Raw genomic sequence first — 72,089 nt, 5'->3', positions numbered from 1 at the left:
CTACCAGAATGTTAAATGATATTGCCCAAAATGTCACAAACAATATCTCTTTGAGAAATGAAGTTTCACTGGAAGGTTTTACGATCTAAAATACTTAGGCTTACACTGTAGATATTCAGTTTTTATGGTCTCTTAGATTTTTCACTTTGTTCTTACTTGGTTATTTGAATTAGAGTTAGAGCGCCAAGCTGGTGTGATCTCAGCTGGAATATCTATGAAGTATTCTGGAAGTCATGCTTAAAGCTGAAATGAAAGATTTGTCAGATCCCATGTGTAGGGCACATTCTTCTTCCCCAAACTCAGCGAGATGGGTTTAGGATCCCAGGGACAGAAAGATGCACCGTACTGGACCACGGAGGCTTTGCACAGCAGGAGTCACAGGTTTTGGAAGTATCTGAAGAGGAATGAATTTCCAGGTCCTGTTTCCTCACTGCTGTTACTTGGTGTGGTCTGTCTAAGAGCCAGGGCCTAAAGCAGACTCATGGCATCTGTGGTTCTCAACAAGCTTGGTTGAGGTGGTCAGTGCCCCATCCAGAGCTGTGCAGGCAGGACATAGAGAGGCCTCGCTCTAGGGCAAAGGTAGGGCTCATGGTCCATGTCTGGATCAAGCTTCTGGGGTTTGTTTTGTTTATTGTCTGTTTGCCATCCCCTCCCACCCCAACTCTTCTTCAGGTTCACTCTTTAGAGTCTTTTCCATGATGGTATATTCTGCGTGGGTTTTCTGAGGATGGTACTGGCGGGAAGAGGTTGACTGACTGCCAGGCAGGTTCGGTATGGCAACAGTCTAGAAAATTCTCAGTTTGAGGTACCATCTTTAAGGTCATAGTTTGTGTGTGTGTGTGTGTGTGTGTGTGTGTGTGTGTGTGGTGTGTGTGTGTGTGTGTGTGTGTGTGTGTGTGTGTGTGTGTGTGTGTGTGTGTGTACTGAAATGGTTTCACTGCCACAGTGAGATAAACTGGATACTAGCCATTGATAAAGTGATGCATGCAGTATTGAGAAATCAGAAAGGATTGAGTAGGAGATGTTTTATACCACATGAACAACGTCCATTAAAGAAATCTCAGAGTCAAGGAATAGGTTTCTAGACTATTTACATGTGTCTACTGGGAATTTATGAGGCACCAACTCAGGCCCAAGCTCAGAAACAGATAAAGGGACAGAGATATGGTAAGAGAGACTCCCTCCCTCCAAGATTCTCTGTCTGATGAGGAGGAAGGGAAACATGTGTTACCATGCAGTCTGTTAGTTACCATCTGGAGATCTGTGCAGCTTGCCATGGCACAGCAGGAGTGGGTGAATGGGAAGCTGCGTGAGGAGACTTGAGTGGAGTCTTCAGACTGGCTTGAGACACCAGCGGTAAAGCAGGCAGGTAGAATGGTCCCAGCACAGGCAAGGGAGCTGAATGCATAGAGCAGACAGTTTGCCTGCTTGGAATAAGGCAGAAACACATTCAAGGTGTTTGATATGGAGTGATATGGACACAAAGTAACAGGACAATAAGCAGCAGCCTGTGTATTCTCATGGGTTCTGCTCATCAGATTCCCCTGCCTTGAAGTGCCCTAAAACTGCCACCTAGAATTTTCAAAACTAGGCATAACTATATTAATTAATTCATTTTATATGTGTGTGTTCCTGTGCATGTGGAGACCAGAGGACATCCTCGGATGTCATTCCTCAGGATACTGTCCACTGTATTTTACCTAGGACTTGCCAATTTGTCTAGATTGGCTGGCCAGTAAAGCACCAAGAATATGCTTGTCTCTACAGTGTTGGGATTTCAAGTATTTCCTTACAACTAACTGACGTTTTTTATGTAGGTTCTGGGGATCAAACTCAGGTCCCTGTCTGTGTTTGTGAGCCAAGGACTTTACCAACTGAGCCATACTCCCAGCTCCCGGGAATCACTTTTGGATGGAGTTCCTCAGCATTACATAAGAGCAGCTCCTGGTTACACAGACAGGGAGGATTCCCCATGCCTTCTGCAGTCAACCATGGATAATGTATTCTGTGCTGTGTGACGTGCCCCTCTGCAAGAATGAGAACACTGTGTTCGTCCAACACAGGAGCATGAGCCACACATGGTCACTGGGAACTTGAAGAAAAAGGCTAATATAACTGTGGATCATAATTTTAATTATATTCCATTATGATAATTTAAATGTAAATTGTCACATGTGGTTTGTGGTTACTGTACTAGACAATACAAAATACACTTTGAACATTTTTACTTGTTCCAGCTTTGGCAATTTTTATCATATTCTCTTCTGTGTTATCTTGTCCCTGTTTGCCTAACCATTATCAACAGAAGAATAAATCCCATGTATAGAAAGCTCAGAGGGTGGGTCACCTGTCTTGAGATGGCCTGTGCTTCCTTGGAGCGTCTGCTGTAGCTGCAATGTTTGGGGTATTTACCATGAGGAGGCATAATGAATGCTGAGCCTCTACATGCCAAGGGCTCCAGCAAAACTCATACCATCACCCTGGGATTTCATACTGAGTTGGAGGCAGGGCTCCAGGGTGGATCAGCCAATAGAAACAGAATATTAGTTAATGTGGAGAAACCCATCTTGACTATCCTGAGCTGGGGTCTTGGACTGTAGAAAATACAGGAAGTGAGCTGAGTGCACCCCTCTCTACTTCCTGACTGTGGGTGCTTCACGCTCTTGCCACCATGCTCTACCCTTCCGTGATAGCCGCAACCCATGAACCCTGAGGCCAAACCAACCCTTCTCCCATGAAGCAGCATTTGTCGGGGTTAATTATCACAGCAACAGACAAAGAAGCCAAGATAATGGCAAAAATCGGTCTTGAGCCTGAGTCCTTTGAATTTCACATCTCTCTTCTATTAATCATATCTTACCTGGTACAATCTTTAATCTCAGCTCAAGATCCAGCCAAAATCTTTAAATACTTGGAACTTTCTTTCTTTCCTTCCTTGCTTCCTTGCTTCCTTCCTTCCTTTCTTTCTCTCTTCTTTTTTCTTTTTCTTTTTTTTCTTTTTTTTTTGGTATTTTGCAACAGAGTCTCTCTGTGTAGTCCTGGCTGTCCTGGAACTAGCTCAGTAGACCAGGCTGGCCTCAGACTCACAGAGATCTGCCTGCCTCTGCCTCCCACGTGTTGGGATTAAAGGTGTGCTCCACCACTGCCTGGCTTAAAAAACATTTTTATATAGTATATATACAGTATATTTTGATTATAGTCTTTCCTTTCCCCCAGCTCCTCCCAGTTCCTTCCCATCTCCCTACCCAACCAACTTTAAATCCTCTCTCAAACAACAAAAGTCAAAACAAACACAAACAAACAAACAAAATACCAATAAGACAAAAATACTAAACAAACAAACAAAAGAGAAAAAGTCCACAGAAGAGCATGGAGTCAGTTTCGTGTTTACCAGCTTCTCCTGGGCATGGGGCCTGCCCTGAACTGTGATTGATAGACCCAGTGAAACTGTATGGGAGAAAACTGATTTTCTATTTCCTGGCATGTATCAACTGCAAATAGCTTCTTGCTAGGAGTGGGACTTTGAATCTGTGTCCCCTTCTTAGAGTTGGAATTTGTCTTTGGAACTTTCTAATATACATACTTAGTTAACCTTGGAATTTTGATTCTGAGGGATTTGAAATAAAACTTCCTACTTCATGTCACCCCCTGGGCCAGAAATTTTCGAGCTGTGCTTTTAATGACTGGTAATCCACTCAGGGATCTTCTCATCACTCATGTCATGATGAACATTCTTCTGAGCACCTTCTAAACTAAGCTGAATCATCTGCTTTTCCCTTTTTGTGGATAGCTTGGTACAGGAGTCACAAATCCTTAATGTTCTTTTGTTGCTGACTTTAGGGTTCCAGTCCCCATGCCAGCTTTCTGCTTCTCTCTAGGTGTTGGGTAGAGTTAGAAGGAGGATCCACCCAGGGTGTATCATTGTTATTGCCCACTCTTATGACTTGGTATGAAATGTCCCTTAATGAGAATGGTTCCAATAAGCTCATATATTTGCATGCTTAGTCACCAGAAAGTAGAACTGTTTAAGGATTAATTAGAAGATACGGATTTATTGAGGGAGGTGTGTTACTGAGAATGGTCTTTGAGGTTTCTAAGACCTATGCGAGCCCCCTCCCCCTCCACATCAGGATTTAAACTCTTATCCCATGTCTGCCTGCTTCTGCATGCTTCCTGACACAAAGGTCATGAACTAACCCTTGAGGGTTGTGACCCAGACTTCAGTCATCCAACCACCCCCAACATGGATGCCTTGTAATCCTTAGTTTTGCAAGTGAGGACAGAACACCCAGACAGACTGAGTGGCATGCTTAGGCCAGTGATGATGCAAACCCAAGTCTTTCAAAAACACTTTCTGGGAAGTGCAATGGCTTTCCAAAGGATCAGGAATAGAAGGATTTAGGAAGATTGTTGACACTCTACCTTGTTCATCCTTCTGAGCCTCTGTCAGGACTGTGTCTCTAACCACCAATGCCATTCTCTTTTTTCCTAATGCATTTCCCCAGGTCTCTCTTTCAAGCTATTGATTGGAGACACACAGTGTCTTGGAATCAGTAGGATGCTTAGGTGAAAGCATCGTTATGTCCTGAAGTTCTCCCAATAGCTGGTGATTGTCCTAAACACCTGGTGCACATATCTTTAAATACTAATCCCTAGCCTTACCACCATCTTCTGCATATTCAGACTCCATAGATCTACTTGTACATTATATCTGTATTTTCTGTCTTGTTCTTTTTCCCACAAGATAATTGTATCTGTGAACAGCCTTCACCTACTTGGACAGTACATGGAGGGAGAAGTATCTGAGCTCTGGAAGCCAATGCTTCCAGAACACAGATGTGTTCACTCTTGTTACTGTAGGCACAGACATTCCTGAAAAGATCTTGAGTAGCAAGTTTTAGGAATGTAAGACATGGCTGGGAACAGAGCCAGTAAAGGAGTTGGCTATCAGGGAAGTTAACTCAGCCTGATTCTGTTAGGGAGATCAGCGTACCAGTGTAGACCATGTCTCAGTGTTCATGCACCATAGATATAAGGATATTGGGATACAGGCAGCCATTTGTTCAAAGGGCGCCAGCTCAGGAAATATTGTTATCTTAGCCCTTACAGCCTATAGACAGGCAGACAGTGGATGCTGGTGGTCAGGGTGACAAAATTTATAGATTCTGAGCCTAGAGCGATGGCTCAGTGGTTAAGGGCACCCTTGTTCTTCCAGAGGACCCAGGTTTGAGTCCAGGGAGTCTGATACCCTTTTTTGGCCTCCATGACAACTAGGCATGCACATGGTACACATGCATACATGCAGCCAAAATACCATTGACCACATAAGGTGAAAATAAAAGAACAATTTAAAATTGTAGCATCTAGGGACTTTGACATTGGTTTGGCTTCTGCCAAAGTGCTTGAGGACTGGCGATGTGGCTGGGTTCTGACACTGACGCTCAGTCTTCAGTATCTTATGACCTTGGGAAAATACTTAGCACTTCTGAGCCTTGGTTTCCCAGCATGCCATGGAATTGAGGTCCGTCACTGATAGTCGCAGTGACACCACTGCCACCGTCCGTGTCGACTGAAGATGCCACACGTGTGCTGAGTCCTGACAACCTGTTTCTTCCCCTGGAAGTGAAGCCTTTCCTTAGGCTGTTAGTCTCCTTCCCAATTCTGCTGCGGACGTCTCGGAGCATATGCCCTGGGCTCTGCCAGGTGACTCAAGCTTGATATTGCTGGAAAAAGCCTGCCCGGTTTGACTCAACAATGAAACCATTATCACGTGGTTTTGATGTCAAATCCATTCCTTTGAGAGGTGATTGGGTCGTTCACCTTTCTGCAAGTGGGTCATCATAACTCTCTTGTTCCAAGGCCTTTGTTTGAGACTAAGGATTTTCAAAGAATACTGGGTACCTCCCAGAACCACCAGAAATGTATCTTAGCAAGCTCACAGACAAGAGATCTTGGCAAACATAGGTTAGATTGAACATGGGCCAGAATTTGGATGATGGTAGTTCTTTAGTCCTTGTATTGGGAAGTGGGAGTGTCATGGGACCTAGGGCAGGGATGGATGATCTTGGTACAGCTAGAGTGATAGTCCCTCAAGCAGGTTCACAATCACAAGGGACTCCCCTGTTCTCTGCCCCTATCCAGCAATGAAGCATACCATCCAGACTTACCTTGCTCATGAAAAGCCTTGGTAGACAGCACATACTTGGCCTGCAAACAGGGTGAGTCCCAGTAGAAGGGGTGTGGACTTTGAGTTCCCTTGGTTTGATCTGGGTGAGAAGATTTTAGTCACTTGCAACAGGAAAGCATTTTAATCTTGGGTGTCGTCCAGGCTTGCAAGGGAGATAGGCCTCCTGGTCACATTCCAGCTCTGCCTCTCACAAGTTGAACAAGATAACTTATCTTTTTATCTTGATTTTTATATAAAAAGAGAATGAAAACATTGACTTTACACGATTACTGTGAGGCTTAGCAATATCTTGTAAAATTCTTGGCACAGACTCTGTGCTTAATAAATTGCAGGCATCTCTATGCCTTTTAGACATTTCTCCTGAGTGAGCCAGCATCCCCAGAACTTCCACATGTCTACAGTCAACTTTACTGTGTCACAAATGAGATTTTTTCTTGTTTGTTTGTTTGCTTGCTTGCTTATTTCTTCCCTGATCCTCCCCTCCCCCGCGCCCCCAATGCTTACATTCACAATTTCCATCTTGCTTTTGAGGGACTCTGAGTTTTGATTATTTCTTTCAATTATGTAGTTGTCTATAGCCAAAACCAACTGGTCTACCTTCACTGTATCATTTACACATAGACTGTTGTGGATTCTCCAGAGCCTCAGTTCATCCAGGCTCAGCTTGCACAGCTGCAGGAAAACCACAGCCCTAACTCCCATAGTGCCAAGTTAGGAAGGCTGCTGGAAAAGTGGCAGTATTAGTTTAGAGACTTGCAGCAAAAGGGAAGAAGAAAATAAAATAACTTCTCATCCCATCAAAGAATGAAATAAGGGCAACCCCTCAGAAATCATCAAAGTCAGCTGACTAATGAATTCACTTCACATCTTTAAACAGAATCGGGGAGAGAGTTGGAAGTGGCTGGAGGCTTTTAATTTCAAAGCCAGACATCAGGACATCAGTTAGGTGCTTCCTCCAGCAAAGGAGAATCACCCAAACCTCCCCCAAACAGCGCCACCAACTGGGGACCAAGTGTTCAAACACCTGAGACCATGAGGGATAGTCTCCTTCAAACCACCACAAATGATGACTTAACTACTGTTTCCAATTTGATCATGCTACAAGATGAGACAGTTTCTGAACCTCTGCCAGGAACTACACTGCCAGGAAAATATGTTCTCTGATTGTTTCTGAGCTAGGAAGAAAGGTGGCATGATTCAGTTGTGTCTCCAAATGTATACCTCACCAATTAGCTGTAGGAACCCAAACTTTCCATTAGATCTGGGAAATGCAGCACACACACACACACACACACACACACACACACACACACACACACACAAAACAATATTTTAAACTGAAAGGTTGTAAGGGTAGGGGTTCTGAGCTTGTGTGAAGTCGTGGCTCTGCTCCCCTCAAAGGAAAAAAAAAATCACAAAAGACAATTAAGTTAACTTTCCCAGCTCAGTTCCACATAGGAATTTCTTGTTCTTCTTTTAGTTAGATTAGCTTTTCTTGAGGCTAGAATTTCCATTAGTGTTCTGGAAGACATTCATTCATTCCCCTATCCACTGGTGCCATCTCAGTTAGGATTCCTCACAACAATTCTGTGATCCCCCCCCCCCTTTTTTTTTTTAACAACATAGCTCTTTAAGACCAGAGGTGACTGTGAAGAACTTCCAGATGGTGTGAGAATAAAACAGTTAAATGGACAATGAAACAGGAAGTGACCACGCCAAAGATCATATGAGTGTTCCTGTTCATGACACAATTAGCAAGGATGTGGTGACATCTGTCCCTCTCTGGGTTCCCACAAATCCTGCCTGACAAACATACTGTGAAGAATCACAAATATTCTGCTCATTTGAGAATGAGGCTATCCAACATTTTAAGTCACCTGATATGGAATTAAAAACAACAACACAGGTACCATATAATGGGAGTTGCTGCTAATGAGTCTCCAGGCTCACTGGCTTCCTTTCCTTTTGGAAATGGCTGTAATCAATAGCCAGAAAAGGTCACTTGCTAAATCAGAAATTAACAGCATTCATCTTTGATTTTAGCTTTGCTCATTGCTATATGCTGCCCTGTTTTGGTCCTCCTTTCCCCCATAAAAGTAGCCAGTGCTTAAGGTCCAAATTGATGGTTTCTCTTCACGCATTTAGCAGAGAAGAATCTCACTGGAATATTAAATTTGTATGTCCCTCTGTAGTTTGGCCTGCACCCAGACATTCATCATTTAAACCTCCCTGCAGAACTGTATCTCAAAAGTTGGTTGATATAGCTCAGTGGTAAAACACCTGCTCAGCCATGCATTAGGCCCCGGGTTTAATTCCCAATACCACCAAAGAGAGAAATTAAAAAAAAAAAAAAAAGCCAGAACTGCATTTCAACATGTATTTTTGGCATTAAAATCATTATAAATTTATTTTATGTATAGGAATGTCTTGTTTGCATGCATATCTGTGCACCGTGTGTATACCTTATGACTGAGGAGGGGGAAGAGAATGTTTGATCCCCCAGAATTCTAGTTATGGATGGTTGTGAGCCACCGTGTGAGTGTTGGGAACTGAACCTTGGTCCTCTGGAAGAGCAGCAAGTGCTCTTAAGCACTGAGCCATCTTTCTAGCTCCCACCCCACCCCAGTCATTGTAATTTATCAGTTTACAATGGCACAAACTTATGAAATACGAAGTGATGCTCTGATTTCTGGATATAACGTGGCGTAATTAAAGCAGACGCGCTAATGTGGCCATCACTCCAAATGTGCAGCTGTGCAGGTGAGAACATTTGAATTGTATTCTCTTAGCAATTTAGACGTGTATGACAGTTTAAAATTATCTGCATACTATGTGATACAACTGAAAAGATAGTACATGTGTGGCTATCTGTTCCTATCTCCCCCTCCAGGTTCTGGTCATCACTCACCCTGTGCCTCTGGGATCAGTTGATTCACTGTCCACAGGACAAGGGGGGTTTGTCTTTTTGAGCCTGTCTGATGTCACAGGCACAACTCCTTAACTGTCTCTTCTCTATGCATTGAAAACTTCTTGAGGTGAGTGAGGGTGAACATCTTCCCTAGAGTGGCCAGGTAAAGGGTGTTTGTTTAAAAATGTGACTTTTACCATTTTAAGGGATTATGTAATTATTCAACATTTACAAATTATATCATGAAAGCCTTTTCTCTTTTAAGAAATATTTCTTACAGTGCTATCCCAAGGAACACAGGCCCTTTCACAAGCTACAATGAGAGGTAGCGAAGTGATAACTGTATTTCTTCATTTGTCTTTGTACCTTTCTCTATCTCTTTACACACACACACACACACACACACACACACACACATGCAGGAACATACCACATACAGACACATGGATGCACACATGTAAACACAGACACACATGCAGAGATACAAAGAAAACAGACACAGAGACACCACAAATACATGCATATATCCATTTTATGTACGTGCATACTTTGCATAGGATGCTCATTTAATAGAGGTTGTTTTCTGTATCTTAAATTAAGACTTACTCTATTGATTTTTGATGGCTTTTTGCAGTTTGTGCTATCCCTACTTCTGTATATAAAACACTCTTCAGAATTGCACAAAAATGAATTGAAACACTCATGATGGATAATTGTGTTTGGTTTCCTCATTAGTTTCGGGTGCAGATTCTCAGGGAATATCCCATTGCGTACATACAACACCGTCATATTTCTGTAACAGCATCCTTCACATTTGTATAATAGGATAATTCTAAATGAACACTCCACACTGTCAGCAAGAGGGCTACGGCTTTCAAGAGCTCTTGAGACCAGGTGAGCTGGAGAGCTCCTGTCCGGGACTGAATACGCTTGGTATTCACAGAAGAGGTGGTAACGCATTTACGCCATGATCCAGGAGCTACAGAGTCCTGATGGGAAACGTGAAGAGTTAAGAAGCAATTACTTGTGACTGTGTAACTGGAAGCCATTACTACATAGGAAGGTTCATTATGCAGGGTCTCTGTCTTGCTTTTTCCATCTCTAAGCAAATTTATTTTCTCGACTGTAGGGATTAAAAGCTCCAAGCAGCAGCTCTGAGGTTGAAAATGTTGAAGGGTCTCTAAAGCATTCCGTTTGTGAGTAGCACTGCTTCCTGGAGACAGCGTGAGTCGAGACCACGCCCCCTGAGCACATCCTCGTAACTCTCTGGATTCAGATGTGCATCTGTTCATGAACTTTCCCTCAGGCTTTCTAAGAGTGGGAGTGGTTCTGAGACTTTCCTGCTGGTATAATAAGACACCAGGGCCAGAAGTGGCGTATGGAAGGAGGGATTTATTTTGGCTTCTGTTTCCAGAGTGATGGTCCTTAATGGCAGGAAGGCATGGCCACAAGTGGCTGGAAAAGGCAGCTAAGAGATCTTCAACTATGCAAAAGAAGCATCGAGAGAACCACAAGTGGGGTGAGGCTAAAAAACACTCAAAACCCGCCCCCCAGTGACGTACTTCCTCCAGCAAGGCTCCACTCCAGTGACGTACTTCTCCACAGCTCCACCCAGTGACGTACTTCCTCCAGCAAGGCTCCACTCCAGTGACGTACTTCCTCCAGCAAGGCTCCACTCCAGTGACGTACTTCCTCCAGCAAGGCTCCACCTCTTCCTACTGGTTCCGTAGCCTCCCCCAAACCGCACCAGCAACCCAAGTGATCAAATACCAGATTCCCTGGAGAACATTTCTCATCTAAACCACCACAGAGGACAATTTAATGTTTTCGTTTCTTCCGACATTGTTCGCACTCTTCCTTTCCTGGTGTGCATGCATGTTCAGGAACGTGTACACAGGTTTGGTGGAATGGAGTACAGTGGCACTGTTGACTCAGAGGTATTGTGGAGGCTGTATTGCTGGTCGTGGTGTTCAGTTAGTTTGTGGGCTTCTCTAACACACAGATAAATGCACATGCTAGAGCAGCAGTTCTCAACCTGTGGGTCACGACCCTTTGGGGGGGTCACATATCAGATATTTGCATTATGATTCACAGCAGTATCAAGATTACAGCTGTGAAGTCACAATGAAAATAATTTTATGGTTGAGGGTCACCGTAGCATGAGGAACTGTATTAAAGGGTCACGGCATTAGGAAGGTTGAAAACCTCTGGGCTAGAAGGACCCATTGTTCCATGCTTCGTAAGTGCACAGGAAACCCATCCACTGTTCCTGACAGGCCTGTGATGGAGGAGCAGCCTTCACGTGTTGATCAGCTCTGGTCACCCATCACCTTGCACCTTGGCATGTCTGTGTATGTGAACAAACAAAATCGAGAAACATGGATCCATGTCTTGAGCAGACTGGTCCTGTTTTTCTTTTAGCAATGGGAAAATACTGTGACCGAGAAAATGTGCAGCCATGCTGTTGCGCTAACAATGGAAACCTCAGGTTTTGAAAGCAGAAGTGGATCACCCAGGAGTTCACAAGACATTTTTCTCCTCTGCAACAGCAGCAGAGGAGACAGGAAAAGGAGACCTTCATAGTCACGATTTGTTCATTCATGTATTCAACAAGCCTTTGAAAACTCACGCAGTCACCTCAGCCACAGTCCTGAGGGGAATATTAAGACAAATAATAATAATATAAAAACCCAGCACTGGTCATTTAGAAGGGCTTCGGTCCTTCTAGGATACGGTAAGATGGAGGCTCAGAGTACAATGTGAGTTTGTTTGGGAAGACGGTATCTTGGTGGCATATCAGAATGGTTTTGCTGGGATGAAATGGATGCTTTGAATATTTGTCCCAACCAAAGCTTTTTTTTCTTTTTAATGGCATGCTTTTGCTTTGGGTGTCTTTTGGCACCCAGGAGAATCTTTGTTTGCTTCGGTGGGTGGTTTAGACACGGACATTCCTCACTGTATGCTTAAATGAATTCCAGCAGAACATTAGACTTAAGTTCCTTTTTCTTTCTCTGTCTGTGGTTGATCTTTACTAGTCCCTAAGCTTTTGCCATTCATTTTAAAGTCATTAGTTAAAATAAAAACAGAAACACTTGAAAGCACACAGAATTATTTCATGTACAATTTTCAGGAGGAACCCTCTGTTGCCTGAAACAGAGCAAGACTCCCCAATCCCCCAGTGAAACCTCCAGGTTGAATGGCTTAGTTCTCCCTGAGCAGATGGAGGGGAAAGCAGGCAGGGTGCTGCTGAGGGCCGGACTTCCTCCAAGGCTGGCTTCCTGACCCCTCCTATCAAGACAAGGGCTTACAGAAACAATGTTTCTTTTCTTAGTTATCTTCCATGCTGCTTTGTTAAAAATCCTCTGACAAAAGTAACTTGAGGGAGACAAGATTCATTTCTGCTTATCTCAGAGATACAGTCCATCATGGCGGGGATGTCAAGACAGCAAGATCTCAAAGAAGCTGGTCATATCACATCCACAATGGGGAAACAGAGAACAGCGACTGAATTCATGCTGGTGTTCATATCAGTTTCTCTAGTTTACGCAATCCAAGCTTTCCTGCCAGGAGAATAGTCCAGTTTATAGTTAGGGTGGGTTGTCCTATATCAATAAATATAATCAAGTTGATCCCCCACAGCCATGCCCAGGGACCCATCTTCTGGGTGGTTCTAGATTCTGTCAAGCTGATAATTAACATTAACCATGACGGTTGTCACACAGGTCCTTACTTCTCTTGTGATATATATATATATATATATATATATATATATATATATATATATATATATATATATAATCTAGCTGGCTCTCATGATTCAGACAATCATGATAATAGAAGCAACGCCTTGCTGTTCCTCAGTTCTTTCCCTCATGAAGAAGCAAAGGCCAGTGTATTCACAAGACTGTGTTAGCCAAGCAGAGACCAGGGCTTGTAGCCCTTTTCCAACACTGAGGCCAGCACAGGAGTCAGGTTTCCTTAGAGAAACTTAACAGACACTAGAATGTGTGTCTGATGGGATAAACCAGTGGTTCTCAGCTGGTGGGTTCTCTTTTGGGGGTTAAACAACCCTTTCACTGGGGTTGCCTAAGACGATTGGAAAACACAGATGTTTATATTACAATTCATAATGGTAGCAAATTTACCATTATGAAGTAGCAACGAAAATGATTTTATGGTTGGGGGTTACCACAACCTGAAGAACTGTATTAAAGGGTCGCAGCATTAGGAAGGCTGAGAACCAATGGGGGGAAGGAGTCAGGAAGTTTCAAACAACCTGGCCTTATGCTCAGGAGCCACTATTGAGAAAGAGAGGTCATTGCTCCCCTCCTTCCTGGCTCTGCAGTGACCACAGTCCTAGGAGCTTTCTGTCTCAGTCCCGTGTATAAGGTGGGCAGCTGCCAACCCTGGCTTCACTAATGTGTCTTCTGCTGTCATCTTCAGACAGCTGCCATTCGCTCCGATCAACATCGCCTTCCTGGTCTGGGGAACGTTTCTTACTTCTTGCTGGTCAGGATTGCCCTTGTGAGAGTACTCTTCCCAGGATGTTTGCCACAAGTTCTGCAGCCCGACCCCTCAGAGCTCATGCTCGATCTTCAGCCTAAAGCGTACAGCTCCTTGGTATCTCAGCGTCTGCTTCCTGCCCCCCCCCCCTTTTCGTTAGAGGACAATGGCGTATAGTCATTCTGTCGCTCCACTCCCAACACAAACCTTTCTGTTCCTCTTGTATTCTTCGATGCCTCATTTAAATCGCGAAGGACGCGATGGAGAGGAGGGAAAGCAGGATGGACACGGAATACAGTGGAGGACCATGGAGAACCAGGAAGATAGCAGCGTACCTTGGTGTAGAACTGGAGGGACAGACAAACTGGCCATCAGCATCACACAGCACTCTTGCAGAGGACCTGGGTTCAATTCCCAGCATTCATGTCTGGTGGCTCCCTGCTCTCTGCAGCTCCAGCTCCAGGGGATCCAACGCTCTCTTCCAGCCTCCACACACACACACATACACACAAATAAGTAATAAATATATAAATAAATATATTTTAAGAAAATCTCCTAGACTATTGCTTCCCCATAGTATTGCTTAATAGTGTAATTCTTTTGCTCCCCACGTGAGACTTGAAGAGAAAACTTGTCTTGGACATTTGCCGGGTGCCGCTCTTTGGCAGGGGTGACTGCTGAGACCACCCCAGCAGTAGTTTTTCCTGCTCAAGGAACCTTCGGGCTCCACAGAACCCAGTTTGCAAATCCACTGACATGGTGCAAGCCCCCTGTTTTCTCTTAAGGACACTGAAGTTCAGAAGGTGAATGGACAGAGTTCAAGGTCACCTAACCAGCTGTCGACAGAGCAAGCACCACACTCCACTCTGCTTGAGCCCCGAGCCTGAGCCACCCCCATCCCGGTGGACTCTGATGCAGTGTTGTGGTGATGAACCTCCATGCCACGTTCTCTCAAGGACCGCAGAAACAGATCCCTCCTCTTGCCGGTTCCACTTGGAAAACGGTCTCTCTGCAGCTGACACTGCTTCCTGCTCTGCTGTTGTGTGTGACAAGTGCATTCCAGGACCGGACCATATGTCCTGATGCTCTTTATGGAAACTACTGGGTGGCCCTCAGGAATACTTCCAAGTGGAACACCCTGCCTCGCTCTGTCCGGTTAATCTGACGGTTTCCCACAGACACAGCAAGGCCATCTCCCGAGTGCCACTGGCAGGGTCCTGGATATGAACTGCACGTGGCTCACATTGCTCATTTGGTGACACCCCAACATGTGATTTCCCTTCTTCTCCCACCGTCGCTCAGACCATGCCAACTGGTGTGTTCAGTGTATTCTGCTCACGTGCCAAGCCAAGTGTGTGCATCTGTGTGCACTGGGGACTGTTTCCCTGCGTCAGCATGGTGGCTGCAAAGCTGTTTCTGATTGTAAGCTCATAGAAGTCAAAACTTTGAGGCCTGCAGACTTTGTAGGGCATCTACTGCAGAGCCACGTGGGTGTGGGTGTCCTGGGATCCTGATGACTGCCACCTGGCATGGGGGAAGCAAAGCTTGCTACTTGCCATCAGCAGCATGAATTTAGTCCAAACCCAAGGGTAGACAGACGCATTTACCCTTCAAGTGAAGTTAGAGGAAAGTAGAACATTAAGCTGGATGCAAAGGACAGTTTGATGTCAGCATCCTCCCACCCTGTCTCTGACTTCCTACCTCAAAAATCTGAGCCAAGCCATTTACTTAAATTGCCTCTTTCCTATGACCCGACTCTCAGTACCGGGTTTCGGACTCTGCATGCCCATCAACCTCCTTTCACCTGCTCTGGGTGGCCTCCAGTGTGCTCTCTTGGCTTGAGCTGCCGTGTCCTGGGTTGTATGCTCATCAGGGTGCCCAGAACAAAGCCACAGCCTGGTCCCTGTTCTCTGCAGAGTCCCTCGCTTCCCCACCTGGCTCCTGATACTCTCACTTTGGGGTTCAAGCGGCCCTCCCTGAATACACCACGCTCTCCTTGTGTTAGTTAATTGGCCACGTTGTGCCCTTACCCTGCAAGGAAATGTCACAAAACACAACAGAATCCGCTAATAAGAGTTTTATTAAAGATAAAGGGACAGAGAGTGCACAGGCCTGTGGGAGAGACACGTGTGTGGAGAAGAAGGAACATGGCGCTGGCTTTTAAAGGCTGGGCGTGCCCAGGTCACATCACTACTCAGCGCATGCATGCACAGAGATCGCACGGCTACTTTGCACTACGTTGCCATGAAACATCACAGATCCTGGTCACGCGAGACTCCTTGACCTGGAAATGGCTATCTTGACCTGGAACTGGCTAGGCAGAAGTGCCCAGGTCAGCCGGGCATCCTGGTTATGAGAAACGCCTGACCCAGAAATGGCTATCCTGACCTGAACTGGCTAGGCGGAAGTGTCCACCGGGCATATGCAAACACGCCCAACCGTGGGGGTGTGTTGTGAACCCTTCACCTTGCCTAGCTGTAGCCCCTGTCCTAACTCCTGTTTCCTGAGGCTCAGGACAATGAAGTGAAGCCCAGGCCACATGATTATCTGGCTATGGAGCCAGTACCAAGTTCCATACTCCCCCGAGTTCAGTTGGAAACTTTCTGCGAAGAAGAACATGCAGAGCTCGCAGAATGGTTTAGCGGTATTCCTTTGCTGTTAATCACAGAATCTGTTCCTTGTCCTGCTTTTTTCTAATGCAGAAAGTTCCAGCACAGGCAATTCTGCATGGGAAGAGCCTGCCCAACAGCTAACAGGATCACCCACCATGCCTCCTGTCTTGGGTTTATCCACCATTGATGAGGAAAATGTTTCTTACAGGGAACCTCGTGTCCTTCCTTGGACAGACTTTGTCCCCACACACATGTCTCACAGGGAAACTATAATGCATTCAATGTTTGTTCTTGTGTCTCTCTTTAGTCACAGCCTAAGTAGCATTATCCAACCTCACTGTGGTATTGTGTTCCTCCAAATATTGTGCATGCTAATAAACTTATCTGGGGTCAGAGACAGAGCAGCCACCATATTAAACATAAAGGATAGGCAGTGGTAACACATGCCTTTAATCCTAGCATTCCAGAGGCAGAAATCCATGTGTTCAAGGATACAGACAGGTATAATGACTCATCACGCCTTTAATCCCAGAAAGCGAGCCTTTAATCCCAGGGAGTGGTGGTAGAAAGCAGAAAGGTATATAAGGCATGAGGACCAGAAACTAGAAGCATTTGGCTGATTAAGCATTTGGCCTGGTTAAGCTTTCAGGCTTCTAGTGGCAGTTCAGCTGAGAGCCATTGGGATGAGGACACAGAAGCATCCAGTCTGAGGAAACAAGACCAGCTGAGAAGTTGGCCAGGTGAGGTTAGCTGTGGCTTGTTCTGTCTCTCTGGTCATCCAGTGTTCACCCCAATACCTGGCCCGGATTTGTTTTATTAATAAGAACTTTTAAGATTCCTGTTACACCTCACTTTGATTGATAGGGAAACAGAATGACCTAAACTTATTACTCTTAAAAGATTGCCTCAAATTTAGAAATAATGAGATTTTTTTTTCTGAAGGCAATCACAGTTTTCTAGGTATGTCTAGATGTCAGCCCAACATCCTGTGTTGCTGTTCCCACAGACTATAGATTGAAAATCTTAGAATGTACAGAGAATACATTGGGTGTCCAATTTCTGAACATGCCCCAGATAATGATGGATGAGTTCATGATAGGAGTCCACAGGTAGAAGTCCAAGGGATGGCTGCCCGTGAGGCTCTCTCTGGGGTAGCACAGATGGCCAAGTCCATGCTCCTTATGGACTATGCTAATAGGAGATCCCTCAGCCCCCATTAATAACACATAAAATAAAGTAGCTCTACCTGGAATCACTCCAGTGCCCTTGTTGACACTCTACCTGTGGCTTCTGTGTGTCACCTCATCCACTACCCTTCCTGCCTCAGTCTACTTCTCAGGAAATCTTCATGAACATTGGAAGTAGATCTGTATTCACCATATTTTCTGAGAGGACCATCACTCCCACCCCACAGTGCAGTTTACTGTTTCTCACAGATCCTGGGTAGGGCAGGATGTGTTTTCACTATGGGGAACATCATACAACTAGCTACTGACTCCTCCCTGGCTGCCCTAAAGAAGTTATACCTAAGCCTTATACAAAGTCTAAACCAGGTAGACTGTGCCCAGCTAGTGATCTGGGTGCTAGACCTGAAGGCTTTTCCTTTGATGTCCAAGAAGGAGGTAAACTGTCACAGACCTGTTGAAAACAGCAGCTCTCGAGCTTTTGATGTAAAACCCTGAGATTCTGAGCTGTGCTGGAAGGCCTTTACAAGCTGTTTTCTCCCTCTGAGCCCATGTATCCCAGAGGCCCCTGGTCCTTTTCCTGGAAGGTGTGTGTACCTATCCTTTATTAGCAGTTGGTTCGCAGAGATGCTCTGAGCATCCTGCTTCTAGCACCTTCCACATCTTCTGTGTGGGCATGGTGAGGGTCTAGCAGGGAGGGAATAGGTTGGACTCTCAGCCCCCTCTACCACCAACTGTGAATAGTTGGATGCTGAACCCTTGGAGTTGGTGTGTATATGTGTGTGTGTGCCTGCATGTGTTTACCATTAGTCACCCAGCTCTACAATCTGGTCCATAGTATGCGCTTTTAAGTTCTGAGGAGCAAAACTAATAGATATTTCTGGGCAAAACCCTCAGAACATGACTGTGATCCATAGATACCGGTTTGAATTGGCACCCCATGAGCTGCCTCTGTTGTTGACATGTATAGATGGTCACTGGAACATCCTTGAAACAATGACAAAGTGGGACGGGGCTCCTGCCCCCACCCCCACCCTGGTGATCTGGAACCCATTCGTGTGTAATTTCTTCATCAGTTGTCACAGGAAGTATTTATCAAATGGTTTTCATAGTTAGGGGTAGAAGTGGGACCCACCCACAATCCCAGCACCCAGGAAACTGAAACAGAGGGTCATGAAGTAGAGGCCCGCCTGGACCGTATGACAAGACCCTGTGCCAAAGAAACAAACCACACTGTGTAGGTCAACCTAGTCTGTATCATAAGACTGTCTCAAAAAACAAACAAACAAACAAAACAAAAAAACCCAACTACGAAAGTGATGATGGAATCAACTGTTTTTTAGGCAGCACATCCCTCACTGCCTTCCAGCAACATGGTTTCCAGCTGTCCTTCAAGCTGTCCTTGATAGACAGCCCTGCTTTCTCCAGAAAGTAGCAAGAGAATCCCAGCTTCCTGCTCTCTCTCTCAATCTCTCTCTCTCTCTCTCTCTCTCTCTCTCTCTCTCTCTCTCTCTCTCTCTTCTCTCTCTCTCTGGATGCAACTGTTTGCTGTGTATCTACCATGCTGGCTGTGTTTCCCAGGGACAAAGCATCATTTTTTTCCCTTCTGATACCACTGTGAGTCAAACATAAAATCCCAGATTTGGTCCCTGGAGCTCTGGTACTGTTGTCCCCAGAGGCCAGCCCCACCTTCATGGATGAGAGAACAAATCCAGACAGCTTCCAGGAGGCTGCCAGATGGGTTGTGGAAGGCGCTGGTGAACACAGTCAATTAAGTTGGTGAAATACTAAAACTTGGCATGGAACCTCCCTTTCATCATACTCCCAATCTATTGTCATCTGAGGGACTGGACCTGATTGATCTCGGTGGTGGGTCACTCTAGATGGATGGTTGAGGTTAGGTATTCAGCCTCCAGCAGCAGAATCCAAGGCCTTTTTATATCCGTTTAGAATGTCTGCCAGCCCATGCTTGTGTTCTCTCGGGGGTTTGGGGTGGGGGAAATTCACTCCTTCATGTGTTCAACCAGAAGCCTTTGAACATTCACTGCATACCAGGCAAAGTCCTGGGGACCTTGGAACACACTCTGGGTAGGTGGCAGCAATTGATCTTAATGAGTGAGCTGGACTTCATTTGTGATACTGATGCTGGCTGCAAGAATGCAGGTAAGCATGTGACATTGCAAGGTTAAAGTGGCCCCAACCCTTCAGCCTCCCAGGCTTCCTTGTAAAATAAGGAGAAAGGGGGCAGAGCAATTGGATATGACTTTGAATCCTTCAGACCTGCTCCAGAGGATTGAAGGGAGAGAGAGAGAGAGAGAGAGAGAGAGAGAGAGAGAGAGAGAGAGAGAGAGAGAGAACCACAGCAGGAGTGCCAGCCCACGCAGGGTGAGACTTCTGCCTAGGCTGCTCCCCAGGCTCCTCCCCAGGCTCCTCCAGCATCTAGGCTCAGTGATATCTTATATCTATAGGGCTTTAGTGTATACAGTGTATTTAAGGTTCAAGATAGTGTTATGGAGTGGCATAGGTCTCGATGCTCTCTTACTGACCATCATCATGCATGGTACCAAGTGTCAGGCACACAGATCCAACAGCATCCTCGGAGACTCCTGTGTCCACCTCTGGTCCCTGGTTTGATCTAGACAAGTGGTTCCTGAACATTTCACCTCAGGGTTCCTTTCTGCTTGAAACTTCTTGAGGACCCCAAGGGTTACTACTTATATAAGCTATATATAGCAAAACTTGCTGTATCAGAAATTTAAAAATAAAATTGTTTAAAATATAATAATGTATAAGGACGTATCATATTCATCATAAGGGTGATGGTGCCATCACACATCAAGTAACTTCTGGAAAATTCCAACAGTTGATCAGCTGCGCATCTTTACCAATTATCTACTACAAAAAGAAGCTCCTCTGATGAGGGCTGAGAGATGAATTAACCTATGGATGTAAGGAGAAGAACTTGGGGACCAGTTTAATACAATGTCTGAGTAACCACATTACGCCAGTAGAGTCTCCCTTGGGGCCTATTATCTAGCCAGTCACAGTTTCCTGGCCCAGTTAACAGTATCAGGCATGGATTTTTATCATGTAGAGGTTTGTAATTCACCCAGAAAGTGACTGGTTACACCCATAATGTTCATGCCGCTATGACACCCATGGGCACATCACCTCAGTCCAGTTGCTATTGTAGTTTGCAGGGTACACAGCTGGGTAAAACTGTTGATTGATTTCCTCCATTAGTGTTGTGAATGAATCTTCCAGCGTTCTGAAAGCTAGCTGGGAGGGACAAAGCTTCCAGGTCAGGACCGATGGATTGCTCCACTTCCTGTGACTTAAATATGCAGTATCTTTAGCAGGAGGGCTTATCACCAAGTTCAGGAAGGTAACCACCAAGCACTGGAAGTTAACTTGTAATGTTTGGGGGAGCCTGTGGGAACCCACTGACCAACAGCTCAGAAAGGAGCACTGGGACTGGACTTTTTATTCAGTAGCCAATGTTTCCTGAGAGTGGTATTGTGCATTGCTGTAGGGTAACTCCATTTAAACTATATATGTTATATTATACAATATATATTGCATTATATATTAACATACATGCTGTGGGATGTTCTGTATGTTAAATGTGTTGCTCTGATTGGTTAATAAATAAAACATTGATTGGCCAGTAGCCAGGCAGGAAGTATAGGCAGGACAAGGAGAGAGGAGAATTGTGGGAAGTGGAAGGCAGAGGCAGAGAGAGACTGCCAGCCGCCGCCATGACAAGCAAGATATAAGGTACCGGAAGGCCACGAGCCATGTAGCAACTTATAGACTAATAGACATGGGTTAATTTAAGATATAAGAACTAGATAACAAGAAGCCTGCTGTGGCCATACAGTTTGTAAGCAATATAAGTCCCTGTGTTTACTTGGTTGGGTCTGAGCGGCTGTGGGACTGGCAGATAGGAGAGATTTGTCCTGACTGTGGGCCAGGCAGGACTGGAGAAATCTCCAGCTACACATACACATATAAACACACATATATAAGCTCCGTAGTACACACATGTATATATATATATACATATATGCATATATATGTGTGCATGTGCTTATATATATGGAGACTTCTGAAGTAGTTGGTTTCTATACTGTTTTTAAAATATCTTAATTACCTTTCCAAATACCATGAAACTATTTGAGGTCACTTCTCATTTCCATGCATTCTATAGCCCCTACTTTCCTATCCATAATGATACAACATTGTCCTCTCTCTTGGCTTTTTTAAACTCAGGAAAATGATGCAAGGTGCCTTTGAGAATAAGAGACCACCTTGGCTCTTGGCAAGCTTTTCTTGGGATGCTAGAACCCCCAATAACTTTATAGCCACTGTCTTAGTTAGGGTTTTATTGTTGTGAGAAAATACCACAATGATGGTAATTCTTATAAAGGAAAAACATTTAAGTAAGGCTGGCTTACAGTTTTAGAGCTTTAGTCCATTATCATCATGGCTAGAAGCATGGCAGCATGCAGGTGGACATGGTGCTGGAGGAGGAGCTGAGAGTTCTACATCTTGACCCACATGCTACTGCTGAAGGAGACTGTGTACCACACTGGGCATAGCTTGAGCATATAAGACCTCAAAACCTGCCCACACAGTGGCACACTTAACTCCAACAAGGCCACACTTCCTAATAGTGCCCCTACCTGTGGGCCAAGCATTCAAACACACGAGTCTATGCTGGCCGTGCCTATTCAAACCACCACAGCCACCAACACTGCCTTGAGCCAGTAGCCTGTGGGATCTTGTCTGGAGAATTCAAAGAATGAAATTCACCAGCCCGGGGGTGGTGGGTGGGGGGGTGAGTTTTAGCAAGTTTGTATAGGTTTATAGGTGAGAGTTTGAGGGAGTGGGGAGGGAAGGGGAGAGAGACAGAAACAGAGACAGAGACAGTGTGTGTGTGTGTGTGTGTGTGTGTGTGAGAGAGAGAGAGAGAGAGAGAGAGAGAGAGAGAGAGAGAGAGAGAGAGAGTGAATGAGCATAGCGTTCCTGTATAGCAGGGGGGTCATGGATACCATTGAACTTTTAGTCTGGTGGCTTTTAAAGGACTTACAGCGTGGTAAAAAAAAGCTGAGTCCACTTGGTCCAGCCAGGTTTCCAGCTGCTTTCCTCAGTTTCAATCATGTTCTCATGTGGAACTCTTGACAAGGGTAAGAAATGACAAGGAGTTGGGAACTATGACTCTCTCCTGGCATCCTAGCCTTCAGTGTGAATGTCCCAGAACTGCTGCTTTGGGATCTCTGTCATACCTGACCTGACCGATTTCTAGGTCCTGCACTAGTCATTAATAATTTCTTCTTTTCCGTGAACAGTTAACATACATCACATGACCTACTCTGTCCACCCATCAGTTCATGAGCACACGAGTTCTTTCCACTTTGGGTTGTGTTGGGTAATACTGCAGTGAACATTTATGTTTACATCTTCATGTGAATGTTTTCATGTCTCTGGAGCATATAGCAGTTGTCAGGTGTATTAATTACCAAGATATTGTCCAAAGTTGTATCATTTTATAACCCACCACCACGAGGAAGAGATTGAATGCGTCCACGTCTGTGATGGCTTGTCTGTGTCATGGGAGCCAAGCCAATGACAGATGACAATCCACCGAGATTTGATCGGCACTTGTCTAAGGTGGTGTTGTGTAGCATCATTTCCTGCGCTAATGGGTCAGTTGTGTATCTTCTAAGGAAAACAATCGTTTTAATCTTGGCACTAAAACCACATGTCTTCTAGGTACAGTTTATCAGTACATAATTTACAAACATCTTCTCCCATTCTGTGTCTTATTTTTTCATCTCTTCAATGCTGTCCTTGGTTTGGTCCTTAATTTTTTATGAAGTCTGTATGGTTCATCTGCTCCCTATTTTTTATTCATTGTTTGTGTTTTTGGCTTTATATCTAAGACACTACTGCCTGATCTAATAACACCAAACCTTATCTCTCCCTCTAAAACTTTTATAGTTTTAGCCTTCACTTTCAATTCTGTTGTCCACTTGGAAGCAATTTTTATGATGTGAAGTGTGTGGGGTAGGCATTAAGGCATGCTCTGCATCCTGTGGATCTAGGTTTCCTGCTACTATTTACTGAAAACAGAAGACAAAACAAAACAATCAACCAAAAATGCAACGACTTTATTTTTGTTTGAAATTTTAATACTTCCTCTTCCACTTTGTCAGCTAGGGACACCTGGATAGCAATCCAAGCCAGCCACACTCCCACATTCTTCACCTTCTAAAACTTGCCCGGCTTCCAAATTTAGCTGCCTCAGGCAGCCTTTCAGTGCAGAAGCATCAGTGTCCCTTCAATCCTGAAGGTGCTCAGGACCCTCCCGACTGGCAGCAGCCCTGAAATGTGTGGGTACAGAATTTACATGAAAGGCAAAAGCCTGAAGGAAGGCATTCCTGTCCAAACTCAGACCAGACAGCCTTCTTTTCTTATCAAAAATATAGAAATTATGATAAAATACAGACAAATTTGGTTCTATTTTTTTTCAAAATCCACACCAATAGTAAAATAGAGATTTTAAAAATGAGGAAGTTGCTGCCAGAATGTCTGATGCTTATTAGAGAACCAATGCTTATGTGTATTAGAGGGGGACTTTCCTTAAGGTCTTTATAAAATTTGTATAGACTTCAGCATCTATAAGATCTATGAAGCACTATTTGGATTCAACTGAATGTGTCCCTATTGAATAAGTGAAATAAAAGAATGTTAAAAACCAAACCAAAAACCCCAAACTCTTTGTAAGAGTGTGATTCATTTGCATGTGGCCCAACATTTGTAAAGTTACACATTTAACTAAGGGAATGCAATAGACACAAACCAAAACATTTGAATACAAATATCTACAACATCATTATTCACAATATTCAAAATTAGAAGAGTCGGCCAATAGAAAAAGGTACAAGTATTTATAAAGAGTTATTAGTACATTTACACAATGGGATATGACTCAGCCATGAAAAGGAACTTAGTATACAAGTGTCAGTGGGGATGAATCTCAGAAACTCTAGATGATATGAGTAAAGTCAGGTACAAATAATCCCTGTGGTGCTATTTCCGAGCAAAATATCAGGCTTGAGTCCTGGAGTAGAGAACAGGGATGTGGAGATGGGCTGCTGAAAGGTTGGAGAAAATAACAGTTAAATAAGATAGACACCCAGAACCTTCTGTCTTTGTTAAAATTGCCACATTGTATCTGGAGACGGTGGTGGTGGTGGTGGTGGTGGTGGTGGTGGTGGTTGTGGTGGTGGTGGTGGTGTAGAGTGCTTGCCTAACATACAAGGCCCTTGGTTTGATCACCAGCACCTCCTAGAACTGGGCAGGGAGGTGCATGCCTATAATCCCAGCATTTGGAGCAGTAGAGACAGGAGGGTCAGAAGTTCAAGGTCATCGTCAGCCACATAGCATGTTCGAGTCCAGTCTAGACTACATGGTACTGAGTCTCAAAAACAAAAGTCTGGAGAGAGACCTCAGTGGTTCTGTTCTTCCAGGGTACCTGAGTTCAGTACCCATTACTCACATGGTGGCTTATAATCATCTGTAACTCCAGTTCCAGGAGACCTAATTCCCTTTTCTGTCCTCTGCAGGCTCTGCATGCATGGGGTAAACAAATACTGACAAAACGATCATACATATAAAGTTAAAAATAATTAATACAAAGTTTTAAAAAGAGTTGCAGGCCAGCCTAGATTACACAGCAAATTACTATCTTAAAAACAAAAAACAACCCACAAAACCGAACCAAACAAAAATGTCATCGAATGTGAACTCTCTAAGTGTTAAAACCACCTCCTTCAATTCCACACTCAGACCTTTGTCACAGGCATCAAGTGTGGCTCTGGCTTCCCCAGTGCCCAAGGCAGAAAGGGCAGTGGAGTCATATGGGGGAACTGACTGTGAGACCCACAGTGGTCTCGGTGTGTCTCTAATCCCTGGTGGGGTTCAGGGCTGTAATGGCCTCTCAAAATAACTGACCTCACTGTCAAACAATGAAGAGTAACCTACAACTCCCAGAACCATTACAAGCACTGAAGATAAGAGCCATGTTCTGTCCAGGGTTCACCTCACGTGGGTGCAGGGCAGGCACAAGTCCCCTGCCCTGTCCATGCCCAGGTTGACACCAGAGCCAGAAAAGAGCTCTTCACAGTGAGCTGCAAGATATCCTTAAAATAACTCCTTAAAGAATTTTCCATTTCGTACTCAGAAAGGTGTCTTTCGTCTTGAAACCTCTGTTTCCCATAAGAACGAATTATTTAATTCCTCATTCACCTTTCTCAGATGCCCCTCTGCTCCACAGGAACACAAGAAGGCTGCTTTCCTGCCCTGATCTCTGTGCTTAGCATCTTCAGTTTTCAGTGACTCTCAGTAATAATGCTTGTCCTTCTATCCCTTTATCACAGTGTCTACCCAGCCCCTCATTTTTAGACAAATAAAAGCAACCCAGACTACATGAAGAACAGTCATGGCTCCTGTTGCAAATCACCCTCTGGAGCGATGGAAGGATCTTTCTACTAGCACATGGAGGAGACCCAATCTAGTGTTGGTGTGGCCCCGGAGTTTGGTTTATGTATATCCTCAGGATAATGAGGTTCTTCTTTGGATTCCTGAGCACTGAACGTGTCCTGTAGCTGCTGCTGAAGCCCAACATGATAGAGACTTAATGGGTCTCCATGAAAAAATCTACCCTTCTGATGCCAATGGAGATTGAGAGCCCAATATGGCCAGCTTTGGCAAGCATTAATGTAAGCCTAGGAACTGTAGCCATGAGATTGGATTCTCCAGAAGAGCTGCCAGCTAAAGTCATGCTGGTATCAAGAAAAACAGGCCTTGGCGGTTCATGTTCCTGAAGTTGTATCCATGCCAGTGGATGTCCACACAATCCAGAAGAGCATCTGACATTGCTGCTGCTGCTGTTGCTGTTATAACAATGGCGCACACCGCTGCTACTGTTTCTGGGATTACCAATTCATAATTGCTTACTACAGCTAGCACAGTGGAGACCCTCGCAACAAAAGTAGCTACCACAGTTAGTTAATCTTTCATTCTATTGGGCATGATAAATTTAATTCAGTAGTTATATGCATCTCGATTGACTTTGAAAATTATAAACTTATAAATTCAAGTTCCAGTTGCTTTTGGGATACTATCTTACAAGGACTCCAATGTACAGTATGGCTCGTTAAGGAAGGGAATGGCTCAGTTGCCTTTAGCCTACTGGCTATAGGTGAGATAGGACCTCTGTTCGTCTTTTCTGTATTGAACACACAGATTGCAAGCCCAGTGCCACTTTGAGATCTTTGGCAGCAATTAACCATGTAGCTCACACATGATTGAGCCGGTATGATAATGAGTATTCAGAGACGGGTAATGCCTGGGGGGCACTTACCAACCTAAGACAGAGCACCTGTGTGGCCTGGGCAGGCAACTCCAAGACGGATAAGGTGACCTGCTGATGTCCCACGCAACCCAAGTCAGAAGCTCATTTTTTAATAAAAGGGGGACCTGCAGGACCCTGGCCCCCGTTTTGGGTAACTGTTGCCTTGCTTGTGGACCTTGACCTTGATATCCTCCCTATGCTCATTCCCTGCCAGATTCCACCCTCCTGAATGCTTAAGGGAAGTTCCTTGTCTGTGTATCCTGAATAATGGGCATTAACAGCTTAGATGCAAGATTATAAAACATCAGTAGCGAACTTCTGCCCTCTGGGGTCCTCCCATTGTGCTGTAAGCCTGCCCTTAACCTTCTACCCCTTCAAGAAATGACATTCGACATTTAAAATTTATATATATATATATATATATATATATATATATATATATATATATATTTGAATGAATACTTCAAATGTAATCTATGAATACCACAAATGTGATTAATATCATGAGTGTAAGTAATGAATATCATGAGTGATGAGTGTAATTTAAAAAAGAAAGAAAGAAAAAAGAACAGCCATGGAAGCATGGGATCGGGTCACTGTGACTGAAGCAGAATTAAGGTGTGTAACCTCCATGTGATCTCTTTCTAAAAAAGAAAAGGGGATATGATATAGATATATAGGATATAGAGATGATAAGATAAAAGGGTAGATTAATGAACCTACTTTTAAAGAACAACTTTTTTAAAATGTTTTACATTGGTATAGATTTTAGTTTATGTTTAAAATGTTTTACATTGGTATAAATTTTAGTTTATTGATACAAACTTAAAGTTAATTTTGTTATACTGTATATATATTCTTGTTTGAGGTATTATGTTTATGTAACTCAGTGCATGTGTGGAGGCCAGAGAAAACTCTCTGCAGTCAATTCTCTCCTTCCACTGTGAATTATGGGGACCAAACACAGACGGTCAAGACTGCATGACAGAGCATTACCAGCTGAGCCATCTTGCTGGCCCTGCTCTATGCCTTGTGTTTTAACAGTCTTCACGGTGTTCTCTGTGTGTGTCTTCATTTAAAATTATGGGATTTTTGTTTGTTTGGTTGTTTTTTTGAGACAGGGTTTCTCAGTATAGTTTTGATGCCTGTCCTGGATCTCACTTTGTAGACCAGGCTGGCCTCAAACTCACAGAGATCTGCCTGGCTCTGCCTCCCCAGTGCTGGGATTAAAGGCACACATACCCCCCTCCAGCCATGTATTTATTTTCATTTATGGGTATATGTGTTTGACTGCAAGTTTATATGTGTATATCACTTGGGTGCAGGTACAGCAGAGGCCAGAAGAGGGTGTTGAATCCTCTGGAGTTACAGGTGGTGGTGAGCTGCCCAAAGTAGGTGCTAAAAAACTGTGCCTGCTCCTCAGGAGAGCAGTGCATGCTTGTAGCCACAGAGCCATCTCTTTAGCCCTCTCCCCTCAGTCATCTCTAGTTGGGTCTACCTTGCTTCTAGAGTCCAACATAAACACTGAGAGGCAGTGGAGAATGGTGTGGACAACATTCCTTGCTGAATACTCACAGGAGAGGATGGGGATCTATAGAACCACTGACTGAGCGTGTCTGAGGCTGGGAACATGATGCTCACTAGCCACAGGCTCCAGCCCCATGTACAAGCCTGGTCTCTCCTGTTGACTGACCTATAGCTATCTCTTAAAGTACAAACAACTATAGCACACACAATGACTTACACAAGGCACAGGGAGAGAGTTTAGTGCAGGCTGCATCATGTAACCTGTCACCAACTATCTGTCTGAAACAAGCTTCGAGGTCCTTCTTATGGCTTCACAAAAGCGCTCAGGCCTCCTGCTAGCCTGCATGGTGAGACACATAAACATTCCATCCATGGTCATCGCAGGCCACGCTCTGTCCCGACCAGAGCGTATGCTTTCCAGGCTCTGCTATTCTGCTTTTTCCTAAAGGCCATTTTCTCAGCACAAATCTTAGGATCATTTTCTGCTCTTATTAGATTCCTATTTCAAGCTTGGGGTGAGACATCTCTGTCGTACTGACTGTTCCCTGTTGTCAGAGGACACTGTGTTTCTCGTTTGCTTATGTCCCCATGGTGAAACAGACTGAGTTTCTGCTGCAGAGAAGACAGGCTAGCCCTGCTGATTACCAGGGCCATTTCACAGTTCTGTTTGCTTGAAGCCAGCTTGTTACTGTCCCCCACGTGCACCCGTGAATCTTGGCAGAGAGCAGCAATCTTTCCAGAGAGGAACCAAGAGAGGTAGACTGCTTGCGGTGGATGTAGGACACCGCTCCTGCTGAGCTGAACGCCATAGATCAGTCACGTCTTATTTCCAAAGGACACATGGAAAAGGCATTGAATTGGTCTCCAGCCTCAGATATGTCTGGAAGACCAGGGTTCTAGGAGGGAGTGGGTGGAGGGGCTTAGATGTAAGGGGAACAAGGGACTCTTTAGAAGATGATGAAATCACATTTATCTGTAAATAGAGACAGTGTGTGGTAATAGTGCTACCATGCAGTAGGGCTGGGGGGAGAGGTTTTATGCTTAGAAGCGCTCTTATTTCCCCTGGAGTTACATCCATGGGAGTGGAAGGGGAGCTGTAGGCAGGACACTGAATGGCCTGGTGGCTCTGAAAACTCCTCTCAGGAGAGTCTCCCCTCCTTTCCACACACAGGGACTTGAGGGAAGGAACAGGCTTTCCTATCAGACTGAGGAGGGAGCACAGCAGTGTGATGTGTGGGGAGCACCACTGGATCCGTGGCTTCACTGCAGAGACTCTGTGCTGTGGGTTATCTTCGCTATGATGCAGGGGTGCTGGCAGAAGTGACTTTGGGGTGTTCTGGTACCGTAAGAAGTGAGAAGGAGTCATCGAAGTCCTAAGACGGCACCGTGGGGGAAGGGGGTCTTACTAAGTGTTCTCGGTTGGTTGGTACAGTGGTTAATTTTGGTACAAGAAATACCAGGGACATGAGTCTGGTGTGTCTGGGAGGAAGTTTCTGGAAAGGCATCCCTGAGAAGGAACACATACCCTCCACTCCTGAACGTGGGTAGCACCCACAGGAAGCGGGAAGCCCCCACAGAAGGGGGTACAGTATGGAATAAAAGGCAAAAAGTGAGGAGGTCGCCAAGAGCCAGCCTTCTTCTGTCTGCCACCAAGTCTGTGGAGATATACAAAGCCCCATCCCTAGGTTCTGCTCGCCCACCCTGCTGTGACAGACTGTACCATGTCAAGCTATGGACTCAAATAAATCTATTCTCCTTGAGGTTGCTCCTGTCAGGTGTCCATCACATCGAGGAGACTAGTCACCAGACAGGTGGAGCAGAGACCTCTGGACCACAGGACTTATAATAAAAGCTGCATACATTATTATAAGCTATTGAGCCTTAGAGGATGAGTGCAAGAATTAAGACCATGTTTTTAAAACCATGAATTTCGTATGATCTGTCTCTGCAACTGAGGCCCTTTGTTCATGTCATTGTATCACAGGCATTTTGCATGTTTCTCCTTCAAAAACCAGACAGGTCTGTTTTAATGGCAGTGGTAAGGAATGGTCCATCAGATGATAGTCTGCTATGCATTATTGTGGCTACTTTGTCCTACAGGCTGCAACCCAGCTGAACGGGGAATCTGTCTAGAGCCAAGAATGGGGGCTCAGGGGTGCCGTCAGTGAGGGTACCAGCCTGGAAACATTTGAAGCAACTCACCACAGTTATGTATATTTACAGGGGCAGCACAATGATGCTGAAGGCAAGTCAGGCCAATTACCAGGTTGTACATACATGCTCATCAGTTCTTTGTATTGGAGCAAATGCCTCCTTCTGAACTTTCTTCTTTTAAAAGGATCAATATTTTTATTTTTGAAATTAAAATATAATTACATAATTTCCCTCCCTAACTTTTTTTTTTCTCCAACCCTTCCTATGTGTCTCCTTGCTTTCTCACAAATTCCTGGACTTTGTTACTTTCATTATTGTGAACACATACACACCCATACAGAGGTCTATATGTCCATTAATATGTAAATACAACTTATTCAGTCCATATAATATTACTTGTATATATATATTATTTCAGGGGACTCTTTTCTGTTCTTGTAAAATACAAGTTGTTTTGGATGGTGGTCCCCCCCCTCCATGCTGGGGGGAGATGAGGACTCATTCCTTCTGTGTGATGTAATATTTTGAATTTGTGGGCTCTTGTAATTTATGTGCTGTTTTGACAGTATTGTTTTATAAGAACATCCCCCAGGGAACACTTCAGTTCTCTCTTTACAAAATAAATAAAAGGCACTGGATTAAATTTTATTTTTTTAGAAATATGACCACCATGGCAGGTCCCCATTATATTGTGCACTCAATAAAATCTCAATTAATTGAAGAGTTTGGGTAATGAATTATTTTTAAGTTTTTTCTTAAACATCTAATAAATGCAGATTTTAAGTAAAAACTCTCTGAGAACATTTATAAGATATATTAGGAAATATCGGTGACATATAAATATTCATCAGCAAAAGTCCTTGTCTAGTTCTTGTTTTGGCAGAAAACCCGAGATAAACCAGGTCTGCAATGCTAGAAGCCCATCTGAACGTGCAATGGGCACATGGAACGCCACAGAGCAAAGTTAATTGATGGAATTACTGATGCTTGTTCATTCCATGCAGAAATGAAAATTATTTCTTCACCTCTGAGGTCCTGGAGACTCCATGCTAACCTGAGCCAAAGGTTTCTGCCCTGACTCTGCTACCCATGGTATTGGGTACTCACTGCTTTAACTAGACAACTGACAGGAAGCAGGTGAAGGAAGGGTTTATTTTGGCATCTGGTTTGGGGAACAGAGTCCATCATGGAAGGGAAGCTCCCATCTGTGGTCATGTAAGGCTGTTTGCTCACATCTGGAAGACCAGGAAGCAGGAAGAGATAAAAGACGTTCCCAACAGGCTTTCTTCACTTCCTTTTATTCCATTTGAAGCCCAGCCCATGGGACAGTTCAGCTCACACTTGGGGTGCATCTTGTCCCCTCAGTTACTCCATTTTGAAAATGCCTCCCCCAAAACAAACCCAAAACTGTGCCTCACTAAGTCCTTATCCATTTAAAATAATTGCATTTGTTTATTATTTATTTAGTGTGGAGGTGATGTATGCATGTGTGTAGAGTTCAGAAGACAATTTGTGGGAGTCAGTTCTCTCCTTCTACCATGGGGATCCCAGCCGGCTTAATCTGGCTAACCATCCTTAGGAATTCCTTAACTCAATCCAGAGTCATCTAATCAAATTTAGCCATCACGACTAGGTAGTTCCTCTTCATCAGGTAATCTCTGAGACTAGAATAGTTTAGTGAAGGGGAGCTTGTATTGTCCAAGTACATGTTCAGTTGAAAGGCCTAAAGAGAATTCAATGAAGAAGATAGTCTTCAGTATTTAATAAAATATTATAATAGTGTACTTACTAAGAATTATTAAACACCAACCTTGACTGCCCAAGTGCCGGGACCATGGATGTGAAAAGTCAATCACGTGTTGAAAGTTTGGATGGAGCCTCAGCCTGGCCCCAAAGGATTCATAGCCAGTGAGGGACCCACTACCCGATGGGAATGTCACCTGAGCAGGTGACTGCTGAGGAGATGTTCAGGGAAAGAGGGCAAGGGTGCTTCAAGGCCGCTTCAGGGAGATAACAGTTTTTCATGGGGAATCCTGAAGAGGCCTGCAACAGCTCTGGTCTCATCCCTTTCTCCTCCCTCAGCTCCCCTCGCTGAGTGCAAGCTGAGAAGAAAAAACAAGCCCCTTCTTTCATAACCTCAGGGACAGAATTATCTCTTACCCCCCTTGCATTTTGTGCCTCAGTTTCTCTTACTCTCTTCCTCCAGTTTTTCTATCTAGAAAGGGGAGTGTGGTGGCTATTCTTGGTTGTCAACTCGACTACATTTGGAACTAAAATCCAAAATAATGGAAGGCATATTTGTGAGTAATCTTTGCTTTAATTTGAAGACACCTTTCATCCAGATCTGATCTGGGCCATGCTTTCTGCTGGAAGCCTATATAAGAATGTAGAAGAAGAAATACTTTGCTCTTTGCCTACTTGCTCTTGACCTGGTAGCAAGTCCACTCCTTCACTGGCATTAGAGCCTGCTTCTTCAGGATTCCAGCATATAATGAAGGTCAGCTGAGATATCCAGGCTCATGGTCTGAACAACGACTGGACTCTTGAACTTTCTGTTTATACCCAGTCATTGCTGGATTAGCTGGATGGCAGTCTGTAAGTCATTCTAATAAATCCCCTTATATATAAGATATATATAGTAAATAAAAAGATGATAGATAGATAGATAGATAGATAGATAGATAGATAGATAGATAGATTCATTCTATAAGTTCTGTTACTCTAGAGAACCCTGACTAATACAGGGAGTGAATGGTTTGTCCCCTTGTATCATCTTTTGGGAATTTGCTTTTCTGTGGGTCCTAAGCACATTAGCCCAGGTAGGAAGTATTTCTCCAGCCTTTCTTTTGGCAAGGAGAAAGCAGAATGGCCCACCCTGAGCTGGTGAGCATCATTTTCTGGGGATCCTTGTTTCTTTACATGGAACTGGATATTTTAAATGTGTTTTCCATGGGTCTGTGTGAGTATGTACATGTGTGTGCACATGTGTGTGTGTGTGTGTGTGTGTGTGTGTGTGTGTGTATGTCTGCATGCACTTGCTGATACAGGTGAGCATGCACTGTGGTGGTGTCCATGTGGGGGTCACAGGATGATTTCATGCAGTTACTTCCTGTCTTCCACCTTGTTGAGATGGGATCTTTCCTGTTTTTTCCGTCATACTGCAAACCCCAGGCAGGCTGTTCCTCCAGTCTCCTGTCCTTGGCCTCTTGTCTTGATGTAGGAATGCTGGAATTATCAATGTGTCCTACAGCATCTGGCTTCTTTTAAAAACATAGGTTCTGAGGCTCTGACTCAGGTTGGCAAAGTCCTGGTACCCCATGAGCTACCTTGCTGCCCCATGGGGCAGCTCTTATTGTGCTGGGAGGGCTTCCTTTAGTATTTCTCACAGGTCAGGCCTATGGGGATCAATTTTCAAATGTATGAAAGTCTTTTTGAAATGTATTAGCATTTCTTTTAAGTTTCCTTTACGTGACTCATGAGTTTCATCACGGCATCTTCGTCCCGTGTGTCACTGTTCTCTGTTCTGACTTTCTCCCTCATCTGCTGCTCTCCAATGTCTCCTGCCCCCATGGTTCCCTTCCTTCTTGCAAATAGTCCTGCCCCTCCCCTGAATTCTGAGTTCATCTCGTGTATTCCATTACCTTTGTCTCCTTTCTCCCCAAGATTTTTTCCTCATCCCTCTTTTGTAATTTCATTTTATACACACACACACACACACACACACAGAGAGAGAGAGAGAGAGAGAGAGAGAGAGACAGACAGACAGACAGACAGACAGACAGACAGACAGACAGACGGAGTCTGAGTCTGGGCAGACCTGTCTGCCAACTCTTTCTGTTCCCCATGCCATACACGAAGCTTGTGCCTGACTTGCCTGCTCCTTCTTCCCTGGGGAGAGAAGCCACATGCTCCCTTCTGCAGAGCAGGCAGAAGAAAGACTCCTCTCGGGTCTCACTGACAGCCATGCACTCAGGGGCACTTTGGAGTTGACTCTAGGGAGACAGTGGCTGTGTGAGCCGACTTCCTTGAATGCAGGGCAGACTCTGGGGACGTCTTGGCAGCCTTGTCTTGTGTAATGCCCTCTGGCCATCTGGTTTCCCTTTGCACATCATCCCTCAGTCCCTCACTCAATGGACTCAGTGGGTGTCCTTGCTTCCTGAGATGAGATGCTGTTTTAGACTTGAACTCTCTGCACGTCAACAGCCCACGGAGTGACTATGATCACCAGAAGATGGTGCTGAGTGATGCAAGGAAAGTTTGCCCTAGATCTGTTTTAAAATTTATGGAGCTAAGCGAGGGAACCACTCTGATTAGCCTGTGCCCAGTGGGAGACTCTCAGGACAAATGACATGTAAGTGTCTCCCATTTCTGAAGTCCCATCTCTCTTGACTAGACGTTCGTAGCGTGTTCCAAATGTGCTGAGAGGTGTCGGTCATTAAAATGAATCTTCATTTGTCCTGAGGCCATAAGGAGATTGGACTTGGTCATGAAAACTCCCTATGGTGTTATCTTAATCCCCTCAGTTTACAGGGCAGAAAAATGTACCAGTTCCCCACAGCTGTTAGTCATATAAACAGGGAGCTTTGACTTGGTGAATGTAGTCTCCAGTCCAACAGCCTGGGTCTTCTGCTGGGTTAAAGACTTAGTCCCCAGGGTGCTGCTAAGGGAAGGTCACTGATTTCTTAAAAGGTGGAGCCCAGTGGGAGGGCATTAGGTCCTCAGAGCTATGCCCCTGAGGAAGGTGGGGGCCCTGGGAGTTCATACTTTTTCCTCTCCCTTCTTTTCCTCCTCTCTTCCTTGCTTCCTTGCCATGGTGTGAGTGTTCTAACTCTGTGATGTGTCCTGCTGTGCTGAGTCCCCTCGTACAAGCCTCCTCGCACAAGCCGCAATCCTGACTGATCTCAGCCCAGGACTCTGAAACGACAAGCTGTGACACTTTCTCCTTGTTAATCTCCACAAATGTTTTGTTGTGTCAGTGGAGTGCTAACTAACCTTATGTTTTCTGGGCTGGGAGTGTAGCTCAGTTGGCACCGTGTTCACCTAGAAGACTCAAAGCGCTTGGCTTGCTCCCAGTATCAAACTAGGTATGGTAGTGCATGCCCATCATCCGAGCGCTTGGAAGACGGAGGCAGGAGGATCAATTCAAGGTCATAGACAGCTACACAGTGACTCTGGGGCCAGCCTGGGTTAGTTGAGACCCATTCTTAAAAGACAAAGGAACATGAACATTATCTGCTTCCCCCACCCAGAGCCCTATATATACATTAGTGTAGAAATATAGAACCTGGTCCCGTGTTTGTAATAAGTATAGATCTATAAAAGTGCAGAGTTATGTGTATGCACATATACAAACACACACACACACACACACACACACACACACACACACACACGCGCGCGCGCGCGCTATGAAGATAAGATACATTGTGAGCTGCTGGCCAGGGACAGGTTTTCCTAAGCAGCCCTGACTTCAAGGTAAAGCTAAGCTGGCCTTCAGTCCCCTCCCCCACCAGCCTTCTCAGCAGGCCATCCAGCCCAGCCTACTTCTTCAGGCAGAACACTCACCAGTTGTCCTCATTCTCTGCCCCCTTTGCTTATTTACACGACATTTGTTTATTTGTTCTGCAGGAAGGTTGTGGGAGGATTTGCAGGACAGGTCCAGTGGCTCTGCCCTCACTGGTCGGCTTTGTGCACGCTGCGCTCTCTGGAGCTCTTGTGAGTCTCTATCCAGGGACACCACCCACCTTCAGCAAACATCCCCAGCAAGCTGAGCCCACCATGGAATGCAGTCCTCTGCCTAGCAAAGGTGTGACTGCTCTAACCCTGTCCACAGGGACCAGAGCTGCCCAGTCACCTGGAGTTACTGCAGGTGCATGTATCTGTCTGTCTTTGGAGGTGCTTCCTCTTTGTGACTGTGCACAAACAGCAAGTGGCTGTGGAGATACCTCAGTGAGTCAAGCCATGTGTGAGGACCTGAGCTCGAACTCCAGAATCCGCCTGAAGGACAAACAAACAACAACAAAGCAGGTATGGTAGGAAATACTGGTGATCTCAATGCTGAGAAGGTGGAGATAGCCACCCAACCTATGAGACTCTAGGCAAATTCTAGGCTAGTAACAAAACCAAAGCAAACCCAAAACCAAGGTAGAAGACATTTGAGGAATGACACTGTGGGTTTTCCTCTGGCCTCAACATGTCCATACGTGCAGCCCCTAGGTGTACTTGCACTCAGACAGACAGACAGACACACACACACACACACACACAGAACACACACACACACACACACAAAGACACACAGACATACATATACACACAGACATTTACACACACATACACACAGTGGGACAGCTGCTGACAAGGACAACTCTGGGAACTCCTAGGGAGTTTTGGTTGTGAATTTGAAGGGGTCCAGATGAACCCGCTTCTTCCAGGGCCAATTCTATGGCAAGGGAGCAGCTGAGATTTAGTTGGTAACTCTATTTCTGGAGATGTCACAATCATAAAGAGAAAAGACCACATTCCAGACAAGAGGGCTCTGCCTGGCATGTTACAGCAAACAGTGTAACCGTGACTTCCACCTGCTAGGGATAGTTTCATATTCTAATTTAATGGTTAATATTTTCGCCAAGGACTTTCAGCTTGGAAATATTAACACAAATGTCTAAAAGTCAATTCACAAAAATAAAGCCATACATGTGGATTTCTAGACACTATTTGCCATTCAAATGCTATCCTTGATTGGGAAATCCAGAGATCAGCCCGCTAATTCAAAGCAATTGTCACTTGGATTCTGTGTGTTGGACTTCAGTCTGAGGCACGGTCATTAATATTTGAAGGGGGGACTTCCCTCTGTGGTGCTGGCAAAGCCCTGCCCTACTTCTGAGTGACAGACAGCAATTCATTTTGAGTCAAGCCAGACTCTTTACTGTCATCGTTTTCGTGGCTTTTGTTGTTACCATGACTGAAGCAGCAAGTTTCATGTTGGGAAACGCAGGAATGCAGACGTGCACCACCGCCCCCAGCGCCTCTGCCCTGAAGGAGACTCACGAGTGAAAAAAGCCAAGGTGGGGTGTATGCAGAAACTCGCAGGTCTCTATATAAACCAGTTCCACGGGCCTGGTCAGCCCTCCTTCAGTGAACACAGGAGCAGAGCGGGTTTCTCTTGCGCAGGGCCTCCTTAGCTTGAGGAGGTACTGGAGTGTAGGCAAGGCTCCACCTTGTAGATGTAACCAACCGTCTTATTAAATAAGAAACACAGAACCAATGCAAAGAAGAAAGCCAAGAGGTCAGAGCTAAGAGCTAAAAACCTTACCCTTCCTCCTGCAGTGGTCCTACCTCTCAGAAAAAGAGCTACTTCCTGTGTGTCTGTCTTTTTATAGTGCTTCTCTCCTGTCTTCTCATTGCTTGTAAACCCAACCACATGACTGCCTCGTCACGGCCTGTCTATATAGACCTCCAGATTTTCTATTGATTGGTATTGAGATTAAAGGCATGTGTATCCAATACTGGCTGTATCCCTGAACACACAGAGACTTACCTAGCTCTGCCTGCCAAGTGCTGGGATTACAAGCATATGCCACCACTGCCCTGCTTTCCTATGACTTGCTAATAGCTCTGACCCCCGGCAACTTTATTTATTAACATACAAATAACATTTGAATACAAATAAAATATCACCATACCACCTTCATGGCTATGGGGAGCCATCAGGAAGAGCGCAAACTTCCCAGTGTGACTGTTATGGTATAATGTGTTCGCCTGTAAGCAATCCCTCGCTCACGTGCTATAAGGAAATGCCATAAACTCACTGGTTCCCCAGGGTGAACCTTGGTGGGACTGCGCTTTGGTTTGTCATTGGGACCCTTTCATGGGTAGTCAGACGTTGTTTATATCTCCCCTCAGAATGAATTCTTGTGACGGATGGTACAGTGCCTCACATGGACTGCTGTCTGGTGTGGCCACGTCTAGCCACACTTTCCCCATAGCCTCACACCCATGTTCCGGGACAGTTCCCAGTCAGTACCTCATTATTCAAATGCATTGTTTGGGAGACAGGCAAGAGAAGCTCCTTCACATCAGGTGGCATAGCTCTTCTCAGACGTCATCAGGGTGTTGACACGGTGATGGTGACAGTAACATTGGACCCCAGAGCCACTCGAATTTGGTGAATTTCTTGGTTCACAGCAGAGCTGTGGGGACAGAGTGTGACTAGATGGGGCTGGCAAGGTGGACAGACATTCAGGGACTGGATTTTGTGTCTGAACGGACAAGGGTGTTCACTTAGGATATTCTTTAGTTGCAATTTTGGTAAGAATCCACTCTAACATACTGTGTGTGTAAGTGTGTGAGTGTGTTTGTGCATATGTGTACATATATGTGTGTGTTTGTACATGTGTATATGAGCTGTGTATGTGTATATGTGTGTACATGTATGTGTGCATCTGTGTGTGCATGAGAGCATTGCATGCATGTGTATGCAAATGTGTGTACATGTGTATGTGCACTGCATGCATGTGTGTACACATGTGTGCAAGTGTGTGTTTACATGTATGTATATGCATGTGTATATGCATAAGAGCATGTGGGTACACATACACACACACACACACACACACACACACACACACACACACGCAAGTCAGAGCAGAATGTTGACTCTCTTCTGTCTTTCTCTGTCTCATTCCCTTGAGAGAGTCTGATGGAACTGGATGCTCACTGCATCAGCTTGGCTGGCCAGCCAATGAGCTCTCAGGATCTTCCCATTATCATCTTCAAATGCTGGGATTACCAGGTACCCACAACCTTGTGGCTTTCTACAAGGGCACTGGGGATTTGAACTCAGGTCCTCTCACTTGCAGAACAAATGCTCCTACCCACGGGGCCATCTGTCCAGCTCCTAAGAGAAGGTTGCCTGAAATCGCAGACAAGGGTAAACAAGCTCATGGAAACCACATTAACCACCCGACTGTGAAGGAGAATGACAACTCACATCAAAGGAGACCTCCAGCGAGTCTTTCTGAGACAGGCAGAAGGCTGGGTGAGTATCCGAGGAACCTCTACTGGTGTTTGTCTCTGTGGTCAGCTGCTTCCAGGACAGTTAGGAGCTCGTGGTCATGCTGGAGAGCCTGCTGTTCTCATTGCTCATGAGGTGATGAGCAGCAGCCTTCTGAGAGAAGGTGCCTTGACCTCTCTGAGCTCATGTGGTCATGCTTTTATTCGACAGTCTTTCAATTGGATTCTGCGCTGTTCTTGCTCATCATTCTATGTTGCTGGCAGGAATTCAAGTTGTGACCTCAGTAGTTTTCTGGAGAGCGGTGGAGTAATTCTTGTGAAGAAGGTTGTTGAACTTAAAGGTGCAGTTTTAAGGTAGAAATTAGAGTCTCAAGGGCAGGGGTACACACCTCAGCTACAGTGGGCTCCAGCTCTGCCAGCATGCACAGAGGAACCCCAGTCTTCCCCCCTGCTGCCCTGGGACTCATTACTAGTCCTCCCTGAGAACATCCTCTCTGCCCCAACATAGACTGTCTCCCTGGAGGACACTGTCCCAGCCTTCCTATGTAATGTAGGTGTTGTTTTGTACCTGTGATTCAGCTCAGCTCTGTGACCACTTATCACCTATTTCCCAGGCTGACATTTGAGAACATAAGACATTGTCCTCGAGCTCATCAAGCTCATGGGTAATGATATCTTCCCCATATAGTTCAGCCTCCTGGTTTGTGTATTTGGGAGTGGATGTGAGTGTCCTAGCGCCAACCAAAGCTCTGTGATAACTGAGTGAAAAGCCAACTCCAGGCTGCCACTTCTGCCACTTCTGCCCTCCTGATTTAAATGCTGCTGAAGACATGTCTCCTGGTCCGAGGAATGTGGTTGTGCTGCCTCCCACCCTTGGCCATAGATCGTATTGTATGTACAAGTTGTTGCTGTTAACTTTCCACACTCTTTCCTGAGATGAAGGTGGAGGGCGAAGATGCTAGAGACAAGATAGAGATGGTAGCAGAGATGGATTAGGCAGAGATGGTGGAGGACTGAAGAGGGAATTGGTAAAGATGTATCCACAGCAGAAAGAAGTGGTAGAGATAGTGAAAATGTTACAAAGTGGAGATGGCAGAGATGGTGGAGAAGGTTGGAGGATGAAGTTGATGGAGACAGTGGAGATAAGATGGTGAAGATGATGGAGAAAGTGGAGAAGGTTGGATGGGGATGATGGAGACAGTGGAGAAGGTTAGATGTGGATGATGGGGACAGTGGAGAAGGTTAGATGGGGATGATGGAGACAGTGGAGAAGGTTAGATGGGGATGATGGGGACAGTGGAGAAGGTTAGATGGGGATGATGGGGACAGTGGAGAAGGTTAGATGGGGATGATGGAGACAGTGGAGAAGGTTGGATAGGGATGATGGAGACAGTGGAGAAGGTTAGATGGGGATGATGGGGACAGTAGAGAAGGTTAGATGGGAGATGATGGAGACAGTGGAGAAGGTTAGGAGGAGATTATGGAGACAGTGGAGATGAGATGGTAGAAGATCAGCAGAGACTACAGAGAGTTAGAGCTTGGCAACCATCACTCTCTAGCAGGACTTTGATGAGTATGCAGCTTTTCTCTAGCTTTTATTTTATACAACAGAAACACAGACACACACAGATACACATGCACACACGCACACACATGCAAACATGTATGTACAATATCTTCAATCAAACTTTGGCAGTGAATCGAAGACTTTAATTGTTCTCATTAGCCTAACCTGTGCAAACAACATTGACTTCTGAATTCTGTTTAGGCACGCAGGGAAGTTCCTGGTCTCACACTTTTCTAGTAAGTTCCATAGCTAAGGATATAACAGCCTTCAGTTCCCAGCATGCATTGGCCTTGCCGGTAGGTGATCCAGCTGTTTTTCCTCCTGTCTGTGAGATTCCTGGTCTGTAAACCAACCTGATGTCCCCGTGGTTGGTTTTTCTGAGTAGCACCAAGTTTTTAGGTCTGAATTGGGGGAGCCCAGCCACACAGGGACTCTCTCCCCCTGCACCCTGACACCCCAGCAGCACCATGCCCTGGGTGCCCCTGAGCAATGTGCTTCCTTCTTCAGTGAGAAGACAGTCACAGCTTTGCAAGCCAGCGTGGCCTTGGAGGTGCAGGAGGCTGAGGAGCCGTTTACACAGATCAGCTAGGCTGCCCATCGGGTCCTGGAGCTCAACTTCAGCTTTTCCTCCTCTCTGGGTCTGCTTTTTTCCTAGCAGACAATGAGGTTTGGACTGCTCGGTGGTTTCCAGCAGCAGCGGGGGCGGGGGTGGGTGGGTGGGGCTATGAAAGCTGCCTCTTCTGACTCCAAGAGGCTGGCCTGGGCTGTCAGTGGGAGTGACTCTTAGGGGCTTGTCACTTGTCAGTTCCATCACTTGTCAGTTCCATGAAAGAGTTAAAGGAATCCTTAGGAAGCTCAGTACAGCTCAATTCTGTTTCATTTTTTAATACTGGCTGCCAGGAGACTCTGAATCTAGCTGCTGCCTCCTGTGGCCCGTACACATAAATTTTATCATTCAGTCTAATTTATGTCATTTTAGTATATGTTTTATATTTATTTGAATTTGTCTAGTTTGTTTTACACATGCCTCAAGTCCAACTGAAGTGTTTGTAGCCCGAGTTTAAATGGTAATAAATAAAATGATTGCATGTCCATCCCTTAGATAAACATGGATTATGCTGTCACTGCACTGTGGAATGGGGTCTGTCACACTCACAAAAGGAAATATGCTTATGCTAACCAGTTCCCAGCTTCCCAAGAAGTTAAATGGGGAGTTACCATATGACTGCAGAAGCGTGCCTAATACTGCAGAAAGGAATTAAAAGGACACACACACACACACACACACACACACACACACACACAGCAGTGGTGCTGTTTACAAAATAAAAAGATGGAGCTATTAAATGACTAATGAACAAAATGTGGTATGTCCACACAATGGAATGTTATTTAGCTATGAAAAGGGATGGAGTTCCAATATTTCCTACAACATAGATGGATCTTGGAAGCACTATGCTAAGTGAAATAATCCATCCACAAAGAATTAATTATATAGCTTCTGCTTTTATGAAATACCTAAGGCTATCAAGCTTATAGAGATAGAAAGTAGATCAGAGGCTACAGGGCACAGGGGTGGGGGTTGGAGGGTGGCTGGCCGAGGGGGATAGCTGGTATGGTTTAATGGTCACAGAGTAGCTAATTGTTGGTGCTGAATAAGCTTAGACATAGACAATGGTAGTAGTTACAGCCGCAACCTAGCACTAAGACTTTGCAGAATAACATGATGTAATTAATACCACCCATGTGTGCACTTAAAACAGCAAATTTTCTCTTCTGGCCATGGGTAAGCTCATACAATCTCATAAGAGGTAACTTCTAAAAAGTAAATGCTGTGGGGAATTTAGATTGTTTATCTTATTAATAAGAACTAGAGAGTACTTATGATGAAAAAAATTAATGTAACTGGAAAGCAGAGCTTATGAGGGTCTGGTGTGGCCTACAGGCTGTCAGATCTGAAGTCTCTGTACCTTCCTCAGCTCAGGGAGGCAGGTTCTCACATCCCATGTGGTGGGTCAGGAATTCGCAGTCATGGCTCTACCCTCTCAGAATATTCTAGCATTCTTTGATTCTCCTACTTTGCAGAAAGAATACAGGGTGAGGAGTGAGGGTGCATGAGCTTTGGGCTCCGTCTTTACTTCTCCCATCCAAGTACTAACCAGCCCTGACCCGGCAAGCTTCTGGTATCTTCGGGGTAGAATGACTCAGCCTTGACTTGTATAGTTCTGGAACGTGCATCTGGGATAAAAGGTGCCAAGTGAGCCTTTCAGTTTGTGTGGTAGCTCTCAGTCCATGGGATAGAAATGAAAAAAAAGTCACACATTTCTTCCTTTCATTATGTTTGAAGGTGTTTCCTATTGATTCAAACAGTTGATAGAGGTGCGATGGACAGAGAACAGTCATGTATTTCCTCACTGGAGAAGGCTGCCTGTCAATCCCAGAGGTCAAAGGCATCAGTGATGTGATGAAAGAGAAAGCTGGGCTAGCCATGAAGTCTGTGTAGCATGAGGGAAGCCGTGGGCTTGGATGGGCATTCTCCTTGCTTTGGCACACACTAAACTAAACACATGCCATTGGCCCCTTCCCTCAATGTATTAAAGTCATGAGAGAAAAAAAAAATTCCAAGGTCAGCTTAAGCCTCCCTCCTCCAAGGTCTTGCCTGTAACCCTGTGCTCGATGTGAATGCTTTCGCTTGAGTCGCAACACTGCTCAAACAAGGCAAGAATCCCTTGCCTTTTCCCCAAACAGCTGTAGAGGGCACATGTGAAAGTAAACTAATTAAGAAGGGGTTTTCAAAAGGTCTATGCTTAAGAAGGTGAGAATCAGGAGATAGGAAGTGCCGTCTGGTAAAGTAAACCAACTTGAAATCTGGTAGAATGTTTATAGTCAGCTCTCCGTGTGGTCCACAGTCCAGCCCTGCACAGCCCTGTCTGTGCTAGAAGCAGGGTCTGGGGGTTGTAATTGGATCCTTTCAGTTATCCAGTAAGCAGAAACTATGAACTGTATTAGGGTTCTCAGAGTCCCCAGGGCCTGACACCAGGACTCCTTGGCTACAGAAAGTACCTTCTGCCATTGGAGCTGTTAAACATGGGCACAGACTGCGCAGTGCAGACCTAAATCTTCACAAAGTGCTCTTTAGCTGCTTTAACGAAAAGCATATGTACATTGTCCGAGCCCCACATAAGCTCTTCTGTAAATGTCATTTGTGAGCCTTCAGTTTGCTTTTCTGGCAACACACACACACACACACACACACACACACACACACACACACACACACACACTGTTTCTGCTGAATATTTTCAATTTGTAATCCATTCCCACTTGGGTTTCTTTGGGTTGATTGCTGGCAGGTGAGCTTAGATGGCTCTGGTCATCTCTGATCTGGGATTTGTGAGCCACAAAGATGCTTTTTTTTTTCTGAGGAAAGCTGTGTTGAAAATTCCTTAGATGTGAGGGACTTTGCCCACTCTGAGCTTTCACTCTAGTTTTTTATGTCTTAGCTCAAGGGCTTAAAAGAGAGAAATCTTGGTGAGTTAAAGGTACTTGCTGTCAAGTCTGATACCTAAGTTTGGTCTCCTGGACCCAATATCCAGTGTCCAAAAAAACTGATGAACATTCCCCTACAGCCTGTTCTCTGTATCATGTCCCACCCTCTGTGGGGATTCTATGACCACAGCCATGGTGCCTCTACCTCAAACACCCCACGAAGTAACAAAGTGAGGTCCACGAGGATGAGTTTGAGCTGGGTGTCTCCTGCCAACTTACTATCTATGGCTCTCCAGGAAATTCTACTTCCTAGGGCAGGTAATGGTGTTAGAATCCGTGACCCATCAACTCCTTTACCAGGACAGTGCGCTCCACTCTGCAGTCTGCGCACAATGACTTTGAAGAGGCAAGGCTTTGAACATCCAGGTCCATCAGTGCCCTCCTGGGAATCTATCCGAGACACAGATCCCACGCCACTTCAGTTAGTCCGTGGAGATAGCCACAGGTCAACATTTTAGAGAGTCCTCAAATGGTCAAGAAGCAATGCAAGAGACTAGAAAGCCCTGGATGGAGACAGGGAGGGTGGCATACCATTTACAGCTAGACCTGAAGGTCTCCGGCAGCCACCAGCGGTCCACAGAGCATACAGACAAGCTTTAGTGCAAGAGCTGCACAACTGGAATGTAGCCATTCATCAACATCACTAAGTACAGATAAAAGCGCTGCTGTAACCCTTGAAGATCATGCGGCGTCGAGCCTACAGTCCCACCTGTGGCACACACACTGTCCCATGGAATGAATGGAGGAGGAGCAAGCTTTCCAAGGAGGGCACAAGCTCTCCAATACATCACTGTAAAATTCCCTTTCTAAATCACGTGGACCGTAGAGTTGTCCACTCTTGTTGTTGGCCCAGGTTTTAGGAAACCAGCATTCACGGTGAAGGATACTTAACACTGAGTTGGATTTATGGTATGAGTTGGCTTGGGTGCTTCAGTGATTCCGGATTTGAATGCAGGGACCTTCAGGGTTAGTTCCCTGTGATTGTCATGATATTTATACAAATAAAAATTCTAACATCATGACTAGTTATCTAATATCTCAACATACTGTGATGTCACAGTCCAGTGAGTGGCAATGGGTGGTTGCATGAGTTGTCTTCTCTCGGTAACACCATACTTGACAAAAGTAACTTAAGAAATAAAGGTTCATTTTGCTTACAGCTCAAGAGTACAGTCAATCCATCATAGTAGGAAGTCACAGAGGCAGGAGTGTGAAGTGGCTGGTCACGTTGTGACCACAGTCAGGAAGCAGAAGAGATGAATTGCTGGTATTCTGAACATTTTGTCCTTTGTATTCAGTCTAGGACTCTAGCACATGGAATGCTGCCTCCTGCAATTAAGTGTGTCTTCACACCCCATTTAACCGTATCTAGAAACTCCCTCAAAGATGTGCCCAGAGGCTTGTCTCCCGAGTTGACAATCAGTATTAATCATCACAAGGGTACAACAACCCACAGGCCACTGGTCTCAGTCCCCCTTTCTCCCTATCCCACATCTCCGTCTTACTAGAAACATACCTTGAAAATGCAAATCGAGTCTACACCCCACCCCAAGATGTCACTCCAAGGAGACTTACTGATACCGAGAACGGGAATACAACATTTCTTTCTTGCATTACACTGCTCATTATTGGCAAAGCTAGTCCCTGACCAGCTCTGAATAAATCATCAGGGTGACATCAGGAGATTAATTCCAGGATGCACAGCTATCCCTTGCACAGTCAGACTTGTGGGAAATGGGGCAAAGGGAGATGACTCCACTCTAGGTTTTAGTCATCAGCCTCTGAGTCATGCTTAGGAGCTTGTCTGTGGGCTACATTGGCCCAGTTTTCATGATTTACTTTGTTATCTAGTTTATGAAAGTATCAACATGCACAGCTTTCCTTGGTATATGAGAACTGCTTGTTATTTGCTTAATAAAAGAATGCTTCCCTTGGTATATTAAGTGGGATGATTTTCATATAGCAGACACCCTCTACTACAAATTAAGGAAGTAAAAAAGTAATAAAAAAAATTACAGCTCATTTTGTGAGCTGTTCTATACTTCTTGAAAGTTTCTGGAAAGTTCTCTAAAATGTTATTTTAGTTACGACCTCTTTTCCTCCTCACTCTCTGTTTCCACAATCCTCCATTCCATCCCTCTCTCCTTGTTAAAAGTCAAAATAGTTTCTGGGATTGACTCACACAGAATAGTTTCTTTCAGCTCTTTTGGATTCAGTTTGAGTGGGAAATATCCCCCAACTTTTGAGGATGGAATTTGATTATGTATTCAGTACCTGGGACAACTTAGCAGGCCATGCTTCACATTACAGCTAGCGTGTGCCAGTCTTTCTTACCAAGGTCTCCTCATGGAGTCAGCTGTGTCTCGTTAGGTCATAGGGCATCCTCCTCAGAGCATGGTCCTCAACTGTCCTCTTTGCTCTGGCTGTAATAGGGGAATACTAGACCGGGCTATAACTTTTTCAACAGACACTTGTTCCTTACAGTTCTGGAAACTGTGCAGGCCAAGGTCACAGTGCTGGCATACTTTCCTCTGGTGAGACCCCACTCATGGCTTCCTGGAAGAAAGCTGACACCTTCACTATCCAGTTACCTCCCAAGAAGCTGCATCTCACTCAGGACATCTCATGTGGTGTTAGGATTTCAACACAGGAATTGGGGGGCACACAACCATGGCACGTTCTGTGTCAAACAACATCCAGGGGATTACATTCTGAAGATGCCATTCATTGACACAACTGTGCTTGAGGTTCTTCAGAAGGGGTGCTGAGGCACACCATGACTGGGCTGAGACCATGGGGCTCAAAGCAACAGCACCTGGGTTTGGACTTTGGAGTGAGTCTAACTTCATAGCTGTGCGCCTCATCACTAAATTGCTTCTGTAAATTGCATATGCATGCTATCTCACCTGGGAGTTTGCACGCCACCATGGTGTCACAGACCCCTCACCTGGCTCATGATATCTGTGAGTTTGCACACCACCATGGTTTCACAGACGCCTCACCTGGCTTATGATAGCTCATCTGTGAGTTTGCACACTACCTCATTATCTCAGCCCCTCACCTGGCTCTGTCGAGCCCCTCCCCTGACCACCTGTTCTTTCCTACCCCTCCCCAACAGTCCTTCTTCATTCTCTACTTCACGATTTCTGTTGTTGTGTGTTTTTATGTGTGTGTGTGTTCCTAAATGTGTGCACATGTGGCGGGGGGCATGTGGAGGTCAGTGGTGAATGTCTTCTTCAGTTGCTCGACACCTCAGTTTTTGAAACAGGGTCTTTTGGTGAACCAGAACTTGATGATTTGTCTAGACTGGCAGCTGGTACACCACAGGGATCCTCCTGCATCATCCTCCCCAGTGCTGGGACGGCAAGTGTTCGTACCTTAGCACCTAGGTTTCTCATGGGTGCCAGGGATAGAACTGAGGTCCTTCTGCTCATGCAGCTGAGACTATCCTGACCAAGCCACGCCCCACACACCCTCTCCACAATTTTTCTGCCTTATTTTTTACTTGAGAGCAAGGTTTTGTGCATTGGCTTTTAGGGGCTTTTGTTTGCTTGTTTGTTTGAATCATGGAAGGCACACACGTATATACTGAAAATTGTAGATGGCAATAAGATGCAAACAATGTACTTTCACTAAGTAGAAAGAGAAGTCCCTGACCAGAGTCCCCCCATCCCCTCCCTCTTCTGATTATCCTGAATAATAAACATAAAGACGGTTGTGTGCTGAGCTCATATTCTCAAACTCCACTCAAAGAGAAGGCTGCCTCTAACCCTCAACTGTCTTTTCTAATTTTTACAATGTCTTAGTTTACACTGGAATAAAGCTGGAAGGAGTTGCCTGATGACCCTTAAAATGGGGGGAAATTAAAATAATTGAGGCTGGGATTTGTGTGTCTGGTGTTTGGCCTGTGGGCCTGGTTCTCATTAGCTCAGCCCACAGTCTGGGATTGATTTTGCAGCTCTCTGTTGGGTTGACTGGCCTCTTTATTACCACGTGAACCATAGGCTGAGCCAAGCACCCCAATATGAAGCATTAGGTACATGAAGACAGTCATGGGTCTGGGGCACAAGTTCTTTGCTCAAGTCAGGGGTGTCTGGGTTCTGCAGTAATTCTGGCTGGGTGGATTATTTCTCATAGGGATGCTCTGTGCTTGTACTCTCTCTTTCTCTCTCTCATCTTAAAATTACACATAAATTTGAAAGATTAAGTTTGTGCAGGTTATTCTGAGACTTCCCTAAGGGCCCAGAGTCTGTCACACTAGCCTCATTACAAATGTTGACAAAAATATATATTTATTGAAAACAATAGAAGCACTACACACGTTCACATTAACATTATTTTTCCTATTTTTTTATAGTAATACATTTCTTTATGTCCATACTTATGAAGGAAATGGAGACTAAACCTTGTGCATGTGCTTACATACACATGTGTGTGTTTGTGTCTCTGTGTGTGATGGGTATATATATGTGTGTGTATGTGTGTCTCTATATATGTGATATGTGTATATGTGTGTGTGATATATGTGTCTGAATATGTGTGTGTGTATGTGTATGTGTGTGTATTTTATGTGTCTTATGTAACCCAGGCTGGCCTTGAAATAGTATGTAGCTGAGCATGACCTTGAACTTCTAATTCTCCTGCATCTACCTCCCAGAATGTTGAGATTCCAGGAGTATGCAACCATACCCAGCTATTTATATTGTTTTTGAAAACTAAAGCAAAAACATGCTTTCAATTTCCCTAGGGCAGATCCCAGATTAATAATCCACAGGAAGTAGGAGATTTGCCTTCTTACATATTCTTATCTGCAATCCTGACTGTGGTACAAGGTCTCCCAACTTCAGGACAGTAGGGCTTGAGTTCACCGTCAGGAGGCAGGATTCGCCAAGGCACCATTGCCGTCACAGTGCAAACACACAGACCCTGGGTGCTTGTGCTAGCCTGCACTGTGGGCTCTTCTGCTGGCCTGGCCCCACCCCTGACCCCAATGCCTGCCATCACCGTGCTGAGTCTGTAAGCAGAGCTCTGGCCCATGGAAGGAATCTTTACAAATTCAAGTGGAAGGATAAACAAACATGCCAGGCACCAGATGAGCAGTCTGCCCTCGGTCTGGTGATTACCCACCCCCACCTCACCCCCAGGAAGACATAAACACCCCAGAAAAGCTCCCTCTCAGCCAGGCACTTGGATAAACAATCCAGCCCTGGCCCTGGTGATCCCCTAGGCCTGCACCGGGTAAGTCTGTGAGTTCATTGTCTCTCCTCACTCTAGACTCCACATGTGAATCTTCCTGTCCACAGCCCTTGAGCTCCAAGGGAGCCCCTGGAGGACCCACAGGGATTCTTCAAGCAGAGAGGACCCAGATATGGTCTGAGCATCCCGTCTCACCATCATGAGTTTGTCCAGAGGGATCTGTAGACTTGGTTTTTGGTACATCCTTATATACAAGCTCTGTGCCCATTGGCAGGATGAATGCCCTGCTGTGCATCCAGTAGCTCTGTTGAAATGAGCAGATAGCCAGATCTCAACACCCCTACGTTCATGCCTTCCCTCATCTTCTTTTGGCCCAATCTGGGTAACTCTAAAGTTTTTATTGAATTTTCATGGTTAGGTGAATCATGGGGAAAAATAAATGTCTGGGATGTATCCAAATATGGCCAGGGACCAGCAGAAAGGGCAGCAAAGCCTTCCCCCAGAAGTGAAATGTCACATGTTTCTCTTTAGGTTTCTTACAAGGGAGCGGCAGCAAAGCTGAGCCCCCTCCCCCCACACCGGGTTCCAAGAATTGGGTCTTTCCCACACCCCAGGGGATAACTCTCCATCCCGATGAAATGGACGATATTATACACAGCTTGTTAAACATGTGACCGGTCAGCTGGGCAGTGGGCTTCTGGTGGGCTCCAGGTCTGTGTTCTGGCTCATAAACCAGTCCCACACTGCCTGTTTCCTGGGCTGACTCTCAGCTCCTGAGACTCACATTTGAGCCCACCGTCCTCTGAAGCTGGTGTCTCTGCAGGCTGACAGTGGATAGATGTGCAGAACGGTTCCAGACACTGGCCTGAGCCAGATGTGGGGCCTCTGGCTTCAGATGGCAGGGATGGGGAGTGGGGGTGGGGGGAGTCCATCCTCACCCTGGGTCTGACGAAAGATGGATGACGGCTCTGTATTTTCTTCTGGCAAATTATATATCAGAGGACAGGGGACTGAGAAATTAATTCAAGATTAATTTACGGACGACTGCACAAGGAATTATTTGACCAACAGATGAAAAATGAAATTTTCACTACAAAGAGAGGAAATTGGAGAAGGGTTAAATTTTAATCCCATTTCCCAGAAAGAATTATTGTGTCCCAAGACCTTTGTTGGAGCCTCAATTAATCATTCAAGTACCTGACTTTCACACACGTCAGTGAACAAGCACACAAAACCTAGGGTATCATGTGTGTTTGGTGAAGTAGTTCTGTTTGTGGATGGAAGGAATAAATTAGCCCTGTATTAAGCATTATGAACCTCCCAAATCAAAACAGTCAACTGGATATTTAATCCAGATCACGGCAGGTTTTTACCTTTTTTTTTTTTTTTTTTTTTTTTAAGCAAAAGGAGAAACATATTTTTTTAAAAAAAAAAAGAAGAAGAAAAATTATTTGAGGGTCTGTTAAATCTTGACACCTTGTATGAACAGATCAGGTGTCTCTGTTCGCCCAGTCAGAGGCAGGTGGAGGCTTGAGGAAACGGCTCATAAACATAAAGGTATTGGGTTGGGTTGTAGGTAACTGCAATGAGAAACTAGGGTGCAGGCCCTGAGACTTAAGCTCTAACCTCAGCTTGTGTTTTGTCTAAAGAGAAAAACAATATGCGTTTGTAAAAAGCAGGAGTGTTTTCTCTCTGGCACACACAAACCAAATGTGAGGGGCTGGGGGAAACTGTGGTGGGTGTGGTGTGCCAGTGGGACGGTGCTCTATCTTGAAATAGCAAAAGCTGAGCTTCCTCTGAACATCTTGAAGCCTCAGCAAAGAGTGTCTAGACAGCATTTTCTCTATGTACTGCCCAGATTTGGATGCGAATGGCCATTTGAGAGAAGAGAAGCAGATCAACTTTCAATAACGGGTTCTGTCTAATGTCCTGTGCGGTCCCATCATTTCCTGAAAACCACCCACATGATACCTGCATTTCTAAAGCACCAAGGGGGCGGGGGTAGGGGAGCAAATGGATTACATCAGAACCTAGAGGGAAAGAAATGTAACTGAATCTGCCCTGCGAGCAGTACACAGCAGGGTAAGGAGCCCCATGATTAGGAAAGAGCCGTGAGCCCTTGCATGAAAGTAAGGTGGGCTGCCATCCGCAGAGACCAGAAATTCTGCCAGATCAGATGTCTGATCCTGTGGGGAAGGCACTCATTTACTTGGTAGCCTCCCTCGCTATCTGTACATTCTCTCTCTATAGCTGGGTACCTCAGTGATGGAAACTTCACCAAGGGACTCATGCCTACTGGGGAGGAAAATTCTTTTCCTCTCAATTTTCTCTTTTTATTGAGTCAGCGAGCTCAGTGCACAACTGATCTTTCCTGCTTCTATCTTTGGCAAGTTTGACATGATTAGCTGAGCAACGCCCTTCATCTGTGGACTATGTGAAGACAGAGGAAAGGAAGCCCAGGGTGAAGAGGTAACGTTCATCCCCTGAAGCCCTCTGTGTCCAGTTGGTGTTTCTTCCTTACTTCAATGACGACATCATACATTTTTTACATATAGATAAATGTTTAAACTTATTTAAATGCTTCAATGAGGTATGTAGCACAAATCTCAAATGGTCTTATTAATAAAAACAAACCTGAGGCCAGTTATTGGGGTGAATGCTGGAAGATCAGAGAAGCAGAACAAGCCACAGCTTCCTCACCTTGCCAGTTCCTCAGCTGATCCTGTTTCCTCACACTGGAGGCCTCAGAATCCTCATCCAGAATGGATCTCAGCTGAACTGCTACTCAAAAGCCTAAAAGTGTAACCAACCCTCGTTCCTGGTTTTCATGCCTTATATATCTTTCTGCTTTCTGCCATCACTTCCTGGGATAAAAGGCATGAGTCACCATGCCTGGCTATTTCTAGTGTGGCTTTAAACTAACAGAGATCTGGATGGATCTCTGCCTCCCAAGTGATAGGATTAAAGGCGTGAGTGCCACCGTTTTCTGGCGTCTCTATCTAGTGGCTGTTCTGTTCTCTGACCCCAGATAAGTTAATTAGGGTGCACAATATTTTTGGGGAAATGCAGTATCACCACAGAGGTAGGCAATTCAAGATCACACCGGAGGTTGGGAAGATGGTTGGGTGGATAAAGTGCTTGCCACACAAGTGAGAGGACCAGAGTTCAGATCTCCGGATCTCACCTAAAAAGCCAGGTAGAGGTGGTAGCCTCCTTTAACACTCAGGAGGCAGAGAGAGCAATCCCTTGAGCAAACTGTCTACCTAAATTAGCCTAAGTCAGTGAGCCCTGGGTTTAGAAAAGACTCTGCCAATAAATAAAGCAGAGAGCAGCTGGGAAAGATAACTCATATCAGCTTCAGGCATCCTCACTCAGGGACACATGGTATGCACACACTACACAAGGAAAATAAAATATCAGAGTTGAGTGGGTTAATTTTTTTTTTTTTTTTTTATTATTTTAAGGCAAACACTGATCCCAATGCAGGAACCCCATGAGCAGATGTCTAGCTCAGGACCTCACAAATGTACAGGGCTTGACAGGAAAGGTTCATTTGTGGCCTGCTCACTCTGTGAAGGATGCCTTAAGTAGGGACGTGGCTTCTCCATTCATTTCTGCTAAGGACCAGGGAAAAACAGGACTTGGAGGCTTTATCCAGTCCTCCAGCCAGAATGAGCTACAACAACAAATGCATGCAGACAGAATCTTACCTAAGGATAAACCATTTCCAGATTCTAAGGCAGGGGCTTGCCAGTTACTTAAAGGTCTGGCTTTTATAGCAAGACCATCAGGAAGGAGGTAGGTGGACCAGCTACCTGAACACCCTTCACCCGAGACACCTTCACTCTGAGATTTCCATCTCCCCGGCCCCTGCAAACCAGGAATGCAAAGCTTCCTGAGAAAAATGAAAGACTTGTACTGTAAGGTCATTCAAGTTCAATGTTTACCCAACACTTGCTAGCAGGGCTTATGCAAAGAAAGCACTGTTCAGAATAGGGAGACCCATGTGTAGACTTCAGTCTCTCCCAGAGGAGTGAGATGGAGTAAGTCTGTCCATGAACTTGAAAGATAATTGAGTGTGGTGGTATTGTGTTCCCCAAAATATTGTGCACCCTAATAAACTTATCTGGGGTCAGAGAACAGAGCAGCCACTAGATACAGAGGCTAGAAAATGGTGACACTCACGCCTTGAATCCTAGCATTCCAGAGGCAAAAATCCCTTTGGATCTCTGTGAGTTCAAGGCCACATTGGAAACAGCCAGGCATGGTGACACACGCCTTTAATCCAATGAAGTGAGCCTTTAATCCCAGGAAGTGATGGTAGAAAGCAGAAAGGTATATAAGGCGTGAATACCAGGAACAGGCTGGTTAAGCTTTTAGGCTTTTGAGCAACAGTTCAACTGAGATTCATTCTGGATGAGGACTCAGAGGCTTCCAGTCTGAGGAAACAGGATCAGCTGAAGAATTGGCAAGGTGAGGAAGCTGTGGCTTGTTCTGCTTCTCTGATCTTCCAGCATTCACCCCAATAACTGGCCTCAGGTTTGATTTTAATTAATAAGACCTTTTAAGATTATGTAACAATTGAGATTCCTATTAAGTGATTATAATATACCTATATATTAGTAGTTTTTGGCTGGACTCAAACTCGGTCTACAGACCAGGCTTACTTTAAACTCACAAGAGATCTGCCTACCGCTGCTTTCTGGGTGCTGAGAGTAAAGACGTGGATGACCACACCTGCCTCTGCTTATTTTTTGATGCTTTTGTGAAGACCAGCAATGACTGAGATTCCTAGTAGCCTCAGATTAGACACATGTGAGTGAGAATGTCAGATGTTCGCTCCCACACTTCTTTCTAAAAGCAAGGCTGTCCTCGTTCATTTTAGTGTAGAGGGAAGGTGTCTTATCAGTGCGCAAGACAGAGCCACTGTGGCCAGCTCCTTTCTCAAGTGAATTATGCCTCCCCTTTTCTCTTCTTGCTACTCTAGAAAAGCAAAATGGGGACCAGGACTGGACTCAGGGGAGGGAAGGTGGGTCATGGTACAGAGCACAGCTGAGCAACCCTGATGCTCATGGCCCTTTCTGCAGTGAATGCTCCACCAGGAATGCCTTACCCCAGATTCCTTTGCAGGGCACCATGTGACTAGTTCTTATCTGCAGGGTATGAAGGAAATGCAGCAACCCAGACACCATGTGTTGCCTGTAGGCTGACACCTTCATTATGAACCCAATGCAGCAATAGCCACCCCCTTAAGGGTTTATGGCACCAGACATGGAAGAGGCTGTAATGTTCCCAAGAAAAAGATCCAGCTCCACAGGCCACATCCACATGCTATATGACTGAGGCATAGACTTTTGTGTTAGGTTTACGTTTATTTGGGTCATGATGTTCGTTTACCTTAGAAAGGTTCTAGCCTGTGTGTGGAGCCCAAGGGATGGGTTTAATCCCTGTCAGTTTAGATCAAGAACCAAAGTTCCCACAAATCACAGAGTGTCTTCTCTTGATCATTAGCATAATTTAGCTCAGGAAGTAAATGTGGAGAGCCCAAGCTGGGGAAACTGGTACTTCCTGCACCAGGCCTGTGTGAGCTGCCGTCACCGCTGCTCTGGGTAGGACACTTTGACTCAAAATTCAAGGACACCAATGTAATAAGATTGAAAGGGAAAATAATGACATAGAGTGTCTTTGGAGTTTGGAGTCGAAGGGGTGACTGGGGACCCGCGGCAGGCTGCTTGTTTCCTCTCTGCCCACCTGCCCACCTCTTCCTTCTACGGATTTTTCTGGTAACCATTCCTCCTCTGTAGAAAGACATATGGAAGCCATTCTCCCTCCAGACTGGATTGGGTGTGACTCTCCAGCTCCAACACCTGACTAGGAGTTAACTTTCTTCTTTTTACATAAGCTCCCAAGAGCTTGGTTCTCTTTTGATGTTAGGCCATGGGGTATCACCAGCTGCTGGTCTGCTTCCTTCCCATTCTGGTCAGTTGTGACCAGAATGGCATGGAGACATGGGGTGTTTTTTAAACGGATTTTAGGGGTAGCGGGGTAATGACCAGAATGTGGGTAATTATAAGTGGCATCTCTGGCATTAGAGCAGACGGTGAGATGTTGGGCAAAGGTCAATCATGTCTGCATGACACAAATACTATGTTTTATATTGACTCTGTTTTAGTTGTGTTAGGTGTCTGGAAAAAAATTCTAGAACAGCCCTTGTTCTTCAGCAGTGGAGAGTTGACTTGGGAAAGGATTAAAAAATTATATGAATAATTAATTATGAATAATAGTAAAATAGTAAAAAAATGTTAAACTAGTTAACAGACATAATTCATCACACTGAATGTTTTCTAGTTCTCAGACATGACACCTTGTTATTGCTCCTCATAATGTCTTTCATTAACTCTTCACACTAACACCCTGCTTGGCATCATCAAGCATGGAGGACACAGGAGTTGGGTGACCAGCTTTGGATCCAGCGATCCTACTTGATTCCTACAACCCTCTGAGCTCCGCACTTTCAGCAGCGTCCGGCTGCAGGAGACCCATTCTCCAGCTCAGATACCTCTTTGTGAGCTTGTGGAAGGCTGACACCATGACACTGACCTGGACCTAGGGTCTTATCCTCTTCGAGAGCAAGAAGGGAGTCACCGTGGAGATGGTTTGGTCGTGACAACTGTGCTAGGCTGATATGGAGCCAGGTCCTTCTCCTAATAGCATCTTCAGATGAAACCTCACAAGATAAACAGACCTTAGGTAGAGTTGGACTGAGAGAGAGCCGGTTAAAATCAAAGAGACAAGGATGGGAGAAATGACCTCAGTGCCTGCAGTTGCCAGCTTTTGGCAGGCTTAGTGAGGTCTCGGCCATGAGTTGTCCATGTCCACCATCACTTGTGGGTGTCAGGCATGCTGAGGTGTATGTCTGGCTTTACTTTGTAATTTAAACCTTCTAGAATTTCCTTTCATTTACACACTCATCAAAGGACATTACTAAGCCCCGGCAGCACCAGAGGCTCTGGGGATCAAAGATGAACAGACAGGGTTTGAGTATGAACACACAGAACCTCTGAACCGGGGTGGAGAATTCCACAAGAGTGAATTTCAATTTCCTTGTCGGTGAAAAGGGAGTATTCACACCTGCACCCCCTCTCCGTGTGTGTGTGTGTGTGTGTGTGTGTGTGTGTGTGTGTGTGTGTGTGTGTGTATGCACATGCCCAGGTGTGTGCAAGCCCACATGGATGGTAGGCACCCTCATGTGAATTTCTGTATAGCCTAAAGGAGAACATCAGATGATCTTCTCCTTTAGTTGATCACTTTTTGCTTTATCCCCTCCAGGTAGAATCTCTCATCGAGCCTGAAGCTTGCCATTTTCCAGTGAGGCTGGTTGGTCAGCAAGGCCCCAGCCATCCTGCCATCTTTCCCCCTCTCTCAGTTCTGAGGTTCAAGGTGCATTTGGCTCCTTTATTCAGGTGCCGAGAATGGCACCCATATACAAAGGCACAGCAAACGCTTTGCCCTCCAAGCCATTTCTCTAGCTCCAGAATTGTTTCGAGGTGGAACTGGGCTATTAGTAAGAATGCTGAAAACTTCTCTAGGCATTGCTTTCAGCCTGGAGCTCAACACAGCGGTGGACAAGAAGTGCTAGGTCTCATGGTTTGCCCCACCTTACAGGTTCCTCTTCAGCTCTCTCAAGGGAGCCTGACCTGTTTCTTGGATCCATTCCTGGTGGATGATATCCTTTCTCACCTGACCATTTGAGAAAGCAAAGAGGTCTCTTTTGCACACGTCTACTTCGATGTCATTTTCTTGCTAGACCCCTGTGTACTTATTATCATCCCCTCCCTAAGGGGACACAGTGCATAATTTGAAGTTAATCTTTTCTAGATGAATCTTCTCTGCTACGTTTGGGTTTGGTAGAAATGTCTGACACCAGGACAGTTCCACAGAACCCTTCCCCATGTGGCTATTGCCCCCTTGCACGTTGGCTGTGCTACTTAGGATCTGAGTTTTGAATTAGTTTGGTTTTAAACTTAAATTGAAGGGATGCACGTGGAGACTGTATTTTCTAGTGTAACTTTAAAGCACCAAGAATCAGAATATCAGTTGTTCTCTCATACATGCCATCCCCAAAGAGATCTAATGATACCAGCACCAACTTCAGGGAAAGCCAGCCAGTGAGGTACTCTTGCCTGTCTCCTCCCACAGTAGCATTTGTACCACCCCCACCCACCCTTACAGGCTGTGAGTCAGGCCCAAAGCACAGCAGTAGAACCCTGGAAGGCTCTGTGGCCTGAACACATGTCCCTCTGTGTGTGTGTGGGTGGGGGAGACCTAGACAGTGATGACTACCTTCCAACCTCGTGCTCTCAGACTGGGTGTGAAATAGGTCTCCTTAGCAGGGCCACCTTGTGTCCCTGTCTCCATGTAGGCAAGAGAGATAGGAATGAGACACACTCCTGTAGGCGTCCGGCGGAGGCTGTGAGCACGGTGGGGCAGGGTTGCTGTGGGTGCCGGCAGCTGGTACCATGTGGCACTCAGATGCCAGGGTGGAGGACTGTGATCCCAGACGGCCACAGCCTTGCTTGCCATCTGCTAGCAGTTGGGCAGAGCTCAGTCTGACAATACTGAGCCAGACGGCTGGTGCTAGATATTAGAAAATCTAAGCTGGAACTCTGGATAGGTTTTTTTTTTTTTTTTTTTTTTAAACAAAGCTGTTTCTGAGCCTTGAGTTCCTAGCAAAGGAGCAGAAAGTTTGTTACAAAGCTAGCTAAGGGGCCGAGAGGCTTCATGAGATCACCACTGTCTCTTTTCATCCCCCCCCTCCCCCTGTCCCTCTCTCCCTCCCCTCCCCTTCCTTCTCTCTCCATCTGCCCCTCCTTTCTCTTTTTCCCTACTTTCTCACCAGACCCCATATTTAATTTCTTTCCCACTGTTTTTTTTTTCTTTTCTACCTCCTTCCTCATCCTCTTCTCCCTTCCCCACTCTCCTCTCTCTCACCAAGGCAGGGTTCCATTATGTAGCCCAGGCCAGCCTGGAAGTCATAAATTATCCTGCATCCTCCCACACCATGGCATCATAGAGCCAACGCCACCAAACCGAGCCAGATGAGTATACTTTTGAGACCTTGTTATGTGCTCAGAAGAGAGTACACCACAATTTTGTTCTTTGAAGGGTTATGCTGTGTTCAATAGCATGCTGTCCAGCCGATCATTGCTCTCTTTGCCTTGTAGCTTGGGTCAGATCTTCTATAATGTTGTTGTAAAACACATTGTTTTCACCCTCATGGGACAAGGTTTGTTGAGAAGTCTAAGCAGGGTGAATATCAGGAATAGTCCTCAAAGACTGATTTTTCTCCTAAAGAAACCAAGAGGAAGTGCTGCCGTTCCTGGGCGTCCTTACCTGCTAGGCAGTAGGACTTCCTGATTTCCATTAGAAGCCCCAGGTCTTAACATTAAAAGTTTTTGATCAGAAAGTCTGGGCTGGCAACTCTGTGACTGGTGATGATCTGGGACTGGCCTTTGTCATGCATCAGGAATGACTTTGGAAGATGGACACACAACTAGCCTGTAAACAAAACTCTTTCTATTAAAAGTTACGGTTGTCAGGTGATGGTGGCACATACCTTTAATCACAACACTTGGGAGGCAGAAGCAGATGGGTCTCTGAGTTTGAGCCTGGTCTGGTCTACAGAGTGAGCTCCAGGACAGCCAGGGCTACACACAGAAACCCTGTCTCAAAGAAAACAAACGAACAAAAAATTATAGTTGCCATATTCAGATGTGAAGGAAAGGATTGCTGTGCTGTTCCTGGCTGGCTGTGTTCTGGAAGGAAGCCAAAGAAATGCATTGCTGTGGTGAGCTGGGGAGGTATAAGATTTCCAGTCTGATATCATGGCCACGTGACTACAAGTCTGTGACGGCCAGGCCTTTGGAGAGCTACGTGCGTAGGAGCTTTCTTGAAAACCAGCTTTCCAGCTGAAAAGGAACTCAGGGGATGTGTTTCCCCTAGAAGGTGGTTTCTGTCTGGCCCATGTTGAAAAGACATTAATGGAAAGACGCTGGTGTCTGAGGATGGGGAGGCAGGAAGTACAGCCTGGCCGATTTATGAGCCTGGAATTGAACACCTCAGCATCTCCAGCCAGTCTGGGCCAGGCCCCTCCTCCTTCAGTAGGAAGGCTCTGGCTAGAGGCTGGAGCCTCCAAATCTTTTTATTGATTGCTCTCTTTTGTCAAAAACTTCGAATGTGAAGTCTGCATGGGGCCTTTTGTGGTAGTTCTGTTTTGGTTCTGGACCTTGAATTATATAAATGACAGTTGTGTTCCAAGCTTGGGTCCATGGGGGATTCTAATTCATGGGTATTTTTGGAAGCCGAGATGGTTTTTACTAGGTGATTTCATTTTGATGGTGCTGGAATGCTGTGTAGTGAGCTCCACAGTTTGGGATTGTTGTTAGTTTTGGAAAACATCCTCTCCCTCTCGTGAGTAGAGAGATCTTCATTTCTTTGAATAAAAAAGAAAAAAAAATAAAACATGGGGAAGAAAAGTTAAGTGGACAAAGAACATTGTAAAGGAGATTAAAATGATCAGAGAAAACCTTTATCAAATGTAAGCTGTCCACCCAGGAGCCTTTCTATCCGCAGAAGAACCCAGCATGCTCTCCACATATAGCAAGTATTCTCAACACCCTTCAGCCCACAGAGGGCTGGGAGGCCAGCTGGCCGGGAGGACAATCCATTGTTCCTTCAAGGACAAATGCCCTGGGTGCTTGGTTTGAGCCGCTTGTCAGTATTGACTTATCAGGTTGGCATGGCTGTGTCTCCTACGGCACTGTCTCCATTCCTATAGGGGCTGGGCAAGAACAACATGGCTCCTAGAGAACAGTGAGACACAGCCAGTGCTAAGGACGCCCACCACACCAAGAGTGCCCGGATACAGACTAGGGACGATCTGTTGTCCTGTAACGTCCACGGAGAACTCTATGTTGAAGAGGACAGGGGACCAACCAAACTTGAGAAGTAGAGTTTAAAACGCTCCACCTCAGCTGGGTGGTGGTGGTGGTGGTGGTGGTGGTGATGGTGGCGGCGGCGGCGGCGGCGGCGGCGGCGGCGGCGCACGCCTTTAATCCCAGCACTCGGGAGGCAGAGGCAGGCAGATCTCTGTGAGTTCGAGGCCAGCCTGGTCTACAGAGTGAGTTCCAGGAAAGGTGCAAAGCTACACAGAGAAACCCTGTCTTGAAAAACCAAAAAATAATAAATAATAAATAAAAATAAAACACTCTACCTGTTTTAGAGAAGCTTTGCACCTAGAAAGATAGCAATTACCAAAAGAGAAGGAGAGAATGGAGGAAGATCAGTAAATAAACAACCTGTGGAAATACTGGAAAGGAAAGGAAACCTATTTATTATATTGTATGTTAATTTTTAAAAAGCTAATAAAAAGAAAACCCAAAAATGACAATAATGGCAACACGTTTTTTTTTTTTTTTTTAAAGGACTCCTGGTGAGTGGTTGGTAGAAAGGTAGGTGTGGGGGGTGGGGTACAGCCACCATAGGAAACAGCATAGAGTTCCAAAAGAAGGTACCTAGGACCCAGAAAACCCACTATAGACACCAAAGAGAGAATAAACCACCTCTTGAAGAAGGTGTCTGCCCTCCAGAGCTCATCACAGCTCTGCCCACAATGGTAGAGAAATGAAGGCAAGCTTCATGTCCATTGTCAGCCGGACTGGTAAAGAACATGCTATAATATTCACTTGGAATAATGTTCAGGCTGAAAAAAAGGAGAGCCTTATACCTCGTGGATGGACATTCGGGAAACTGTGAAGTCAGCCCGACTCAGAAAGACAAACACACACAATTTCACTTTCATGTGAGATAAAAGAGCAAGAATGACCTCAGGTACAGAGAGAGGCAAGGGGAACTGGAGTTCCTAAAGGCAAAAGACATGGGAAGAATTGGACTCAGGGCTAGAAGAAGGGGTGCACAGGCTGAGGAAGCCTGAGATCTCACACACAGCAGGAGGACAGTTAACCAGACTGTACTAGGGGGTTTTATTAAAGAAGAAGATGTTAGTTACTCTTGGAAAGAAAACGTAACTACCTGAGATGGTAGCTACATTCAATGTCACCATAGAAACTAGTTTACTATCTACATATTTCAGAACAGCCTGCTACTGACCCAGAATATACACAATATAATTTATTCCAAAATAAACTAATCAGGGATGGAAGTTTCTGAGGGGATGCTGACATAGAAAGCAGTTCTCTCACGTTGTTCAGGCATCTACCTATCAGGACTGGGGTGTTACTGGAAGGGTAAGCCAAGTTCTCTCTATGTCCCCTCATGCCAGCCCCATCAGGAGCTCCAGATCATGCAGAGCTCAGATGAACTGTCAGGGGGTGCAGCCACACCTGGGGGCTGAGACAGACTGAGGTCTGACTCTTGTCTGAAAAACTATGAGGGTGGGTGTTTGGGTGGAGCTCACAGGGATGAAAGGGAGAGCTGGGTGGCAGGGCTCTGGCATCTGGAGGGGAAGCAGGTGTGGCACTTGGCACACGTGTGTTTCAGAAAATCCACCCTCTATAAACTCTGAGTGTTGGATAGACTGTGAGGAAGAAGTCAGAATTCCAGAACACTGGATTTTGGGGTGCACATTTCTTGCCAAAGCTGACTTCAACAAGGACCAAAGTGAGATCAGAAAGATCACCAACTCAAAGCCAATGATGCTTCTGATGTCCTGATGCCTGGGGAAAAGAAGAGTGTCCTTCAAGAGCAGCATGGTGGAGATGACAGATGATGCAGCAAGTCTCTGTGAGTTGTGATTGCCAAGAAAGTGACACTGGCAGAGGAGATGAAGGACATCCTGAAGTGCTCTCAGTGCATCTGTGGGGGCCTTAACATTTCCCCTCCATGTCCCTCCTCCATCCTGGGTCTGCAGCACCTTCCCCAGGCTCAGTAGTGAAGCTGGAGGGCCAAGGAGAGGCCCAGTTAATTTTTGACCATTGTAGACAGTGTGACTGATCTGGAGAACAGGGATCAGAGTGGGAAATCCTTAACACAACAGTCTATGGGGAAAACGAGGGAGCATTTCCCAAATCTTCTGGTTAAAATAACAAACAAACAAAGAAACAGAACCCCACAAAACAAAGCAAAAAAAAAAAAAAAAAAAAAACCAGAAGATCCCCTAAACCCCCAAATAGATGATATGATAGAAGTTCATACCCACCATCCCCAAAGAGCCCACACAATACAGGACTTGAAACAGCCTACAATTGTCTAAGAACAGAGTCTTAATGAGAAGTTCTCTAAATTTGGTGTTCCTATGGGTATGCCTATAAGCGATTTTCTTAGGTGGATTCATTGAGGTGCGAAATCCTGCCCTGGTCTGAGTGAAGGGGAAAAAGAGCAAGTTAGCAGCAGCATGCATCCATACAACTCAAGGCTCTCTGCTCTTGATTGTGGATGTAAGATGACCAGTTGCCTCAGATTCCTGCTGTCTTGACTTTCACGTGGATTTGTGAGCCAAGCATATCTTTTCTCCCTCAAGCTGCCTCCGTCAGTGTGTTTTATCACGGCCTCCAAGTAACTGCGCAGCTGAACTGCTTGCTCCCATGTCTCCTCTTGTAAAGCACACTTTTGCTTTTGAGGGGAAGAGTCTTCCTGAGCCTTGGCTCAGGTCCATTCCTGTCTCTCTTCTTTGCCCCATCTGTTGTGGGAAAACCTGTCTCAGCCAGGTGAGAATCTGTGGTACTTTAGATGGGACTCTTGCAGACCGAGGACAACTGTGGAGATGATGTAAGCCTGGTCTATAGTTTTGAATGGAGTTTGTCTCTGCTCTTGGAGACTGGCCATTAGTTGCGGTTCTAGCTAGGCTCATTATGGTATTTTGAAGAGAATGTCCCTCATAAACTCATGGTCCCCAGTTGGAGGTTACGGGACCTTTAGAAGGTGTGGCCTTGCGGGAGAAAGTAGGTCACTGAGGGTGGGCTTTGAGCGTATATAACCTCATCCCACTTCCGGTTCATGCTCTGCTTCGTGTTTATGCCTGAAGATGTGCACGCCTCACTTCCTGTTCCTGCCACCATGCCTTGCTCCCTGCTGTGACAGACTCTCTTTCTTCTGGAACCAAAATAAACTCTCTTGGTTATTGCATTTTATCATGGCAACAGAAGAGTAAGCGATGCTCTCACATTATGTGGATGTGATGGTTTGGAAGAAAACAGCCGCCATAGGCTCACAGGGAGTGGCGCTATTAGGGGGGTGTGGCCTTGGTGGAGTAGGTGTGGCCTTGGTGGAGTAGGTGTGGCCTTGGTGGGGTAGGTGTGGCCTTGGTGGAGTAGGTGTGGCCTTGGTGGAGTGGGTGTGGCCTTGGTGGAGTGGGTGTGGCCTTGGTGGAGTAGGTGTGGCCTTACTGGAGTAGGTGTGGCCTTGTTGAAGGAAGGGTGTCACCAGTGGGGTGGGCTTTGAGGTCTCAGAAAACTCAAATCTGCTGCCTGCGGGTCCAGATGTGGAGCTCTCAGCTCCCTCTCCAGCGCTGTGTGTACCTGCATGCCACCACGCTTCCCGCCATAATGATAAGGGTCTAAACCCCTGAACTGTAAGCCAGCCCCAACTACATGTTTTTCTTTATAGTAGTTGCCATGGTCATGGTGTCCCTTCACAGCAATAAAACCCTAACTAAGATAATAGATGTTTTTCTGTGTTTGCTTGTATCAAATGCCCAAGCAGGAAGTGCCCTAACCACTGCTCTTCTCCATGAGCTGAGAAAAGAAACTTTTTCAGCTAACCTGGAATAAATACAATTTATAGGGTCAGCTCAGGTTGAATCTGGGGAAAATATAATGAGTATCTCTTTTCTCAGCTCACTGGCTGACTCAGTGGTTCTTTTTATTCGGCATCAAAGTGGAATACACTCTGGGTTCAAAACCTAAGCACTGTATAACTTAAGAATACTTTCAAAGATATTTATTTGTTTGCTTTATGTACATGTATGTATGTCTGTGTGAGTGTCCCAGGAACCTAAGGAAGCCAAAAGAAGTTAGGAACCCTCAAAGATATGTGTGTGTGTGTGTGTGTGTGTGTGTGTGTGTGTGTATGTATCTATATGTGTGTGTGTGTTTATGTATATATATTTGTATATGTATATATATTTGTGTGTATATATATGTGTGTGTATATGTGTGTGTGTATATATATGTGTGTATGTATGTATGTATGTATATATGTGTGTGTGTATATATGTGTGTTTGTATGTATGTATATATGTGTGTGTGTGATGCAATTGTAAGCTGCCATGTGGGTTCTGAGAACTGAGAACTGAACTCCAACTCCAGGCCTCCAAAAGAGAACAAAGTACTCAACTGCTGAGCCATCACTCCAAACCCACAAAAAAATATTCATGTGAAATTAGATTAGTTAGAGACTGCCTTACCCCAAATCAAAAGACAAGCCAATCATTTGCATATTCTTACATATCTTAAGATTCAGTACTGCTGTTATTGACATAACACGTGCATTGTATCTGTTATCAGCCTGTGTGTGATACACCGGGTGTAATCAGTCTTATTTGCAGCGTGCCTGGCCAGAACTATGTTGAGCACACAGTTAGGGAAGGCATCCTCAGCTCAGCTCTCCCTTGTTGGTACCAGCGCCAACAAATCACCTGTTACAGTGAATGACCTTTCCTGTTAAGCGGAGGACATACAAACAAAGGTGATAAATATTAACCCGAGTTGCCGGCCTTTCTGCTGGGTATTGCTGACATTTCAGTCTTATTTCTTCTGAGATTTTAAGTGTAAATAACCACAGGGTGATTCTCGTCATTTATTTCTTTGTATTATTTGGGAAAACATGCAAATTTGTAAAATTGCACAAAGCTAAGGTCCTGGGGAACCCACCTAGCCAGGAGTACGAAGATCTGGGTAACCACCCGTTCTGATTAGTGAGCAGCACCAGGAGACGTCTCTGCAGAGGGCCACCAACACTCAGGAAGATTGGCAGCATCCCCTCTGTGCCCAGGCAGGATACCAGCAATAACAAATTGTCTCATGTGTGATTCAGGCTGCTGCCTAAGCCTCTCTCAAGGATGGCTCACAGCGCCTCCATGGGAAAACCCAACCCCTTTCTGTTTAAATCTCCCAGCCTTGACCCTCCGCAAAGGTGGCAAGGCAACAGACACATCACAACAGGAGCAGCAAACCTCTTCACGCGCACAAAAATTCATGGAATTTAAAGGGAAAAAAAAGCAGCCATTTGGGTGACGTGAGCTATGTGAAGAGCAGCAAATGCTGGTTGCGTTAAAAGGCGGGAAATCTCAAGCTAACTTGAAGTGTCATAACAGAGAATGTTTACCTAAGGTGTGAGGTGACGCAGTCACTTAAAAAAAAAATATTCTGGTTCCTTTTCAGTATCCAGAATGTCTGCATCTGTCATCCCGTAGAAAAACAGCTAACTGAATTGGTCTGGAACTAGTTCATCTTCGTGAACGCAGGGCAGTGAATTTGACCAAGCCCCTTCTGGCTTAGTAGGTGAGCAGCAGTCACCCCCAGCTACATGGCGTTCTCCAGCCGGTTGTGCCAACCACGGCAGAGGAAGCCTAAACTCAAGAGTGTTTGCTGTTGGATTTCCATCAGAGTCTGCTGGAGTTCTGCCTCCTCAGGCACACATGTGGTGTACATACCAATGGGCAGGCAACACACACACACACACACACACAACACACACACACACACACACACACACACGTAATAAAAACATCTATCTTCAACAAAGAGAGGGTGGGGGAAGGTGACGGCTTTGGAGGGCTCAGCCGTGGCATGGCGTGGCTCTGGTGCAGCTTTGGTTTTGAACACAACACACATGCTGTGCACTGAACATGTCTTCGTGCCCCTCAGCACTCACTAAAAGATGATAGCTGAAGTGCCGCAGCTTGGCCCCGTGAGTGTCATTAACTCCAGTATTTTTTTTTTACTGCACATGCAAAATTTTCTGCCCTCACAGAAGCGTGCGACTTTAATTATAGAAACAACACTTAAGTGTTTTTCTACCACCATGCCTCAGGAGAGGAGTATCAAATCGGTGTGTCTGTAGACCATAGGGTCGTACTGTGCTAGAATGGCTGGATCTAAGTCTTCATTTAAACGGTTGCTGTGAGTTTCATAAAAGCATATCCATTAAATGAATTTCAACTCGGGATTAGGACAGAATTTCCAGTCATTTCTGAAAACGATCTTCCAACACACCTCTGCTGCTTTGAATTTCATGCTTATTATATAAAGCAATGTTCCAGCCACTGAGGATTGGGAAATCAAAATATAGATCAATTCTGGAAAAAAAAAGTTGAATGCTTAGTGTCCTACAACTTCTGATATTCAGTCAATATGATTCTTCATGCAAAACTGAAAAGCACATTTACATCATTGTATGCAAAGTTACCCTTGTCTTTAATAAATGATTGGAATTATGTGCATACCCCAAAACAATTTTAACATAAATATCTTTATGATTTATTATAAGTGGCTGTTGGAGTTATACTCCAGTGTTATATGCATATGTATGTGAGGCTGTGTAAAAACTTCTCAAGTGGAAAGGGGTGAGTCCTGAGGTTGAACTCCTGGATGATGGGTTGGGGAGAAGACCTGACTTTGAACCCCAGCACCTGGGTTAATACTGGGTATGGCCTATAATCCCAACATTGGGAGATAGGGATGGGCAGACCCTGGAAGCTTGCTGGCAAGGCAACCTAGCCAAAATGGCCAGCCTCTGGTTCAATAAGAGACCAAGACTCAAAGCAATAAAATGAAACATAATAGAGGAAGATACAATATCCTCTTCTGGCCTTCACATGTACACACAGGCACACACACACACACACACACACACACACACACATCTGCGTGTGCACATGCACACACACAGACATACACACAAATCTGGACACTCATATGGATGCATTGAGCACACGCACACATATACATATATACACACAAACACATACACACGTAACACATACACACATCATTTCTGTTTATCTTCAGGAATTGAATAGATTCTTAGATTAGAAGGAAAATTTAGAAAATAGGCCCTGATTTTAAAAAAAGAAGTTTCATTCAGTTAAAGTCAGAGACCCAGGATATTAGGAGTTATGGGTGACAATGTCTTGGACCAAGTCCCAGCTCTGCATATCTGTGGCTATCTAGACCATGTAGTGGGAACAGAATGCCCTTTTCCTGGATGTGGTGTGCACACACAGGTTTGTCTTCCACTGGGGATGAGAGCAGACTGCGTAGACGGATGAAGGCAAGGCAGAAAAGTAACTTTCGTTTCTGAGAAAAATAGGGTAAATAACAGGAGCTGTTTTACTTTGTTGTGGGGACCGAACACCTGGCAGAAGCAGCTTAGGGAGAGGGGTCTAGTCTGAAGCGTGGAAGGAGCCGGCTGCAGCATGGGGTGGCAGGAGCTTTGCTCCTGCAGTTAGGAAACAAGAGATGCACGCTGGCCCTCAGCACACTGTCTCCTTCCTTTTTCCCAGCCCTAAACCTGGCACATGCGACAGCATTGTCCACACTCAAGGTGTCTCTTCCCATTTCAGACAACTTTCTCTGGAAACAGCAAATTCCCTGGGTAATTCCAAATGTGGTCGCGTGGATGACAGTGAAGGTGATCTTTTGAGCTGTTGTGGAAAATGGGCTGTGTGATTTTTGCCCAATATATTTAAGTGTTTTGATTTTCACAGGCCTGGTGTGGAAGGCTCCATCTCCTGCTTTCCTACTGGGACCTGTGGGGACATGTACAGAGAGAAAAGATTGGCTCTCTGTCCATTAGGTCTTCTGGAGAAAGATCCATATGTCTCTCTCCTGTTGTTGGTAATAACATGATTATAAATTAGTGTGTGGTCATCAACAATGGTAGACCACATCTGCCAGAGCCCTGAAGGAGCCTTTCATTCTTGAAAACTAACTGGAGGCGGGGAGAATAGGTTATCTGAATCCTAAACATCTTCGTCTCTTGGTAAAGATTTAGTGTTAAAAAGAAGTCATGGACTCTGCATATGACAAGCACAAGACTAGAACCCAGGGCAAGGAATTAAGAGCTAAGGAGGTGTGAACCTGTGGTTGTGGTCTAGTTTGGAAACATAAATAAAGAGAGGTAAAACTTAAAGGTATAGAACATGGCTATGAAAACTCCTCTTCATATATTTTTGTAAAGAGAGTGCAGGGCAGAGAATGTAATCTCTTTTCCTCACCCATCACAGGGTTCACAGCTGAGACTCCTATCACCAAAGACAGGTTAACGAGGGAACAGAAAAATAAATGCAAGTCTCCTGTGACTTGGAATTCATCAGAAATCAAAGTGGGTGTGAAGCTGTGACATTGGGGGACAGCCTATGGTGGGAAATAGGTGAGAACTTGATCAGGTTCATCGGGTGTCTAGGACACCAGTTACAAGGGGGTTTTTGTGTCCCTCCACTGAGGGAGAATGAGTCTTGGGGTTTCTACACTTCTTTGGGATACATGCCAGGAGAGGTGGGAACAGACATCTTTCTTTTGCTGTTTTCTCAAAATCCAGGGAGGTCGAATTGGGGTATCATGTCCTGAATCAGTCAGTGATGTGTTTGCCTACAATGATCATTTACTTGTGGATGGAGGGAGGAGCTGGGTGAGAAAGAGCAGCCAAAATGCTCTGCTGGAGAGCTGCCCTCTGGTGAGTGGGCAGAATCTCTTCAGACATCAGCTGGTGGGAAAGGTCAGAGGTTCTGTGAGAGAAGCCAAATGCAGAGAGACTCCTTGGTCCAGTGAGTCACTGTTGAGGAGGAGGAGACTTTGGGAGATGCTAAAAGAAGCTCAGTTCTAGGCATTCCCTCCATTCCTGGCCAGGGAGTGAGAAGGAGCCAGGGGCAGTGGGATTAGTACTATGGCCTATCCCTAGACAGCCCAGGAATGTTCCATCAAAGCTGACCTTTGGTAGAACTGATGATTCTTCCGTTTTTCAGAGCATAGCTTAGGTATCAAAGCATGCCTGTAAACCCTGCTCTCAGGTGTCCATGATCTGTTTCCAATAAAATGGTCTAGGATTTAATATATGTCACTTCCACGTGAGGCGTGCCTTTGAAAGCACACCTGAGATGCAAGCTGCACCTTCTTCATCCACAAGCTTGTGAGTGTCTTCAATGTACCTGGCAATGAATGGCATAATCCTCAAACCCTCCCAGGGTTGGGACACTCTCCTGTTCCAATCATGCAATATCCCTAGCCTGGGGTCTGCCTGCTCAGCTGCAATGGGGGATTTAGTGAGCAATACATTCACACCTGTGATGCTCATTATAGGAATCGTGAGGGGCACATCCTACAGGCAAGAAGAGGATCCCAGTACCAACTGCAGACAGTGCTGACCAAGACCTCGGCTGCTCTTACCCAGGGGCTCCACCCAGGCAGAGGGAGAAGGTAGGCAGGGGAGTACCTCAACTGTCCAGTGAGAAGGGTGCAGACCGCCCCTCCTGCAGACATCTACGTTTCCCAGAAAAGCTGCATTTGCCATAATCTGCTCTTCCTGTTGCTTCCTCCCTCGCAGGAAATTGGATCTGTAGCCAGTTGGAAGCTTCCTCTTTTATCTCTTTGGACAGCTAAGAATCGGTGGTGACAGGCATGCCCTTGTGACCTGGAGCCAGGGGGCCACTGGTCAGCCTAAGGATGAGTAAGTGAAATGCAGCCCAGGCCTCTCCTCCAGGATGCTGAAGTTAAATGGGCAGAGAGAACGGGGGTGGGGTGGGGGGGGGGGGGGGGGGGGAGGTGGGGGGGTGGGGAGCAACAGTGATAGAGTGTCAATAAATTACCGCATGCATCATAGGTGTGAGTTAGGTGACAAACTGGGGCTCGGAAAGCCGCAGGGAAAGAGCTGAAACCCGGTCGTGGTTCACACATCTCATTTAGACCCCATCCTAATTCCTGGAGGCACCGCTATTGAGTTTTCTGGAAAAGTGGACGGAGCACCCGCTCTCACCTTTCTTCCTCCTTCCTTTCTTCTCTGCTTTGCTACCTGCAGATCCATCGTGCTGGAAGTGGGACTGGGCCTCAGTGGTGGCCCTTTCACTACACTGTGTGATATATACCAGCAGAAAACCCGGGTTTGGTGGGAGTGAGAAGACACAGAATGGACCTTCACAGCCTTGGAAGGGTTAACCCTATTCATACATAGACTGCTACCCTGGCCACACACCCCCGCCCCCAACCATCCTCCACAGCTCCCTGAGAGCAGACATCCACAACTGCCTTTGCTTAATGACTCATCGGGGAGAAATTAAGGTGTCTGCATTCCCTTTTCAAAGTGGCCTTGAAAGCCACACAGAGGATCCCTGCAGCAGAGCCTTATGGCCTCATCCTACCAGACAAGGTCACTGCGGGTGCTGGAGGGGCTGAAGAGGTGGCCCCGGGGGTAAAGCAGTTGCTGTGAATGAGGACCCATGTTCGGATCCCGAGGGTCAAGGTTAAAAACTTGGTGCAGAAGTAGGCACCTACAATCCTGGTAGGGTAGAGACAGGCAGATTCCTGGGTGCTCCAGCCAGCTGATCTGGCAGAAATGGTAAGCTCTAGATTCAGAGACAGACCTTGTCTCAAAAAGTAAGGTAGCGAGACATAGAAGAAGGTATCTGATGTCAACCTCTGGCTTCCACACGCTCACACTCAGGCATTTATGACACTTACTATACACACATGCAACGCATGCATATAACACACACACACACACACACACACACACACACACACACAAAGCAAGAGACAGACGGGGCAGGGGAGGGAGGGAGATGGACGTAAAAGGTCCTTGGTCCCATGTTCTTGGAGAAGCCTTGTGCAGTCCTACTGTGTGGCTGGATACTCTCTCTGACGATTTCACTGCAGTGGATTTAAGTTGTAAAACCATTCAGAGATTCAGGAAAAGCTCTGTTTGGCTTGGCTTTGAAAGCTGAGCCTACAGAATATGAAAATAGGTTCTGGTGTTTTTTTTATAGTCAGGCCAGGGAAACCTAAACCAATCCTAGGAAGCGGAAATAACTTCCACTGATAGCCCTACTTCAGACAAATGGGTAGGGGGCAGTCTCTGTCTTTCATCAGGGCCTCAGAGACACAACTCACACCATATATTCGGAAGTGTCTAGGGGATTATGGGCATTGCTCATGGGATTAAGGAGGCCATCAGCTGTCTGTGAGCTGGAGACCCAGCAAAGCCAGTGGTTTAGGCCAGTCTGAGACTCAAGGCCTGAGAATGCCTTTACTCAATCTG

The sequence above is a fragment of the Peromyscus leucopus genome, chromosome 22, assembly GCF_004664715.2.
Source record: "Peromyscus leucopus breed LL Stock chromosome 22, UCI_PerLeu_2.1, whole genome shotgun sequence".
Lineage (NCBI taxonomy): Eukaryota > Metazoa > Chordata > Mammalia > Rodentia > Cricetidae > Peromyscus > Peromyscus leucopus.
Note: the sequence above shows the minus strand (reverse complement) of the source record.